The following is a 51,154-nucleotide window of genomic DNA, read 5'->3' on the forward strand; positions in this document are numbered from 1 at the left end:
TTATTCCTTTAACAACTGAGAGGCTATTGCAATAATTCAACAACTTTCTTATTTCTCTGCATTTCCTTCACTCTCATTAGTCTCCTACTCCATTCCTTGCTTGGTTTTGGTTTGGTTTTTTTGGTTGATTTTGGCTTTTTTTAACAATCACTATCTTTGTTCACCCTAGCTAGTACATTTCCATGGAACTCTATCACTTCCAAATTTCATACTACTTACAAAGGTCAGTAAAAATGCTCTCTAGCTTGTTAGTTTCCAGTATAGGTTAGAAACCATTAGAAATATATTTTCATAGTTCAAATCACGATTAGAAATCCATCATTAGAATCTATGATCATAACTTCTCTAACTTTTTCTATGTAGTCTACAACTAAATAGCTTTCTGGAAGAACAGAAGAATAGAAGGCTGCTTTTTGCAGTGTACATACAATGAATTACTATTTTTGTTATTACAGTACTTTGAGGCCTTGAAACTGCAGATCTTGTGGTGGTGTGGTTAGCAGAGAGCTGCGTTGAGTTTTTTGGTTTCTTTGCATGTGATCACCCCAGTGTCAGCATTTCTCCTTCTGACCCATTTCTCCTTCTGACCCCTGCATTTCTCTGCCACAAGGTGCTATTAATGTAGTTCTGCACTGTCTGATTACTTTAGTGGTGTCTTTCTGCAGAAAATAGTAACTTTACAGAGGGGCCTCATGCAACTGTTGAAGGAAATGGTTCATCCTGCAGTTGTCTGCCTTAGTGCAGAGGGTGGATGTCCCCAGGACTAGCTGTGGAAAACAAACGAGTAATGGGAATGATCCACTGAATCCAGCTACTATTTGGTGTTGGACACTTCCCAAAAAAGCTTTCAGGTTAAACAAACATGGCACTGTTTTCATTTGCTGTCTGAAGCCTTTGCTGTTCAGCCTTTTACATCCCTGCCATATAGGAGCACACGGACTATGAAATCCCATAAAAAGTGTAACTGAAATGGCAATAAAAGCAATACTGCTGCCTTGGCCTCGGGCACTGGGGTTGGACTTGGTGGGGGTTACCCTTGAGGTGCTGCTGTGAACAGGGAGCAGGCAGCTCCTTTGTTTGCCCAAAGCTCTCTCCATCGCGAAGCAGCTATCACAGTAATGGCTCCTGCAACCTGTGAGCTGACAGCTCATGCAAGGCACCTTCATGTGCACCTTGCCCTGACCAAAGCTCACACACCATCACCAAGGCTGTGCCACCCCTGTTTATGCTGCACCTTGCCCAGACGAACAAGGGCTTTAGTTTAATTAGCATTTACTTCTAGATAATTCTGTTGTGCATACATTCTGGCCAGAGCCATTCCTGTAGAGGTACTGCCCTTCTGGGCTCACCCAGGACATGGAAGAGCCCCTCATAGCATGGGCAGCCCAGGGCCTGGGACAGATTTCACCCTAAGGAGTGAGAGCTGTCCTGCAGCATCACCACGGTGCCTGTGTGGGGACTGAGGGCCATGTGAGCAAGGTATAAGAGCAGGGTGGCAGAGCACTAGTTGGGAACCCAAGAGACAGTTTGTCTGTCAGTACTGGCCTTCACTGCCAGGTTACCAAATTAATTTAAATAAACCCTAGCCTCTTAGCAACAGGGTCATGACAAAGGGTATGGTTTGGTGTTGGTTTCACATTTAAGACTTCCAAGGTTTGGCCTGGGGCACCAGGCTGGCTCTGTGGCCTCTGTTCAGGGATTGTGACACTGCACAGCTCTGTTAGAGTCCTGGAGGTGTCCGGGGTGTCCGGGCTGGTGGCTCTGTGTGTGCAGCCCCATGAACAGGCAGCAGCAGCAGTGACAGCCAGGGCTGGGGTGCGGGCTGGCAGGTGTGCTCCTGTCCTGTACCTTTTCTGCTGCTCATGGCCAAGATTTGAATGTATGTAACATTCCCTAAAAGGTCTGTATAAATAACTTAGACTTCATCATGCAATGTTTTCAAGATAAAGCAAGCATAAGCAAGAAAAGCATCTTTCCATAATGTTTAAAAAGTGCTTGTAAGCATCTGTTAAAATTCAGATAGATGTACTTCCAGTTTTGCTGGCTGTTGAGCAGTAGAAAAATCACTCACTTCGACCGGGTATCTTTTGTTTTCAGTAGGGGCTGTTCTGTTACTGAAATTCTGTTCATCTGGTTGTTTCTTTGGAAGTAAATGGTGAAATAATTTGTTCATGTTCTGTAACTCCAAACTTGAAGTGGTCTGGCAGTTTTTAATTCTAAGCACTGTAAATCTTGGGGATTCCTGTGGTCTGACAGACTGTGATAGTGCCAGTCCAGGCAGAAGATATGAAAGCTTTTTTTTCCTTTGTGTATTTTTTGGGTAATTAGAAGACAATTTCTGTAAGTTCAAACTCCCTCAGCCAGATTTGCTGACTTCACTCACCCCAAGTGTTGCTGAAGCAGGGGGAGGAGATGATAGCCCTTGAACTTGGGACTTTTATCACAGACGTTGATTTTATAATCCGATTTCCCTGCTGAAGGGCATGGGACTTCTGCACAGACATTGCTGGTAGCACATGATGGCAAACTGGGGATCTAGAGACTCTGGAGTGTAAGTCATTAGGATACGGCACCAAAAATAGGCTGTGGGGACCAGAGCTCTGTAACAATCCTGTCAAAATCCTAAATCATTAAATCGTGCAGAATTAAATATGCAAGGCAGAGTCCTCTGCATCCCACTTTACTGTTCCAGTTCTGTAGAACTCTTTGGTTTTCCAGCCACTTTCTATCATTTTACTAATTTTTACAGTATTTGGCATGAGACCAGTCTGGTCTGGTACTCCAGAGAAAGACTGTGGGATCAGGGGCTGCATCAGCCTTTTGCACAGAACTGCATTTTGTCTTCAGAAAGCACTAGTGCATAGTGTGAGATGTAAGTGAGGAGCACTCACCTCCCCACTGGATCATAACAGAGATTGTCAACAACATAATGTTAGTGAAAAGCTGGAGTTCTTTCTCTTCCTGTTTCAGTAGTGTACACTATGTGAATTTTTCATTGCAAAGTTCTGTATTAGCTGGGAGATGAGAAAGCCACACAAGTCTGAAAAACTTCTTGCGTGTAAATAAATGTGTTTAAGCTTTCAACTTCAGCAAAATTATCACACTCTTTATCTCCTGTTGGGTATCACTTCTTTAATTGAATTAAATGTATTTCCAATAGGCAGGTAACTAATAAACACCATCCTTTATCTGATGCTGTCGCTGCACAAACAAGGAAGTAAATGCAGAAAGTCCTGATCCCTGGTAGTAACAGAAAAATCTTATCAGTTTGCCTAAGAAAAGCAAGGTCATCTACTACTAATAAATCACCAAATCACTACATTAAAACAAAGGGAAATGTGTTTTTTTAATTGAGGCTGTTAACACTGTTTCATTTAATGATGCATCTTTCCCTTCTGCTGTGACTTTTATAGTTCAGTAAAGCCTAAGTATTTTTTCAAGACTGTTAGCACTGTGCTGCCCATGCTGTTAGCATTATTAAATATCTTAGCATTATGCTGCCATTACTGTGTTTAGTTTTCCTCTTGGCAAATGCTTTGAATGAAACATGCTTTGGTCAGAAAAAATTAGTCTTCAAAACTGCAGTATCCACCTTACTCCCTAAAGCAGAAATCCACAGCACAATCCTAGTCACAATGACTTGCAGTTCTAGTCATTGCCTCATTGCCAAACTTTTGGCCATCATTTCTGTGTTACAAAGTAGATGAAAAAACATTAGTTTGAAGTTAGGTGAATATTTCATACTGATTTCAGGGAGGCATGGAATTAATACAGTAAAGAGTGCAGTGGTTGTGTATATGTCCTAGTATGTGTTTTTTGAAAATTCTCTCTCTTCTTAAGAATAATTAAAATGTTTAAGAACTGGGCATGTCTCTGCTCAAGTTCATGTATTTTTATTGGTTCACTACACAAAACAGGGTGTTACAGGGAAGTTTGTGTTTGAAGATACACTGTTGGGAGTGTCACTTCTCAGTAGGTGTAAAGGGCACAGGTGTACATGCTCTGCAGAAACAAAATCACCACCAAAGTCATAGATGGATTCCTTCAATACCTTCCTATCTACTTCTAGAAATCCTCACAGCTGTCTGGTTGGCAGTGTCACAGGTGTAACCTGCATTCCTTAAAGAATAATACAGCACAGGGTATTGCTGTAGCTACAGTACATTTGTTGAAACAAAGTGTAATCAGCTTGAAAAAGCAAAAGCTAAATGAAGTTCTTTATCTACTGCGCATTTTTCTTCTTCTCTAAACAGATAAAAGAAAGTATGGCAACCCAACAAAGAAGGAGATGGCGGCAATACTAACTTATTCTATTTTTTTATGCAGTAATGAAAGTTTTTGGTGTGGGCTAGACGGGTAAAACATACCTTGTTTAGGAGAAAAGTGCCTCCAAAAGCATCAGATGTCTCAGTTGAACTGCACAACAGATCAATTAATGCTGCAGTCTGTAAAGGAAATTGGTATTGACTTCATTTCTGTTCACCACAATTTGCTGCAGGTACAGTAGTATGTTCCATATTTGTTTGCTTGGTAGTGTAATGGAGTCTAATGTTTGCTATCTGCACTACCCACATGACCTGGCTTTATGTTTTCTTCCATTCTTCCTTTTTTGTACACAAACACACCTTGTATCATAAATAAATATGAACTCTTAAAAAAAAAAAAGGCAAGCAAACATCCCTGCAGCATGAATACCCCTACTTAGCCATAACAGGGGTGGGCTGATTAGTAGGGTTTAATTCTGTTATTACTCCAACTCCGTGAGCAGCTTCCTTCTAACTCTGACAGCTAAAATTAGGAACCAGCTCTTTTCTTGATCCTCTCCTCAGAGCAATCTCAGATGTAGTAAGTCTGTGGAAGATAAATATTCTGCTTTCATTGCTGCTTTACAAAGACAGTTAACAGAGCTAATGTCATGAGATGTCCTGCACAGCTATTCACTGTGAGCATATCTAAAACATATCCTCATATACAGCTAACTATCCATGAACCTTCAATGTCTGATAAGCAGAGAGTTACTTTACATATAATTTTCAATTATATGACTTGAACTTTGCTCTGTGGCAAATTGAGGAAACCAGGTTGCTTGAAAACCATCCTCATTTATTCCATCTAGCTTCCGTTTCAAGCAGATAGAAAGAAACCAGTGTGTAACTGGTTGGGCAATTTCTGTTTCCAGTTTTAGGTGTGTCTCTTCTGCAGTAGCTTAGAAAATACAGAATTGCTTAATAGCTTCAAGAAATGAAAGAAGACTTTACTGGAAGGATGCTGTGGTTCTCAGTTCATCAGCCTCCCTCATCTGTATTTTCTCTTTCTGAAGTCTGTCCCCTAAATCCAAAAACACCACTATACTAGCAATTGCAGCAAAAACACAACAATATTTACCATTTATAGTTGTACTTGCCTAGTTTGAAACAAAATTGTTTCCCTCAGTTTATGTTTTTGATTGAAAGTGATTATTTCTGATTCTTCAGAAAAAAGCACAGTCAGGAATGTTTCAGGTGGAAGCATCTGTTATCCTGGAAACATGAATTCAGCACCCAAAGAAGGAATATTTATTTTCATAGAAACAAAGGGACTGCATGATAACTTACCTTGCTTACATTAATGAACAGAATCTGTTCTAATTACATTTCAGATATCTGTAGCCCCAACTAATTTCTATTAATATGATTTTTCTTTTTCTTAGATGTTTGTAACTGGAAGAAAGCACTGGAGCATGAATTCCATGGCATTTACCCATACATGCCTTCAAGAAGTGTCTAAACTCCTTCCCAGTAATTGATTAGCCAGCCTGTGCTAGGTGCTCTTCCTTATTGCATCCATTAAAAAGTTAAATCCCCTGTGTTGTTTGGTTTTTTGGGTTTTTTTTCAGGAAAAAAGAAGAGGGTTTGGTAGGGGTTTATTTTAGGGTGGGGGTGTGTTTTGGAGCTGTTGTTTCTGTAGTTACTAATAAGACCTAGCTAGAATGTGTAATAAGATGTGTTTCCTTGCCAGCGGGAAGTGTCCGTGCGCTCAACTCGTTGTGAACGCTGGGAGCGCTGCGCCATCGTCTGGGAAAGCCGGGAACGACTTTTTTTACCCGGGCTCCCAGGTGAGGAGAGCCTTTGTCCATCCAGGTGTGTCAGACTTGTTCTCACAGGGGCTTGGAAACAGGAACACGACAAATCTGTTAAAAAAAAAAAAAAAAAAAAAGGCATAACAATTGTATGCTACGTTGAAATATGGAGCATCATCTTAACTATGAAAATGTTTGTTTACAGTGTTTTTCTCAAAAATTCTGTTTTACAATTAAATGGCCAGATCCTAGACTTAGGTAACTGGTTTTATAAGTTCACGTTTCATCAGTTTATTTAGGGATTTATTAAATAATTTCTTCGTGTATGCTTTGGGAAAAAGAAATAGAAAGATTTCAGGTACTTGGGTGCTCTTAATGCACTGGTGATAAAAGCAAATTTTTAGTCCGCTTGCCATCTGGGCCCTTTTATTTATTCATCAGCTGAACTAAAAATCCCTGTGTGTATCAGTACTTAGTTTACTATGTAAAACAATGCAAAACGTACTCTGGACAGACAGCACTGACTGATTTCATGTACCCTCATGTACTGGCTGATAATTGTCTTGGAGAAACAATTTCTCTTTTACCATGTATAATAAGGCAATAATGAAGTAGCCATCTTAAGGATAAAATTATACTTTTGCTTATGAAATGCCTTTTTTTTTTTCCCTACACAAATTGATTCTATAAAATGTTTAAATGCTTCATAGCTGTAATACAAGCAGTTATTTTATCCTGCATTTTTACCACCAGTCGCTTTCAAACTGTGCAATACTGAGAGAAGGCAATGTAGAAAAGGAAAACAGAGATAAATGAGCAAAAATACTCAAAAGAGCAAATACAATTATGAGAATATAGTCATTTTACAGCTGTACACACAGAAGGCAGCTACATGTGCATTTTAAGAGCAGATTGCTGTGGTGGCTGCAAAACAGTAAATGGAAAGGATCCGTATTTATTCTAGTAGCTTCCAAAGTTGTGTCAGGTATTTCACAGAATGAAAGAGCATGTAGGGTCCTTCCTAGGGCATTCAGCTGTGGAAAATGGAGTAAGAGTAGAACAGTAGGGGATTTGCCAGCTCCAGAGCACAGAGACTGCCAGTGCCCAGCACGATTTGACGTAGAGGGGAGGAGAGGGTGAAACTGGAAAGGGAATTAAGGGTGGGGAATGTGGATGACTTTTTTAAATTTTATTTTTTTAATGGTAGAAAGATAATCTAGAGGCTTTCAGAATAGGTCTTTCCTGTGAATCAGCAACTTGGTTATAAAGCTTTTTTTTTTTCAATCTGTTGATCAAAGAGGAAATTACCTTCAGGCAAAGGCAAGCCTGTCTTTGAACAGCACCGTTGTTGGGGTGTGTTCCACACCTGGTGCAGTGAGAGAAGCTCCTGGTGACCCTGCAAGCAGCAGGTGCCCAGAGTGTGAGCTGGACATTATTCATGAAACTGTGGAGAGGGCAGAATATGGCAAGAAAACAGAGAGGGAAGCTGAGAGCAGTGAGTGGCATAGTACAGAGAGCTGGTGAAACATGACATTTGAGCTATGTGTGCTCACTCCTGGAAAAAAACTGAACGGTGCTTGGAGCAACCAGCAAATAAAAATACATTGGCAATGCCCTTTTGGATAGAGGGAAATGAGTTGGGTCTTTCCAGGGGACTGACCCCTTCCCTGAGATCCCAAGGGAACTTCTTCTCTGACAATGAATTAGCTTATCAGACTAGGAAGCTGCTGCAGTGTGTACCACGTCTTTTATCCAACTACCTATCTTTATTACACTCTTACAGTTTTTTGTAGACAGAAATAATGCTGTAACAGCCCTGCTGCCCTGTGCAGCATCAGTGCAGTGTCCTCATGAGATCCCCCCAAAATACCTGAACAAAATCCTTGCCACTCATTACTTGATGAGTGTCTTCTGGGGTTTTTGGTTCTATGTCAGAAAATTACTTTTAAATGCCAGCCTTCTGCTTTTCTGAGTCATTCTGCCACTTGAGAGTGATTCTGCAAGAAATAGCAGATATGTTCAGTAGTGAGATAATTGAAGACCAGATTCAAGTATGACATTTTAAATGGTAATTCTGCTGGTGAAGAAAGAAATGCGACTGGTAATGAAAAGCCAAATGTCAACACAATTAAAAACAAAAACCAAACCACATAATTAAGCAAGGAAAACATTCAGAAACAAAATATGTTTCTGATAATTTTCTTCTTAGGATAAGAACACTTCAGAAGGGAAGAGTGGGATGTGAGGGTTTGCAGTCTACTCATATGAAAATGTTTTATTGACTCATATGAGGAGGTTGTCATCAAAACTGTATCTGTGCTTCAGAAAAGGATGGGTGACAATCACAGATTTAGAAAGGAAAAACCTTCTCCAAGTGTGGACTTTCAGAAGTGGCACAATTTTCTCAGGACTTCATCTTTTCAGTCAGCAAGAGCATTCCAACACAGGTCTGCAAACCAGGGATACTGGCTGTGGAAACATGCTCAGTTCTTGGAAGTCTTTTGCTTAGAAGTCCTGTCAAGTATATGCAAGTATATTTTCATTTCAAGCAGAGGATTTGGTAGAAGGAAAAGAATAATGTAACAGTGTGTAAACTATCTTAGCCACATGAAATAATCTCATTTGGAAAAACACAAGACCTTATTTATAATAATGCTCCTTTTCTCCAAGCTGATATTGAAAATGATCTTGGAGTATCTATAAAACTTACTGATTCTTTTATTCTTATATTCTTTATTCTCATTTTGTCTTCTGTTGGCTCTTCTCTGAACTTCCAGTCCACAGACCTTGGTAACAAGGGCCCCTCACGGGTGAATGCAGGGTTTCAGGAATGTTTTGCCAGTTGCTTTCTGGTGATCTTTCACCATACTTTGTCAGATTATACTTTCTGAAGTGCAATTGTTACATGTGAAATCACAAGTCCTAAATTGTTCTTACTAAAGACAGGGAATTAATTAATTCTATGTATAGCATCTGCAAACTGAGTTAAAGCTGAGTGTTCAGACATCTCAAAACACAGCTGCCCTAAGAATCAAATCTCTCTAAGAATTCAAAAATGATGGGAGAAATACAAATAAATACTTTATAAGACAATGTGAAGTTTAATAATTGATTTAATAAAACCCACAATAAAACAACACACCTTTTTTCTTCAATTAAACAAATGTATAGTAAATTATTAAAAAACTGCAAATACAATACATGTCTACTGTACTTCAACATCTAATTACATCAACTGTAAACCCCAATTTAATTAAAATCCATTTGAGCATTAGTATGTGCAAAATACCTGTTGGTTGTGGTTTTTGCCAGTAAGTTTGTAAGGATGGGATGCACATTTTTCATGAACTGTGATATGGCTTAATTAATGACAGTGTTTGTTTTGCAGCATTACCTTCCTGAGCACAGTGCTGCTTTTGAGCTGCATGTGCTCCCAGGCTGTACACAAGTGTTCCCATTTCTTGCCCAAACAGATACAAACACAATCCGGTGTTATGTGCACTTTGTCCAAATTCTCAATGTGCTGTCAGCTTTCATCAAGAAAAATTCTTCATGTGATCCCTACCTCCAAAAAGGGAAGAAAAGAAGCCATAATTGTTACCACCAAATGCAGATACAAATCAGCCTGATGAAAATGTGAAATCCTAGCGAATTTCAAAACAGACAATAGCTGAAGTATTCACAGCTGAATATCACAATAACCATTGGGCAAAAGTTTTCCTTTCTGATCCACACAGAGAACTACTTTTCATGTCAGTGGAAGTTCTGCATAAGATCAAAATACAGAATAAACAAGAAATATTTGAAGCCAAGTTCTTCCTATGTTCTGAACGTTGTAGGTCATGTTCTTGCTGCCCTTAGCTTCTTCAATGCCTTGATGTCAGAAGCAGGTAAAATCTGGGCTTGTAGATGTATGATAACAGTGTAAAGATTTATTATCTTGTGTACATTCAAAATGCAGGGGTTCCACAATGAGGCCAAACAGTTCCACTTTGTGGACTCTGAGCTGTCCAGATGAATACAGTTTTTTCAGGTGGCCTCCTCTCTGTAAAAACAAAAGAGCCTTTCTGCCACTGTAGGTTGTTACGATATTGTTGTCCAACACCATTAGGTTACTGAGCTTGCTTGGATTTTGCTTTATTCATAAGCTAAGTAGTGGGAACTGCTATCACAGTGGCATTCCTGTCAGGATGCTGCCATGCTGTGCTCAAAGGAAAGGTGAAAATGTCAAGAGACTGTGATGGATGGAACTGTGCATCTCTAAAACTTCTGCTCCCCACTCTTCTGTTAGATGCACATATCTGTAGATTGCATTTGAGACTATTTCCATGTCAAATATCACTTCTATCATTTAACTTTTCTTCTAAAACAAAAAAATCATGGAAAAATGATCAATTACAGGACATTTATTAATTACAATTAGAATGCATGCTAATCAACTGGCCTTTTAACGTGAATCAAATGATAGTTTAGACATTCAAGATTATTAATAATAAATTCATCTTACAAGTCAAAACTTTGTAAAATAAATAACCTGTTTCTAATGTATAAATCCTATTCTAAAATACATTAAAGATAACTGATCACTTAAAACACTTTGGGTCCAGTGTTGGGTCTCTAGTTAAATACCAGAAGTCTGGGCAACGATCTTCCTATCTGGATCTCTGAATGCCCAGATTAAAGCTAACTTTCTGGTCTGGGTACAGTAAATTCTGTACTTTGCAGTGTCTCTGAAGAAACAGTTTCCACAAGAATTCAACTTAATGTATGTGTTAAGAGTTTGAGATACTGTATGAAAATTACTATTGCAAAAATACTGAATAATGAATTTGGGGATCATGATATATTGTGCAACCCTGGTATAATCACCTTGAGAGACTTTTGACTGAAATACTGAATACCTGATGCTCTGTTTGGAGTGCAGGTACTTTGTGGTACACAATGATTAAAGGACAATATTGGACTGTAATTTGTGAGGTATCTGCAGATCCACGTTCCAGTTTGTAAACAATAATCCAAAAACAGCTTTGTCTTAAAATCATAATAAATTGAATAAACGAGTACGAGGAGAGAGTGAAATACATCTTCTGTCTTCTGTAGGGCAACCACTGCACTTTTTGCAGCACCAGTTCTCCTTGCTGCATGTCCCATGGTACAAATCCACTTATTAATGATTACTATTGGATAATTTTCATTTTGCATTTATTGCTCTCAGTCTTTGACTACACGAAGTAAAGAATAAGGCAGCAGTTCCCAAAACATATGAAATTAGGCACTGGAACTCTGACAACTCGCGCAGGTTTTGCTCATTTCCTGTTTGTAACTCTGAAGCTGGACAGAGCATTTGTACATTCCAAACGTGTTCAGCAGCAGTTGTCGGGCCTTGGACTGAACATCCTCCCATTTAGATGAACTACCAGGAACTGCAAAAGAAAGAAAATAATTAATAAATTCACTCCTTAGGAAACCTGGACAATGCAAATGTTCTCAAACTTATCACAGTGTCACCGATGAGAATAATTTTTACTCATATTCATTCATTAGTTTAATATTGTTCTTATGGTCACTGTGTACTCTATCACTTTACACCTCTCTTGACAGAACTCTGTGTGTCTGACACCTTGCCCCCAAAAACCTGAGCTTTCTTACTAAGAACTGATATTCATAGTATAGTTAGATTTCTGAATCAGCACATATTGGCAAAACATTTATTTTTCGTATGTTAGATTGTTCCACACTAGAATTTCACCCTTTCTTTTCCTAAACATGTAAGAAAATTTCTGAAGAGAAATTTTCTGTTTCTTCCTTCTGTTTTCTTCCCCTACCCAAAGAACCTGCAATGGACATTTTGGTATGAATATATTTTATTTGCACAATTTTAATTTACACCACGTCTTTCTTGGACAAGGCGTTCTATTCCTTGCTGTAAAAAACCAGAGTTAGTAGATTTTCTTTCCCCAGAATTATATTTATTGGTTCAACTTAAATAACAATATGAAGAGGAAGTGGCCTAAACTTTGATTTAATTTAGAATTATGCTATCCAGCAGCTTACCTAGTTGCAAGTGGACTATGGCAGTTGTTTTTCCTGCAGTGAGAGACCAAACATTTAAATCTTCTATAGAATAAACATCTTCAATTTTCATCAGGTCTTCCTTGATGCGATCCACATTTAAGTGCCTTGGAACTCCTGTGATACCAAACGTGAGATAAAATTAATTCTGTCTTCTGCAAAGTCTCAGTAGCCTTTAAAATGTCACGACAGATCTCGATGTCAAAAAAATTAGAATTTGTGCTGTTGGAATTGATTAGTAACTTCCATGTTATCAACAGAAAATAATATGGAAATGGGTCTGCTAAGTCTGGTATGGATACAGAAGTTGTTAGGAATTGCAGAGCTGTCTCAACTGGAATCTGTCCTGTCCAGAATCCACACTCTGGCAACAGCCAACATTAGATCCTTTGCAATGATGTACATACTTTTGTTGACAAATTTACTGCAGCTTCCAACCCCTAGTAACAGCTTAGGCCAGACTCTAAGGTCAAAATCTGTTTAAAAAAAATGCTAGGCCCTGTCTCCTGAAACTGTTCTTCAGGTGCCTGGGATCATGTTCACAGGCTACAGTAATCAACGTACAGTGGTCAACAGAGAGAATTGTGTTCTACAGTGTGTCATCTCTGCAAATCAGAGATCAAGTCTTTCTGGTATTTTCAGCAGCACATGTCTAACTTACCACCACCATCCTTTATCTGTACAATGGGGAAAATCAAAATTTTAGATTATCAATATGGGTCAAAAACTAATACAAGTACTGAATAAACTCTCTCTGAGTAGTTTTGATGCTATAGTAGCTTTTGTTGCTTATCTTCTAGTTTTATGGAGTTTATATATACACTATGAATTTAGCCACTTGCTTCCCAAATTTCTTTTCCCAGGAAAAGTGGACTTAAATTCTCATATCTACATCATACTTAGGATAGGCTTCCATTCTGCCTTATAAATCTATATTAAAATCTACAATCTCATTGCTTGTCTTGGATAGCTATTTAATTTTTTAATTTAGCATTCTTAGTATAATGAGGAAACTGAATTTAATACCAAAAGTTGATACAACTTCAAGGGCCTTGATGTTGCAGCAGCAGTTTCCAGTATAAATGCAAGCCCACTCTCTGGAGATCCTGATTTTGAGTTGGAAAAGTCCCTTAGCATGCATAAAGCCCAGATAACATTACTTCTGCACATTACTCCTAATTACATCATTAATTTGGAGATTTTTATGACAACTGGGATACCTATGCAAACAGCTACAACTCCAAATATCTGGAATACGATACTTAGTTTGTCTTATCTGTTTTCTTCAGCTAAATCTACTGTCTTGGAGCTAATTGAGAGTTCTTTAGCAAACTTCTTAATTTTTGCCATCTCAGTGAACTTCTACTTTGTTGGATTTTTTTTAATCTGAACTGAGAGCAAAAGCACTTAACTGAAAATTCTGAGGCTTCTGATTTAACCTCATAACATAATAAAAGTAAAGTCAATGATAATTCACATGAAACAGTTAGGAATGTGCAGTTAAAACCTAGGATTTTTCTCCCAGCTCTAAGATTTTCACTTTATAAAGTATAGCACTAGATGGAGAAGTAATAGTTGGCATGTAAGCTGTGGTAAAGAAAAGGATGTTGCTGACAAGTTTCTATGTCACACAAGGTAGGATACTTCAGCCCATGTTCAGCTTTTTCTTCCCTTTTTTTTTTCTGCATTTTACACCACTCTTAACTAGCAGCTTCCCCTGAGGGAACAGTAGATACACAGAAGTAATACAAAGGCACTTGTGGGAAAGGGGAAGACAGGACAGGCATGAACCTTGTGTCCAGCCATTTGCCTATGCTTGGTGCCTCCTTTTACCTGCATTCACATTCACTTTAACTGTACAAGTAATAAAAGTGAGAGTGTAGAACTGAGTCTGGGCAAATGTTCACTTGATTTAGCTGGAGTCACTGCAGACACACAAGGAAGTTCTGTACATTTCACTTCTCCTGATGGTAAAGACTGTGCAGACACAGGACTTGTGTTGTTCTGGCCACAGTCAAAGACACCTAAAAACTGCTGGAATTTAGAGGAGCCATGAAGAACCACCAGACTACCAAGACAGACAGGTCCCAAGAATAACCCACACAGAGATGGGGATCATGATGTCAAGAAAACTGGTATTTTCCATGTAAAGTATTGCAGACTGGGCACAGATCTTACCTTCCAGAATAATAACTCCTGTGTCACACAGAATTCGAATTGTCGTAAAAACCACCAGTATGGAAAACACATATGTACATATAGGATCAGCAATCTTGTATTCTGGCTGCAAAGGGAAATTCCACAATGTCAAAGTATGAAAACAAGATCACTTACAAAAATGTCACTCAGAAAACACGGTTACTTCTAATTCCAAGTTTCATTAATTTATTTTTTTAATAGTTACAATATATGTGGTAGAGACAGTTTTGCTTAATCTGCATGATGTATGAAGCTTATCATAAAATATCATAAAAAAGGTCTTTTTAATAGCTTATAAAACCAGGTCCCTTTTGACTTTAACCACAGGAGCTGAAATGGCAAGAACTCCCCGTGCCTTCCTTACCTTAAAGCGGATGATGTAGGCAGCTACGAGCACCCCGATGCTCTGTACCAGGTCCCCCAGGGCATGGACAAACGCTGCTCTCACGGCCAGGCTGCTGCTGTGTGCATGGCTGCTGCCCTGGGCTGTGTTTGGAGAGTTTGGCTGAGGTACGTGAGAGTGAGGGTGGGAGTGGGAGTGGGAGTGAAGGTGGCCAGATTGATTCAGCAAAAATCCCATTCTGAAAGTGAGAGCAGAGAAATGCTTCAAGAAACAGGCTTTAGGGTTTGTTGGATGAGGAGGATTTGTTCGGCTTTTAATATTTTAAACCAAATTATTGAAAAAATAATATTCAGTGTAATTTCTTGTCTTATTTATGAAAATTAAGAGGTCCAGCAAAATTAATCCTGTGACAATGTTACAGGCCATGAATGAATTAGCAGCTTATTGAGAAATACATTCATGAATGTTAATGGAGAGAGAGATCTTACATTAAGTTAACTGCAACACCGACGGCGGCTGTGATGAGCATGATATCACCATTTATTTCATAGTCCATATGGATAGTTCTCTGAACAGCCTCATACAAGAGGAATGCCATAAGGATATAGACCAGCAGTACACTAATGATGGCTGACAGGACTTCTGCAAACAGAAAGAAAAAAACATTATAAAAATGTATCCCAGATCCATTTCTATTTCCAAATTAGAACATGGACAGGGCCTTCTTTTAACTATTTTATCCATATCTTAACTAATATAAACTAGTAAGTTGTGTGACAAATAAAACTTGTAAAATGACTGAATTTGTTCTAATCCACTCCTTCACATGTACGTGTCATCACTATAAACCTCAAATTATGTTTTCTCTGAAAAGTTCTGCACAGGTGATGATCCTGACTTTTTCAGATAATCCAGAACATTTGCCTGAGAAGTTGCAGGAAAGGCCCTGTCCAGGGGTGAGGAGGACAGGTGATCTCAAACATTACCAGCCTACCCACAAATAAGGGAAACCTTGATTTTAAGTATCCAGAGTATAAAGCTGGGTTTAGAAATTATTTTTATATATCCTTTTGTATTTAGGATAGAGAAGAAAATATAAAAAGATAAAGAAATCAAATCAAACAGTACAAAGTCATCACACATGATACTCTTAAGCTCCCTGACATAAATGTTCATAAATGTTAACTGAGGCAGCCTGCAGCTACAAAGGCTTGCTTAATGTAAGTTTCTGTATTGCTATGATATGCTTTCTAACATTATCTAATATTTACCAGATATTATTATTTCACAAAAGTAAGAGCATTATGACCATTATTTTGGCATAGGAATTTTATCTGATGAGCAGGGACTTTCAAAAGGAAACATATCTCTAAATCAAGATAAAAATTAGAAAACTAATAAAAACTAGCATTTCATTGTCTTGTACTTTCTGCTGCCATTTACATCTATGGCAAGTGGTTACAGTTCTCTACAAGGTTCCTGCTGTTCAGATAGGAGGTGAACAGGGCTGAGTATTTTACAGGTCAGGACTTTTGTGCTGCCTCAGGACCCAAGTCATGAAATTGTGCTGGTAATAGCACACAAACCTGAGAAGGATGAGTCCACACTACAGTTTTAAGGTCCTACTATAACGAAAATAGGTATTTCCAAACGGGCCTCTAAACTGCTTTTATCATAAATGTACTTTTACCCTCTACCTTCATATTCTGGAAACTATCACCCTGCACCAGCTGAAACCTAAAAAAAAATGAATAAAAGCAACACAGCTGGCAGAGAAAACATTAGCCCAGTTAAAGACTGTCTCAGTTATAAGCAAGTTAATACAGGGCTTTACAAAAAGCCCTGGGAAAACCTTAATGCTCACTCCATTGTATTGCATGTAAATCTGCAGCCATGCCTGAGTAATCTGTAATCATTATGTGTAATGCTCATTACTGTCACTTGCCAGATGGATCTCTGGGATCTCAGCCTTCCTCTGTGAACTCAAAGATCAGAGGTGGAATTAATTTACTTGGAATTGTAGTGATTGTTCTTCCCCCTAGTTCCACACATGTTGCCCTGATTTATTCCCCAGTAAGGGAAAAATTCTCCCTTTGGCTATACCATAGCTCTAAGAACACTCATCTGAGAATTGCCTCTCTTCTTCCTCTGCTTTGAATCTCTCAGCCTGCAGTACAACTTGGGTTACTGCACGTCTTTTCTAACACAGAACTGTTTTAATTTTATTTATTGAGTGTTACAGAAAAAAAAACCCCATGAAGCTATATCAGCATTTTAATGTCACCAAAATCAGTTGATCCACGCACTGAATTATTAACATCATTATGGGAGAAGGAAGTCACACCAACACATTCAGCTGCTGGGTAGTGTGTCAATGCCTGGATGAGGAACAGCATTACCAGGAAATAACAAGGCTCTGAAAGGCAACTGTCATAATCTGAGATGATTTCAGAGCAACTTGAAAATCCTGGAAATATCCACAGAAATTGAAGTGATCTTTATGAAGCTGGCAGATTATTCAGGGCAACAGTCTTAAAATACACAAAACATTGTTTAGAAGGTTTTGCAGAATGATTTTTTAAAAACTTGTGAAGCCATAGCACATTAGCATTTACCAGAGAAATAATATAGTGTGCTTTTAGAATCTAAACCCATGTTTTCTGCAATGGAAACCAGTGTTTTCCTTGCAGTTTCCTCCACAGTCATTGTCATGTCAGCACTGTAGGTTTGTGCTGAGATCTTTCACTTCTTGTGAAATGAACTGTGCACAGTCTCAGTGGACTGTCTGATTCTGTCATTACTAACATTGTCTCTCCAGCAATGGATGGGTGCCAGGTTCCATATCTATGCTTAAATCTGCTCAGTGTCTTGCTGAAAAGGAGGTATCTGCACTTGGTGGTGAAACTGAACTATTTTTGGCTTCAAGAATTTAATTCTTTTTTGACATGACTGCAATTGCCATTATTTTGTCTTCACTTTTCTAACCCATTTCTGAATCTGTCAGCTTCTTTTTCACAACTGAAAATGGAATAAAACAGAAGATGGAACTTATGTGTTATGTATTCAAAGAAAATTCAAATAAATGAAAATTAGTGCTAACTTCCTTCTGGAATTTGACTGGGCAACTAACAGGGCTGTTGTTTTTACAAAGCAACGTTTATGGGAATAAGTTTGAAAATTCATCATTCTGCAAACAAAAACGGTAACAAGTACCAGAAAAGTTGTTCATTAGAACGTTTTTCATGCCTACTGTATGGATTATCTGAAAACTTAATGCAGAGCAGGTCAGTGAAGAGACAGTTCTTGCACCTATTCCCAACTTCTAACAAATGCTCCACATCTTTTTCTGTGACAGATGCCCAATCTGTACTGTACATTTAACATCTTGACACGTTTTGTTTGCTGATATTATTTGCTGACAAGCTTCTTATATATAGGTTACTTGGAAAAATGTGTTACAATGAGGGTATACCCTAAAAACCGCTTTGTTCCACTGCCAGCACTCACTGATGTGTGAAACTGAGCCCTCAGGCCACAGCATTCAGACTGGATGTTTGAAATCAGGCAAATAAATTTCACAAATGTGATTTTTAGGAAGACTGTGTGCAGTAATTTTGGATCATCCCATCTCCTGTACTTCAGAGATCCCTGGCAAGGCCTTGATTCACTTCCTCTTCCTTCCTGCAGCACAGAAACTCTTCTCCCCAGCCTCAGGCTCTCCTCCTCCTCCTCCAGAGCTGCGCTGCTGCTACTCATGCAGGATGGTTGAAGTCAAAAGGAACCCCTGGAAACTGTGCAGTCCTGCTCAAATGAGGGTCACTTACAGGGGGTTGCTCAGGGCTGCTTCCAGGTGGGTTCCATGTATTTCCAACTGAGGACACTCTACAACCTGTTCTAGTCTTTCACCATCTGCTGGCACTGGGAGCAGAAAAGGAGGAGCAATTGTTGCAGAACTGAGAGGCTGCTTGCTCCCTGTAGCTGCTCCTAGGAAGAAGGGCAGAACACACTAATTTTATGGGCCACATCTGGCCCACAGACCACCACTGGATCAGTCTGGCTAGTATTTGACCAGTATTTTTCCTGGCAGTAAACTGGGAAGAAAATAATATATAGAAAATGAGGTGGCAGGAATCCTCAGGGATTTCTTCTTTTACATTAATTGAAAAGTCAATGAAAATTTACAGAACTGAGTAAGATTTTAATGATTAAGTAAGTTTATTTTTCTTAAGATAAACCCCTGTTTTAAGCTAGGCCGTGGCATGCTCCAGGTATGTGCTATTTGATTTCAGAAAAATTACAAAGACATATAAACTACCCAAATTATTTTGAAATAGAGTTTAAGTATGTATAAATGCTAACAAACATCCTTCTGGAGAGTATGAGCAAATGCCAACAAACATCCTTCTGGAGAGTATGAGCAAATGCCAGAGGCATACCTGCAAGGTCAGGTTTCAGTATCAGAGGAGCTCCTATCACAAAATTAAAACTTCATGAAAGAAAAGTTTGTAATGGGAAATGCTGGCATTGCTAATGCTTTCTTGCTAGAGCCCCAAAGAGCTTAGCTAGTGTACAGAGTTATGCATTCATGCACTAGTGACTAACTGATGACAAATGACAAGGAGTGATGGAGTTGTTGAATTCTACTGCTGTTCTAGCAGCCAAAATAAGAATTGCAAATAGTGACTACACAAGAATGAAATTCCTTGAAAAACGTATGCTATAGAGTGTTACAGAAAACAGGTAGAAAACTGGGACACTAGAAATTATCTATTTCATGAAAAAGATACTTTGAAGTTTTTGCTAAAATGTCTACAGACCTGCAGTTGTATATTACATCCAGTTAGCAACCAGATGAAAACACTCTTTACCATCATTACATTTCCAAACATGAAGTAATAAATCCTGAAAATATTCTTGCAAGGGTGAGTCCAAATTCTGTTTTTACTTCTTTTTAGAGACACCTAAACTGGACAGAGGTTAAATAACTTCTGTATTTTGCAAACCATGGGACATTTTGACCTCAGCTTTCTGTGGTTTGAAGAATGCCAGAGGAATACTGACTTAAAGGATTTTTGGCAGGGCAGAGCTCTCTAATAATATGTTCTACATAACTTCTTAGCTGTGGATTAAAATGTAATTTTTCACATTGAATAGGACCTTTTTTCAGTATCACAATTCTGCTGAAGTCAACAAGATTTTGTAAATCCTGGGCACTGGCAATAATCTGCTGTGAACAACAGGCTGACATGCACAGCTCCTGCACCAACAATGTCATCATGAATTCATTTCCTCCAGCCTTCCTCTTCAAGATGGAAGATGAATCAAGCATTCAGAATTTAACTCTGAATCTGCCAAGTGCCAATTCCACAGAGATGGAGAGGCTCACCCTGCTCCCAGTCAATGAAATTCTGCTGTCAAACTTTTGGCCAAGTTTAGTTTTTTTAAACTATTCCCTTGTGGCAATACAACCTATGCAGTTTATCCCCAGTGGTCAGTGAAAGGACACTGACAGCCAGTTAAAGCAACTCTTAGGTTTGTTGCTACTTTCTTTCTAGCTGTCCTTCTAGAATTAGGTGCTCTTTACAGTTGTTATTTAATTAGTCTTTAATAGCAAAATCTGATAGCTCCATACCTAAGCGATGAAATCCAAAAGTGAACCTCTTGGTGGGAGATTTTGCAGACAGCCAGAGAGCGAGGAGGGTCAAAATAATTCCACTAAGGTCAGTTAGCATGTGAAGTGCATCTGTCATAATTGCTAGACTGTTAGCAACGTAGCCACCTGAAAACATAATAGAAAAAATCAGGACACATGACATTTTAAATTACTTTACAAAATATCCTCTTGCATAGCTTACAGTTACTTCTTTTCAGAATGGTGCAGTAAGTACATGAGAGCCCTTCTTATACTCTCTAAACATGGAGGAGGATTTGCCATTACAAGCAAAATGCCATGCTATAATCCAAAGCTACCATAGTTAAAAATGCAGTCAAGTGTGCTTTCTATTAAGAGTAACATAGAAAGGATTCACTCCTGTTATTCTAACAGAGACTACTTGCATCATGTTTGCAAGATCAGGTCCAAAACAGTTTTGTACCTTTTCTCTACATATTACTGCACATGTGTTTAATCAACTGATTCTTTTGTTAAACTACATCTATTAAACACTGTGACATTACAGAACAGGAACAGAACTCCAAAGATTCAACAACCAGGAAATTTTCCCTGTCCTCTTTGTATTTGTATTACATTATCTTTTGACCTTAATTATTCCCCATCTTGGCAGGAGCGTGTAAGTTCTGGCCATATCTATTGCAAACAATGACTTTCACTTGTACAGTATTTTTCTTTGTTATTTATTACCATAATAATGAGTTGCATTGAGACAAATTACCTGAGATCAAAGGTTAATATCTTGTTCCAGTTCAATTGCTATTGCTACTATTGGATGAGTGAGAGATTTAAACAATGAACCTCTCACTGAAGTATCCCTTACCCAAAGGGGAATCAAGGACAGGCTGAGTTGTCTGCCATATGCTTGAAGGTAAGCCCATTATCTCAGAAAAGATCAGATCTTCAGTGTCAGCTCAGCTATGGTTTGGTTTTTCTTTTTACCTTGATATTGCCATGGAGCCTGTAAATTGTACTGAGCAAAGTGTGCAGCTGGTGTGCCATTTGGCAGGCTTCAGGCTCCAACTAACATTTCAAATCAAGAAATCTTCCTGTACTATTAAAATTGTCTTAGTGAAGAGGCTGAGATGAAATAGCAAAGGGGAATTCACAACTGGCTGATTGCTTTTAGGACTGGTCATAAAACCTCTGTGTGTGGCTGTGGGTGTTCTTATGTGCACACCTGCAGCCAGAGCTCTCTCTCCTCCCCAGCCAAGCATGGAGCACAGCAGTACTGCAGCACTGTTTGTGCTGTGGGCAACTACCAAATGCACTACATTTCAAACACCTCCAGCCCCTTGCTCCAATTGTTCAGAAATTTCTATGTCAAATTCTTCTGAGGCTGAAATTCTCCAAAAGGCCATCAGAGCTCAAAAACAATGAGTTTCTAAGATTTAGCAATTCAGCAGCTTTTTGAGTAAAATGAGTTACGCCTTTCCTTTCTGAATTAATTTGTGTTCTCCCATAATTTAAAAAGAAATTATTTAGAAAGTGCAACTCAGCCTCTTTTGCAGTCAACAGAGAAGCAGCAATAATTTATATGTAAGGACATTTAGTTCAGCAGTTTACATATATCATTATTTACAATATATATGTTTATTTGTATGTATTATTTTGAGAATCACTTCAGTCCAAGAAAAGTCAATTCCACCTCAGCTAGCCTCTCACTTTTAAAGACTTTCGAAATAAAATTATAAGGAAGAAATTCAGATACTGAAGCTAAATGTAATGCAGCATATGGATTAAGGACAATTTCCATTTACAAAATCCTGAAATCAAAGGTTCTCTGTTACTAAAGGTATCAGTTCATCACTTGGTTAAAGGTACTGCCTAGTGGGGGTTTAAATACAATTGGCAACTTGGAAAAAAAGACATCTATAACCTTTACAAATAGACAGATTGATGGCTCACCACTGTTTTCAGTCACCCATGAAGGAGAGCAGCTCTCCTCATGGATGATCAATTAGAAATCTCTAAACATAGCTGAAAACATCAAAACCCTGTCAGAAAAGCTAACTAGCACTTGCAATACATTTTTCATTTCTTGATGCACAATGGTTTCCCCAAAGTGTTAATTGTTATCTGACTGTTCATCAAATTAAACAACAAACTCTGAGATAGGCTGGAGTAATGAGTCTGGAAAAAATATGCCAATCAAGATTTCACAAAAAAAGCTGCTGAAACAAGATTTCCTTCATCTTGACATTGGTAACAGACACCAGAAAGATTTTTACTGAAAAAATTAATTGTCTGATAGAGTCTTCTGCCTTTTTCTCAGAAACTCAAATCTGTCAAAGATCATAGAAGTCAGTTAAAATATCCTATATTATCAGAGTTTCCCAAATACCTGAGCTTCAGATCAATTAATAAAGTTTGAAATTTGAAACCACCAAAGACAACACAGTACAGGGCTGGTGTGAAATATATTAAACAGGTGGGGCACTGACCCAGGACTTGTGGGCTGTATCTCTAATTACTCTTCTGCTGATAACTACTTGCCCTGTAACAAGTAATTCGGGTTGAGATCCACAGAATTACAGACATATCCAAACCCTCTATTATTTCTCTGTGGAAGATGAATGCCTGAATATTTGATGGGTCTGGCCCTCAGTGCTCTCTGATTCTGTGCCCAAAGTACGAAATAAGGCTGGAAACAGCACACCCAGACCTGAGGAGGATGAGTCCACAGTACAGCACTAACACTGTACAGACAAATCCAGCCTGCTCAAGTCCTGACTGCATGGCAATAACAACAGATGATGTGACAGTGATCAGAGTATTTTTACTCTCAACATCTATTATTTCTAGAGCTCTCCTTGGACTAGCTATGGAGAGGTCTCCAACAGTATGAATTGGATCCAAAGCCCCAAAGAGAAACGCTCCCAGTGACTTGAGCACCAACCTGCCAACAGCTCAGGCATTATTCGTTAAGAGACCCTTCAGATGAACTAAACTCAGTGTACATCAGAACTCTGATATGAACACAACCAACTAACATCCCTCTCATGTTAATGGATGTCTAAGCCTAAAATACAACACTATTGCTTATCAAATTTACCTGAGTTCATGCTGAACCAAAATCTCAGCCAGAGAAAAAATATGGAGCCAGGGGACAAATGGTGGCATTCAGCCAAATCCCCACAACAGGTTTGACACATAGTGCCTTAGCCATAATAAGCTGATGTATTGTGGCTGTGTTATTAATGACCAGCCACACACTGAATGGCAAAACCACTTTTTTCCATTAACCCACGTTCCTGAAATAAGGCCCCAAATAAAACTGATGCAGACATAGTCAATATTCTTGTCTCTCTCTGAAAAATAGAACATTTCTTTTAGGGGCTTTTTTCCCCTACATCTGTGGGACAAACTGCATTAGTTATCCTCTAGCAATTATTTTGTTCTCTACCCATCCTGCACAAGTTTGTCTTAAAAGCACAATTCTCAGCTGTCCTAGCAAAAGCATCCAAGAGCATGAGCTCACTTCACACAAGTACTCAATTGACTCAATTTGCAGAAGTCAGGAGGAGGATGTAGGTCCCATGCTACTGTTCTTCACTTCCAGAAAGTTTTTATTAGTTGATTTTTTTTGTATGTGTTTGAATTATGGCAAGTAATTAATCTGGTTAGCTCTGATTGACTTGAATGTTGAAATTTAAGAAATTTAAAAGCAATTAATTGCTATGGAGAGACCTGGCTCAACATACATATCAAGGCACTGGCACTGTGTAGTGCTCCCCACAATTCCAAACCAGGGGAGAGTGGATGAGGGCATTAAAGCATTTTTCAGGAGGCTGAGGCACATCCAGCAGACACTTGGCACTGCCTGGCATGGATGTATCCAAAATACAGATAATAACAGGACACAGTAAGTGAACAGAGATTAAAAGATAAATACTCAACTTTGTAAAAATGACTAGACAATGGCAAAGGTGTAACATTTAAGAGCTAATCTGTGCATCTCAGGGACACTCACATTTTATTTCAAGTCTATGCTGTTACAACCTATTTGATAAAGCACAGCTGTTCAGTACAGACTGGTGGACAATGCACAGGTTCTCCTTGTCCTGCACAGCCACAGTCAAGCTGTTAGGAGGGAGCAATAAACGCTGAGCAATAGGCTCATTCTTCTGACCAACAATCAGGTACTTATATAGGAACTATATAAGCGGGTAAAACCCCACTATACTTCTGCAAAACCACAAATAACTTAATGTCACTACTTGGTATATTTATATGTTGTAGGAAGAAGTGTTAAAATAACTATTACTTTAAATGACTGTGCCCATATGATTTATGTCTGCACGGAGCACATGCTAGTCCAGAGCACAGCAGGACATCAAGAAGTTCTCAAGGGAGTCATGTCTACAGTGGACTGCCCTTGATATCTCAGGACTTTTCACTTATAAGCAATAGTGTGTAAAGCTGTGTCTGGTGAATAACGACAAATTCCCCCCAGCATTACTTTCGTTATTACGGTAAATGTCACATTTGAAACTGTATTTTCCACTTCTTCTCTTGTTGCAAACACAGCACGATTTTATGGCCGTCGGTCAAAAAACACTGCGATTGAAATTGTTCATGCCACTTCTCCTTTGTTAAAAAAAGTGCCTTAAAAACTTAAAAAGAGGAATAAAAATTCATTAGACAAAAATTTGTACATTTTATGCCATTTCAGGGAATTAATGAGAGATTCAGGTAAGGGAAGTTGCAAATTCTTTCAAGGAAAATACAAGAGGACTTTATACCCTCTCACTCTGCACGTGCAGCTCATCTCTCTGTTCTCTCTTAAGGACTGATGGTTTCTGTCAGTTAATACTCAAAGCCAAGGCCAAAGCAGCCTAACGAGCTGCGGGCACCGTGCGGAGGGACGGCACAGAATGACCCAGACTCACCTATGAGCTCCCCCGTCATGAACAGGAGGTAGAGGAGGGCAGCGAGCGTCAGCCGCTTCTTCACCTTCCTCTGCTTGGAGCGCTCCCGCCGGCTGCTGCAGCCGCTGCAGGGGTCCGGCCGGCCGGCCCGGGCGCTGCGCAGGGCGATGTCCCGGTCCAGCAGGGACTCGTCGTCGGACGGCAGCCCCAGGGACGCCCCGTTCACCGGCGTCTCCGGGGCCGCCTCCGAGCCGTCGTCCGCCACCACCACGCGCAGCTTGTTAAACCTGGGGAAGTCCTCGTCCCCCACCTCGTCCGAGAAGTCAAAGGCACTGGAGTCGTTCAGGAACAGAGGGTCCTCGCTCTTCCCTAGCAGAGACTTGATGCTCGTCCAGAGCCCGGCCCCAGCCATAGCGGCGGCGCTCGGGGGCCTCGCCGGGCGCGGCCGACCCGCCGCGGGCGGCTCCGCTGGCGCAGCTGTGCCCTCGCAGGCGGCGCCCCGACCGCTCGTCGTCCCGTCAGGGCATGTCCCCTACAATCGCCCCGCCGGGCCCCGCGCAGGCCGGACGGAACGCGGCGCGGAGCTCCGCCGCGGAGCGCCCCGGCACCGCCGGCCCACAGCGCCGCCTCCGCGCCGGGCACCGCGCCGCGAGGCGCTGTCACCGCCGGAGCGCCGCTCACCCCGCGCAGCGCTCAGCCGGCGCAGCCCCGGTCACGCCGCGGCCGGGCAGGCGGCGCCCGGCGCGGGGCCGCCTCCCTGCCGGCGCAGGGGGAGCGCGGCCGCCGCCTCCATGCGCGTCACATCCCTCCGCTCCGCGCACCGCCGCGGGCGGGCAGCGCGCCGGCCCCGCAACCGCTGCGCGCCCCCGGGGCCGCCCCGCGCACGGCGGCGGCTGCAGTGAGTGGGAGTCGCGTCCCCTGCGCGCCCGCGGACCCCGCCGGCACCGCGCCTGCGCCGCCCGCGCGGGACGGCCGCGGGTTCGAGCCTCGCTGCGGGTTCGAGTCCCGCTGCCGCCGCCCCGCCGCGCCCGCGCTGCCCGCGGAGCGGGGACACCGCGCTGCGGGCTCGGGCCGGAGGGACCCGCCCGGGGCGGCGGCGGCACCCGCGCGTCTCTCGGCGCGTTCGTGTTCAGTGGGTAAATGGCGTGCGAGGTAGAGGCTAAGCACTGCCAAAGCCATACAATGCAGGTATGGTGGTCCGTGATAGACAGAAAGCTGCGTTCAGTACGCTGGGAGCCTGAACTGCATCGTTCCGTGCTCTGGCTTCAGATTTTGAAAAGCAGAAGTTTGCTTTGTGTTGCTTTTCTCTTTCTCTTCTGTCACGGCACAGCTCTTTACATTGCTTTAATAACTCTGTTGAGACAGAGTTGTAGGAAGTTCCATATGCCTTTCTGAACATTCCTTAGGATGAAAGGAGAAACAAACCTCAGAGACCCTGCTGTTGTATAATTCCTTTCATAACTGTGCTCTAACATAAGAGTAATTAGATTTTTGCCTTTATTAATTTTCCTGATAGGTTATTCCCGCTCCTCATTGGTCTGACTGCTAAAAATTTTCTTCTGAGCTTCAGCCTACATATGTTTGTACCTATGGCCAAATTACTGTACTCAGTCAGTTCACTAAGCCATAAACTTCTGGGAAATCATGCCTGTCACAGAGAAAGTATGTATCTTGTGTTTTTACTTAGTTGGAGGAAGTTACCAAGACTGGAAAGTTGTACAGAAGTGCAGGATTTTGGAGAAGGGCACTCCTTTTCTGCTCAAGGGCTGATAGCAGATTCTGGTAATCATCAGGGCAGTGCTGCAGGACATGGAGTGAACCCTTTGAACTGGCCCCGCAGGAGGGGGCTCCTCTGGGGTAAACTGGCCTTGGGTGGAGGTTGCTTATTGTTGTTCTCTTAATGATGTCCAAAAATAGACAGTGTGACGCCTTATCTGAGTTCCCTTGCCACTTTACAATGTGGCTGTTTTCCTGAGCATGTAATCTCACGTTATTTTTCTTCAAGTGGCTAAAGTGGTGCCATCTCCTGCCCTTTCACCCACTTCATAATTCCCCCAGCATTATTACCAGTACAGTTGTGCTGGGGCCAGACAATGAACTGAGTCCCTGAAATGGGTCAAAATTAGACAATGCATATTGGGAGGGTTTTGGATATATTTGTATTTGTAACTGAGAGTGCTTCTGTGATCTCAACTCACACAGACATCCATATGACAACAAGGGAGCAGCGAAGAGTGTGGGAGTCAGAATGAGCAGCCAAGGATGGGAACCTGTAAAGCCAGCCTTGCTGCCTAGGAAAGTGCTCCCAGCTGTGTTCCAGTTCACCCATTTTTAATGTTCTGTTCTCTCTGGGTGATTGAACTCACTCTGTGTTTCAAGAGTTTCACCATTTGTACCAGCACAAGTGAATGAGGACACACAGACATGAGCAGCCACGTTCCAGGAGCCACTAGAACTGCTTGTAAAACTGTCTTAAAGTGTCGGGCTTTACACTGGAGCTTTGCCACTTCTGTAGGAACAGAAACTTCCAGGGGAAGAGTATTTAGCTGGGAGGACTAACACACTGAAGGTCTGCCAGCTCACCTTTAATGAATAACTACGACCAGAAGTATTGTCAAGTCAAGAACCAGCTCTCACAGATTGGTAAGATGAGCCTCAGTTGAACAGAACTGTTTGTACCAGCCTGCTACACTCAAATTTCTTCATTGTTACAGCCAAGGCTCTACTCTTTCTATAGCCTCGTTTACTTACCAAGGACAGAGAGTCTCTAAGAGGTTACCTATTAATGTGAAGTATTCCCTTTCCATGATGTCATCCTTGAAGTCGTGACACCACCAAAACTGATGGTTTAAAACATCCTATTCGCTATAAAATTCAAGCTAACTTAACTCTATTTTCACCCACATTTCTAGGGTGGGGCATGATTACCATATATGCAACTGCTTAAATCAGTTTCAACAATAAAATCCTAAATGCGAATGTGACAGTGTTCCATTAAAGGTTTCTCAACGCAGTTGCTGCAACATAAAATGAAAAACACGATTACGTGGTGTTAACAGTATTACATACATAGGCACTTTGGAAATAGTTACTGTGAAACAGAGGACATTCTGCAGAAGAAAAGAACAAGTTAAGTTTCCTATCATTCTCTTTTTTGGAACATTTGGGTTGACAAACAGTTAAATTTTAATTTGTCTAGAAAACCAGAGAGCAGTTTTCTATTCCAATCCTTAGCCTATTTCTGCAAGACGTGGGAAGGCCTGGAACAGGCAAAGCAGGAGCACAAATCTGAAACTCCTACAAGTGAGACTATTTCAGAGTCATTATCTCACTTGTTCTTACTAGAAATTCCATCTGGAAACTGAGAAGTCTTTCCCAGTGAAACTTTCAACAAAAGTTGTGGGTTTTTCCCCCTACCAAAAGAAACTCCTAAGTAAAATTGCTAACCAGTTGAAATTAAGAATTTGAGTCTGTTGGAGTTAATTAACAACTTCCTCTTGTTGTTTCTTTAAAAAAGCAGAAAAATTGTAAAGTTTTTAATCTGATGATGGAACAGTCACATAATTGTGAGCAAAAGTTAATCAGAATATGCATATGAAGAAAAATGCAAATTAATTTGCAACAATCTTGCTGTTAGAAATGTTAATTTTAAGGTTGACAGATCACCTCAAAAGCCCCTTTTTGCCTCACTCTGTTTCTGAAGAGCACTAGGGGGACGGCCTGAATTTAATTTAATCTTTAAGGTTTGGGGATATATTAAAATACTGCATTAAAAAAAACCTTTTTAAGTGGTCCTTCATTAGTTTCTTCCTATAGTTGCACCTGCATTTCCTCCAAAGACCTTTATGGGTAAAAGAGGAAAAATAAATACTACCATACGATAAAAAAAGTGGTTTTTCACTAAAGAATATATATACTTGCAAGTTGGTTAGAGCAGGGTGCTGATAACACCAAGGTGGCGGATTGATCCTCTTAGGAGCCATTGATTTAACAGCTGACTTAATGACCCCTCTGGGTCCCTTCCAACTCAGAATATTCTATTATTCCGCGTGAAGCAAACTGTCAGGGGAGATGCACGGACAGACGCATAGAAAAAAGCTAGTTATTCATTTCCCAAGAAACAAAAGCTGTAAGTAGTGTACAGTCTGCGTTATTTCTGCCGAATACAAATCTATAAAATACAGGACCAAGGCTGTCCCTAAGCAAGGGCGCCTGCGGTGATGTTAGCCGTGTCCTGGTGCGGCAGCAGAGCTCCCCGGCCGCGCTGCGCTGCTCGGGCCCGGGCTGGGACGGGCCCATCGAGCTCGGCTCGGCCAGGCCCTGCTGCGCAGCGGGGTCTGCGCGGGGCTGGACCCGCACGCATGGAGGTCAGCCCGGCCCCAGCGGCTGCTCCCGGGGCCGGGCGCCTTCCGACCGCTCCGGGCGACTCAGGCAGGCCCGGGGAGCGAAGGGGAGCGGCGGGAAGGAGCGCCCAACACCGACACTGTCACGGCGCCGCCGGCCCAGCCCCGGTGTCAGGCTCGCCCCTCAGCGTCACCATCGTCACCCGCGCGTCACTTCCGCGCCCGGCGCCCGCCCAGCCCGGAGCGCGGCGGCGGCGGCGGCTCTATGGTGCGGCGGCGGCGGGGCGCGGGCCGGGGGGCGCCGGGCCGGCCCGCTCGCTGAGGGCAGCCGGACCCGCCTGCCGCGGGCTCGGGCGGCCCTGCCCTGCCCTGCCCTGCCGGAGGGCGCCGGGAGCGGCAGCGATGAGCGGAGCGGAGCGGCCGGAGGGAAAGGAGGCGGCGGCCGCGGGCGATCCCGGGCGCTCGCTGGGTACGTGAGGGGAGGCCGGGCCGGGCCGGGCGGGCCGCGGGTGCGGGGAGAGCCGAGGAGAGGCCGGAGCCGCCGGCCCGGTCAGAGCAGGGCGGCTCCGCCACCCCGGAGTCACGGGCGGGCGCCCTCGGGGGCCAAGGACTGCCGCCCGCATCGCTCTCTCCGTGCGGGGCTGTAGGTTCAAGGGTTTTGTGTTCCACACTGCAGACAAGAAATAATCATAGCGTGCCCTTAGCGTGCCTTACAGGCTGTGAAGTTCAGTTCTCGGAGTTCAGCATGAACTCTTGGTGTGTTGAGTGACAGGCGAAGACTTTTCATCGCCTGGCTTGTTCTCAGACTTTGAAAGCAAAGGTTAGGGGCTGTTAATGTTTAGGTACTCTTGATACAGAGTCAGAACACTGATGTTGCCCATTTTTTTCTTCAGCAGGCTGGAATACTAAATTTTTACTTTTTTCTTTTTAAGATATCTGTGGAACAGTTATTTTTTTCCTCTTTCTAGTCTGTTGCTGTTCACATAAAAGGGTTTATCAGTAATCTTGTGATACAGAACTGAGAATAAGGGAGACATAAAGAAGAGGATGAAGATGGAAGTTCAGTTTAGTTGAAAAGTGCAGAGAATTTTAATGTGTTTTAATGCTTTAAATTTTTGAAAAAGAAAATATAGTTGCTCTAGGTGAAACTTGAAGTGTGTGCTGACCTGTCACACTCAGTCTTGGTGTTCTTTGGTGTAGGTCCCAGCGATGCATCTCCAGATGAAGGAGTTGTAGAAGATCTGCCTTTAATAGATGAGAAAGCTGTGGAGCAGCTAACTGAAGGATTGATTTCCCACTATCTGCCTGATCTTCAGCGATCGAAATCAGCTCTGCAGGAACTCACGTAAGCAGATTTTTGAAACCAACTTTGTACACGTGCATACTTGGTTTGCTGCTTTTTTCAATATAATGTGCCAGCTCCCTTTTACTGGGATGTAGTTTATCAGTATTTCTGTATCCTGACTCGAGCAGCCTGAATAATTCAGTGATCTGTGGGAGTACCAGGGGATGTAAAAGCTGCAGTGTAGCCTGTGAGCACTGTGGCTGAAGAATGTGTAGCACTAGAAGGCTAAAATCCCGTAAGCCAGGTAGAACAGAAGACTAAGATTTCTTAAATGCTTGTTCATTTCTGTAGTGGAAAAGTGTGCTAAAAGCTGGGTTTATTTGCTTGGAGACATGCAGTCTGTATTCAAGGCAGCTTGTAGTGAGATACAGTGTTTGTTGTTCAGTGTCTAAACTGTATTGCAAAACACTTGAAAAATACATGTAAGGAGCTAAACTGATAAGAGTTCTTTGTACACTGATACCTCACTGATAACTGAGAGCAGTTGATTTCAAATGCAGATCAAATCTGCCGTGGATACAGCGATACTGGAAGGAGCTTTGCAGAGATCCATCTCAGGTTTTGCAGGGTACCTTAGTTTGGGTTTCACTACACGTGATGTGGTCATGCTCCTGCCAAGGACAGCTTTGTCTGGAAAGGCTTGAGCTGATTTGTGTGGAATGGAGATCCTTAATAATCACCAGGAATCCACACGAGTTCTGTACAGAAATAACTTAGTCCTGCATCATGACACACAGGCACCCAAGTGGACAGTCAAGAGCTACTTGTTCTTCCTTTCAGTCAACCACTGCAACCTGGTGAGTGCTTCTTCAGGGTTTTTGGGATATTTATGCTGGATATCCATGTGCTGTATGATGCCAGCTGAATTTGTGCAACAAATAGTAGCTTGGATTTTTCTGAAGTCATTTACTCATGTTTTTATTGAAATCACCTTTACTTTGGGTTTATGCTTTTTTTTGTTTGTTTGTTTTAGACAGAACCAAGTGGTACTGCTAGAAACATTAGAACAAGAAATTTCAAAATTCAAAGAGTGTAACTCCATTGTTGATATCAATGCTTTGGTAAGTACCAGTAATGCCTTTTAAATTCTAGATTAGCATAGATTTTCTTGCTGAAGTATTACTAGCAGCTTGTGTCTTTTCCTTGTTCTTAATGACCTACAGAAAAGAAACCAGTTCAGATATTAGGGACAAACTGCTGGAGAGGATAGGAACCAGCATATTTCCCTTAAATAGGAAGAGCAGTGGGAAGAGAGCTGAGGTTCAGTCAGGCAGCATTGGTGAGCCTGGCTGTTCAAAGCCAGCAGCCAAAGCAAATGTACACATTTTTTCAGTAGAATTGAGGCTCCAGCATGGGCTCTGTGCACCTCCCCAGACTGGCATGAAGGGTGCATTAAACACTCGTGCATGGTGCATAAAGTTGTAATATTTTTATTTTGTTTTGTGACTGAGTAGATTACTGTGTGTAACTGTTGAGATGTAGTAGTTTTCTATATTAATATATGTGATATGTAAATTTTAAATATGAACTTGAACATGTTTGTTCCATTATCAAACTGCTCTGGTAATCACTGTTCTTGATTGCTATTTTATGAAACAGCTATTCTGACTTGACAGTCACTGCTTTAACAATTATGGTTTTTAAGTTTTCAGAGGCTAAACACTATCACAACAAGTTAGTGAATATTAGAAATGAAATGATGATGCTTCACGAGAAGACATCAAAGTTAAAAGTAAGTGAGATAAATATTTTTACTTTCCAATACAGATATTTACTCATGTTTTACAGAAGACTTCCAACTTTTATTTTAAAAAATAAAACAACCAAAAAACCCACCTTTTTTTAAAGTGTTTTTTCTTAAAAGTATGTTTTCACTAGCTCCAAGCCATGTACATTTTTAACCTTTCACTTACTCCTAATGGTGCTCAAGCAACTTACAGATCTGAATTACCCTTTCAGTGGCATCTTCATGTTTAGGTGATGTAGGAATCAGGTCTTATTCTGTTGCTTAGTCTACTCCATTCCAAGCAGTTCTCTTTGTTGTTTCAGTTTCATTTCAATGGAAACTAGATTGTCACAAATGTAAGAATGTCTCCTTCTGCTTAATGTACCTTTAACAGTGGCATAAGTTCACTGGTTTTATGCTATACAGACAGCCTGGTTACATCCTGGCAAGATTAGTCCTTCAGTGTGTTCAACAAGAAAATTTTTTCTTGGAGGCAGTAAATTGTATGATAAGAACCTTGTCATCACCAGAGGATGACTTTTAGTGAAACTGAAGGGGCTCCAGTTTGTGTTTTCCCAGTGTAGATCACAAACTTCCCATTTATGAGCAGTAAGCTGAAACTGGGAGGGATGAAGCAAAAAATGAACAGTTTATATTCAGTCATAAGGAGGGTGTGTTGGAGAGAGGGAGAATGGGAGGGATTTTGTTTGTTACTCCAACTTTAAAATAATCTATAAAAACTTGAAATTATTTTATTTTCTGTTTAGAAAAGAGCACTTAAGCTGCAACAAAAGAGGCAGAAGGAAGAATTGGAACGAGAGCAGCAACGTGAGAAGGAACTGGAAAGAGAGAAACAGTTAACAGCAAAACCTGCAAAGAGAACCTGAAAGCAGAGCATGCAACAACTTGTCTGAATTAATTAATGATTTCTACATTCACTGGAATTAAGGCAGACTTTGCTTAAATTGGGCTATAGCTGTTGCTAGCAACAGTCTACTCTATGGTATTATAAATTCCAGAATGGTAACAATAGAGTTGGTAACATTCACGTTTTTTAATTTCAGCCATTCAAGTTGCCTTCTTTTGTAATGCTATGCAGTTTGATATTATTATAATGTAAGTTAATTTTTATATATATATGTATATATGAGAACTAGGCATTATAGTTTTATGTACCTATTGGTTTTTGTTTTCTTCTGTTCTTTTGACATTTAGAATTCTGAAAGATTTGATGACTGCGAGATGTTTTTCAGACAAAATGCAGGATACTTCTGAAAGTTCAATTCTCATCGACTTCGGTGGCTGCATTTTCACTGAAACTGCTTTGTTTCATGCAGTTGGGATCTGTCTTTGATCATAAATACTGATTTCTTGTGCAGCCTTAGTTTGATCCATCTCTAATGTATTTGCTTAAAAGTTCACTTCATTGCAGCGATCTTTTTTTTTTTTTGTCATCAAGTAACTTAAGAACAGCTTTAAAGTAACTTCTGAATAAGTTCCCAGCTGAAATGATTGGCAGGGGAGAAGCAGAACACTAAAGATTGTCAAAATTGGTGTGTGCACAATGCAAAGTTGAATGAATTTGTGCTTTCACAAACATTTAAGTCAAACCAGGAAACTTGCTTCTGTAATGGTTTATTAGGAGAATTGTGTGGTATGAGCATATTTTTGTGGGGTTAGAAGTTGTAATTTCTTGATCTTGTGTGACAAAATAAAACATAAGCAAAACTAAAATTTTCCACTTCATGTGAAATTCAGCCACCTGTAGGAAAACCACTGTGTTTAGTGTTTTCTCCTTAACAAATGAATCATTTGCAGTTTGGTACTATATAAGAGATTTTTTGTTACACTGTCCTCACCCAGATTAATGATTATTAGTGTGTACTGATGAGAAATTTGGAATGGAGGTTGGTATCCATTTCTCTGAATGTAATTCCTATCTTGCAGCACTTGGTGTGAACTCCCATTCAAATGAATGTACAAGTTGTCTAGACTGGTAAGAGCTTTAAATTATTTTTTCCTACAGTCTAACAAACTAGTTATTTTATAACTGTGTTTCTATTTATCTGTGTTTCTTTTTATGTAATAATAGAAATTATGTGTTTTGAAGTAAGATAAAGGGTAAGCTATGTAAAGTTTTCCATAAAATATGTATAGGAGGGTATCACAGGGGCACAGTCAATTTTACTTTTCCTTCTGTTTTAGATTACTCACCCAGTGTAGACCTGCCTGGATTGTAATTTCTATATTATAATTTTCTGAACTCCTAATTTCCTGTTCTTAATATTTGTCATATTTTTCTGTGAAAGATGTACTCTAACAAGTACCCAGGCATCATGCAAGGTAAACTGGAATAATGTTTTCGGACAAGGAGAACAAAATACTTTTAAAGCAGTCTGAAGAGACACTGAAATGCTTTCAGTGGAGCAGTATTAGATTAAAACTTTGCACAGGTATTTTTCCCTGAAGTTGACTCATGGCTATTAATTGCCAGTGGATTGTTGGCCTCTGCTGTGGTTTGTATGTATTTCTAAGAGAAATGTAAAGGATTTCCACAGTCCGTTTTTTGGAGCAGAATGTACATAACTAAATGTTGTCTTTTATTTTGTAATGTAATTTTACAATCAGATTCTGGGAATTAAAACTGTTCTCATTAAACTATAACATGAAACTAGATGCCTTAGTATCCAAATGAGGATTGAATTCCTTTGATGTTTCTTGATTTGTCTGCCCTTTATACGGAATCCAGTTTACTTTTTCATATTCTCTCTATCAAGAACTATGTGGGTTTTTTTAAAGAACTGTAGTTTTGTGGGGTCTTGTTTTGTTTCCAAAAATCATGGTTATTTTAACTAAAACTAGAGAATTCAAAGAAATTAAAAGAAATTGGTGTTTTGAAACTTGGTACACATTTCAGCATTTGGAATAATTTCTGATCAAAAGAATAAAAGCTGACAGTGCTTACCTGAGGAATACATAAAAATGTAATTGATTAACTTTTCCTATAAAAGCGTGGTAAGATCTGGGTTTTCTATGAATAAGGGCCTAATTTTGCTAAATGACTTTTCTGTAATAAAGGGGGGGAATTAATAAAAATATATAGGATTATGTTTGTTCAGTTTACATAACTTCTATTAATGTCTTCTTAAGTTACTTCAGTCAAAACTACAATTCATTATCTCCGTAGGATGTTCTACCAAATACTCTTGTAAGGCTTAATGCATAAAAGTAAATGCTGCATTGGATGAATTTAACAATACTGACATCTAAAAAATGTCTGTTTGCATCAGCATGCACAGCAGGAGTGAGCAATTCTATTGCTGTGTACACTTAGTCTTGCTTGATTTTTATAGAAAGTTCCTTAGGGAGTAGCTAAACGTGGTAGTACAGGGTTTGGGTTAGGCAGTGTGTGCCCAGCCCTCGCTCAGCAGCTCCCAGCCTCTCATCCTGCCTGGACTTTGGAAAGGTCAAGGCAGCACTCCCTGCAGCTGCTGGAGGCCCCTGTGCTACAGGTGAGCAGTTTCTTCATGTTTGCTTTGTCAGGTGTTCTGAGTTATGGAATTCATTTGAGTAATTTTTTTTTTTTTTTAAATTAAAACTGCAGGCTAACTCTGTAAGCAGTCTGTCGGGAAATATTGCAATGTCTAAAGCCAATCCTAAAAACACATGTTTAAAAAACCAGCAAATTTTCTCATGAACAGAGATGAGGATCAACCTCTTAGAACAAAAAATGTGTAAAAAAGGCTGCACTCTGATTATACAAAAGCAGGTGGAAACAGGAAGTTGAGAAACTCATAACAATTATAAAATGGAGGAATTTGGATGTTATAAAGATGTAGCTATAAACCCTGGGGCTATTTTCTCTTTAGAGAGGTCTCTTGAATTAACAGAAATGTCACACTTTTAAAGATACTGATTTGTGTGTTCTTCCAGTACGTTTTCTGTCCAGTAAAACCCAGGAACTGTGAGTGTTCTCTTTGAAAAGAGAACATTTGCCCATCACTGGAGGATACACTCCAGAAGAGCTCATTTATTATTAATTATTGATCTAGTAAGTGTTTCGGTGTTATTTTATTAAGCTTAATCATTTTGTTGTTTTTCTATCTATAGAAAAGGGCTCCTAGATGATAGTTCAGGGCTGGTGCTTACTGTTAACCTGAGAAAGTTGAGATGCTGCAGTGCAGCGGTCTGTCTATGGCGGGTGCGGTAGTGGCTGTGACTCTGGTGTGGCTCGGCCCGATGGCAGTGACCTGTGCTCTGTGTGCGTGTGTGGGACTGGGCTGCCTGGGATGGAGGCCAGAACCGAGCGCGCAGCTGGGTTCGATCGGGGATTGGCAGGGGGCCAGGTTTAGGATTGGCGTTTCAAAACTTTGGGAAGCACGGGGTTGGAGGTGTGGGTGCCAGCGCTACGTGCCCGGAGCGGAGCGCCCGGCTCAGCCCCTCTCAGGGGCTGCACACTCCTGTCCACTCCTGTCCGCTCTGTGCTCCCCTCCCCTGCCCTGCCCGGCCGGAGCGCGGCCTTTGCCCGCGGCCGGGCAGCGCCCGAGCCCCGCCCCGCTGCTCCCGGTGCCCGGCTCCGATCGCACCGGGCCGGCGCGGTGCTTCACCCTGCCCGGCGCCACAGCGGTGAGTGCGGAGGGGAGCGGGGCCGGAGCGGCGCCGGGGGTCCGTGCTGCCGTGAGGGAGCGGGGCTGGCGGGCTGGGCCGAGCAGGGAGGCGGCGGGAGGGCAGGGCCGTGCCGGCGGGGCAGCCTGCGGGCCTCAGCGGCCTCGCCGAGCGCGGACGGGGCCGTGCCCCAGCCCCGGGGTGGCGGCCCCGCTCGCCCTGCGGGGCCGGGTCCCTCGGCCCGGGTCACAGCGGCGGTGCTGCTCCGCCGGCCCCGGGCCGAGGGGCTCGCAGGCGCTGCAGCCGGCTCGAGACCGGCTCGCACACGTGCGGGGCTGGAGTGCTCAAACTGCTGCCCTGCGACCAGCTGTTTAACGAATACTGCAGTGATCCGTACTTCTTGCCGGTAGGGCTTCTCCAGCTTTAGTTATCCCGCCTTGCTTCAGGAAAGTGGTTGGATGAAGTAGGCAGCCCGAGGAGCTTAGCCCGTGGTAGGTGCCCTGCCGAGGAAGGAGCTGCCACAGCCCTGAGTGTCTGCAGGAACTGCCGTGCCTCACTTCGGTGTTTGTTCTGGGTCTGGTTGAGATACTGAGTTACTGAGCTCTCCTGCTAAGTCTTAACTATGATTTCTTTAAAGTGCGTTTTCTTCAGCATGAAACAGACTTATTCTAAAAACACGCAAACAAATAGCCTTACAGTGAAAGGGAAAAGAGATTTGTGAATGGGCTCCACGTTTTAAATAGCTGCCTGCACAGATGATAAACAGCCTTCTAAAGTGAAACTAATTTACTGCAGAGTTGGATGTTTTGTTCTGACTGGGGAGGGGATAGGAAGAAAATGTTTGTATCTTGGAAACCTGTAAAGCAAAATTATTAACATTTGTTTTACAGTGGATGCCTCTGAGATTTTTACCTCTCTGTCCCAAATTGTAACTGTAAGGATTAATAATGGGGCATTATAAAAAATTCAGGGTACACAGACATGAGGAATGTCAAGATAACAAAGAAAGGTGCAGAATGAGTTGCTCAGCTCAGTGAAGAATTTTTTAAGCTGATGTTGGAAGATTTTCTTGAAAATGTTTGAGGTTTCTGGTGTAATTTTGGAACTCTGATCTGTAAGTAACATAAATGAGTAAATAAATGAAAAAGCCGTAATTCTTGCCGGCTGACTCGAGGAATTTAGTATTATAATTTTTGCCTTGAAAACTAACCCAGGTATTTAAATAAATATAAATTCTGCCTCCTATAATTGTTCCTGGTGCCTTTCCTTATCTCCTAGCTTCCCACTTAATGAAAGATGTCACCATTTGGAGCAGTGTCCTCCTGCTCCCATCTCTTTTCTGGTGTGTGGTTGCTGAAACCAGGAATGCAGAAGATGAGCTCCTTCAGCTTGCACACAGCAGCCAGGTGTGCTGCCAGGAATTATTATGAAGTACTTGTGTTGGGTGGAGGTGCTGGTGGAATCGCCATGAGTGCTCGGATGAAGAGAAAAGTGGGGGCAGAAAATGTGGCTGTTGTTGAGCCAAGTGAGGTGAGTCTCCCTCTGCTGTAAAGCACTGTTAAGAATTTTACATGTGGCCAGGTGGGTCTGATTTTCATCCCTCTCCAGCCCCACATTTTTAGCTGTGGAAAGTAAGCCAACTAAGCACCTTCCAAAAGGTTTTGTACAACACTTTTTTCTCAGTAAGGTTTATACATCCCTGCAGCTTTGTAATGAAAAATCTTGGTTATTTATACAGCTTCTTTTATTAAGAATAATACAATGTTCAGAGTACATTGCTCCCATTTGAAGTGATGTGCTTTAAAACAGTTTTGAAATGTCCATTTGATCTTTTATTTCAGACTCATTACTATCAGCCACTGTGGACCCTGGTTGGTGGTGGTGCAAAGCAGCTGGCAGCTTCTGCACGTCCAATGGGAAGTGTAATTCCTAAAGGTGTTGACTGGATCAAATCTCGAGTTACAGCATTGGATCCAGATAAGAACTGTGTCTGGCTGGAGAATGATATCAAGGTAATGATGTTAAAAAAAAAAAAAAAAAGTTTTATATTTCATGTCATGAGTTGTCTGTCCACTTCCTGCAGATCCCCTTAGAATTCCTGTTGAGCAAGGCCTCCAGCATCTAGGAGGCTGGGAAACACCACCAATTAGTCTTATGTACTTGATCCTAAAGTCTTTTAGAATAAGAATTGTGGTAGATAACTAGGTTAGAATAACATCAACTTAAAATACTATTGTCATAAGCCTTTGCCCTGTTTATAGTGAACAGAACAGAAAAGAGAAAATATTTTGCTCCAGACACCTCGGTCTGTTTATAACAAAGGCTGTGTGTGTAACTCATAATGCAGTTTAATTAGAATTCTTAGAGTTTAATTTATGTTACTAATGCTCCCTATATCTCCTTCCTTGTGATGCTGTTGCTGTCAGCTAACTGAAATTTACTTTGAGGTAATGCTTTGGTTTCTTTGTCTAAAATACTTTTTGTTCCTTACACAACAGGTATCCTACAAGTATCTGATAATTGCTCTTGGAATTAGTCTGCATTATGAAAAGGTATTTGTTTTACAGTGATCGTATTTTTACTAATTTTAATAGCATAATGTACATTCATTAGAGTAAATTGTTCTTCAGTACTGTTTTTACTGCAAGGTATTGAACACTAGGAATTAAAGACCTAGAAGACAGACTAATGACTTCATTCCTTCCACAGATCCCTGTGTAATAACCCAAATTTCTCTTGGAAAAAGCCTTTTACAACAACTTTGTTGCATCTGTGTGGCAATATCTGCAGATGGGGCAGCAAGTTAAATCTAGAACTTTAAGGCAGCCTGTTATATAGAGATAACAAGGTGTGCTGACTTGTAGTCTGAAGCATTTCATAACGTAAACAGAACGAGGAACACAGAGCAGTCAATAAAATCTGAGCTGCAGAATTAATTTGACCTACCCTCAGCTTTCTTAAAGGATGCACTTCAAAATGAGCCATCTGAGTTACCAGGCTTGGGTTTAAATAATCCCTGGGGCCCTTCCCTCGTGTAGCATTTCCTGTGCACTTCACACAGTGGCACTCAGAGGAAAATGGTGCAAGAGTGACTACAGTGATGTGCAGGAGGAGGAAAACACAAAGGAAAGAGATGTCTGAGCAATTTGACTCTTGTGGTTTTACCCTGACCTGAATACAATGCAGTACCTGACAATATACTTAAGTTTCTCTTTGAAAAGCTTTCAAGATGTATGTCAAGCAAGAGCTGGCCTCAGTTAGCTACAGTCACAAATAAGCTCTGTGAGTAGGTCAGTGGAACAAGGAGTTGCAGCATATTCAGTGACCCTCCTCTCAGTGCTCATGTCTATTGCTTCAGTACAAGCTGATAAAAGTAAATTCAGTGCTCACTAGTGGAAACCATGTAAAACAATTAATCACACTCTGTAATGAAAACTCATCGTAAGTTTGAAACGAAAGTGGTCACTTGAAAAAGAGGGATGGTTTCTTACCAGCAGAGTACTTCTGGTGCAGACTGGAACATCCCAAACTCATTGCAATGCATGTAACATGACTCCATATTCTCCCAGAATTTCTGCAATTCATTATTTTGAAATGGGTACGACTTCCTTTTTCACAAGCAGATGCTCATGTCATAGTAGGAGTAATAGGGAAATGATTACTGGATGCAGATTTGTTAAAATAAAATGACCCTAGGCAAATACAGGTATCTACACCTGATTACAGAAAAATTTCATTCACCTTACTAATTTTCATAGTGCTTTTTTTTTTTTTTTTACATGATTTTTACTTGTGATGTAGTGGCAATGACTTTATACATTCTTACTCTGAACTTCAGTCTACAAAAACTTGGGTCTGGGTCTGCACTGAAGACTTGTGCTCAGATGCTGCAATTTAATGAAAGTAATTTCATTAAATGTTGCATCTAGTAAATCATATACTAAATTCTAAAGTAAATACCTGTTTTATTGTTAGGCCTATTTTTAAAAATACAACCTAGCAAGTAAGTGTGGACTTTCTTTTTGATAGAAACTTCTTATATAGTTATTTCACGGTCTGTATTTAATATTTGTCATTGATAGCAAAACTTTTGCCATCTGTACTTGAAACCTCAATTTCTCTTTTCCTAGATCAAAGGCTTGCCTGAAGGTTTTAATTACCCTAACATAGGTTCCAATTATTCAGTCCAGACAGTAGAGAAAACATGGAAAGCTTTACAAGATTTTAAGGAAGGAAATGCTATCTTCACTTTTCCAAATACTCCAGTGAAGTGTGCAGGGGCTCCTCAGAAGATCATGTATTTATCAGATGCATACTTGAGAAAAGTAAGTCTTTTACCCTCTCTACCAGTGCTTGTTCTCACATTGGAAGGGAAGCTTGTTCTAATGGGTTCCATATTATCTTTAGAACAAATATAAACCACATGAGTACTGTGACTCGAGACTATTAAAGTCTTTTTTTCTATTTTTAATGTATAAGGAATGCAGGTAAATGGATTGTACATAAATATTTAGTATATATTTAATACCAGAGAAACTTGTAGAATTCAGAAATCCAGTTCAGAATTGCATATTGAAAGAACTGCTTGCCCTGCTTCTGGTGAGCTGCAGATACAACAGTTCTCAGCCTGATGTGTAACTTCACATGGTGCACCAAAATAACACTGGCTGGAATTGAGTCATTCTTATTACTTTAGGTACTTTTTACCTGTTGCCATTTGTCTGCTAGTCTGAAAACTGGCTATGCTTGCTCCTTGGGGCACATTGTCTCAGCATCAGGAGGAGTCTTAGCCAGGCTGTTAAACCAAGCAAAGGACAACTTCAGGTGGAAAGTGTCAGGCTTAATTTTTGTTTAAGTTTCATGAGCTGCCTACTGCGTGAGTACCTGAATTATTGGCAGAAGTGAAGGTTTCAGAAAGCTTTTTAAAACTAAACTGCTTGAAGAATTTAACTTGCATACAGCAGTTCCTCAGTGCCTTGCAGTCACCTCCTCTCACTAGTCATTTGTTGTATCTTCAGTACCTCACCCTGAAAGGGTCTACCTTCTAACATGCTGCAAAATATTAATTAAATATTGATTAATAATTGAACTGCATGAATAGTTCTATCACCTCTTTAGTAGTGCAGCACAGTTCTTTTGTCTCTTCTTGTCACAGTTTCTTAATAGAAAAGGCTAACTGGATCTCCTCCTGCAGACTGGAAAACGTTCCAAAGCAAACATCATGTTCAACACCCCACTTGGTGTGATTTTTGGTGTTAAGAAATATGCTGATGCATTGCTTGAAGTAATAAAGGACAGGGATCTTACTGTCAACTACAAGCGCAACCTCATAGAAGTTCGAGCAGACAAGCAAGAAGCTGTGTTTGAAAACTTGGACAAACCTGGAGTGACTGAAGTTTATAAGGTCAGGAGCTTTCAGACCCCTCATTTGATTCTATTTCTTTTCCTTGTGTACTGCAAAGTAACTTCTGCATTGTTATAACCAGTCTGCTTTGTTGTGTATTGCTGTTCCCCCTCAGAGCACTCTTCTCTAACTGTAGCAGAATATTAAAAATTTTGAAACCAAGGTGGAGAGAAGAAAAAACGTCTCATAAATTATGCCTGGAGTCCTGTATGCTGTGGGAATGTCTCACGTGTGCATGGAGGAAGGCAAATAGTCTCCAAATGGAGTTGCTTGATAAGGTTCATGTTAATTAAAGGATGCACTTGAAATTTGAGAGCAGATTTTCATTCTATGTACTTGTGTTTTAAAGACTAAAACAGACACAAACCCAAGAAACCGTCTCTCCACACTGTGCTTATTGCCTTATGCCAACAGATAGATTTTACTCTGCTGAACTAACCATTGAGTGCTTTTTCTTTCTGTTTAGTATGAAATGCTTCATGTCACACCCCCAATGGGGCCACCTGCTGTACTCGTCAACAGTCCTGTCTCGGATGAGAGCGGCTGGGTGGATGTAGATAAGGAGACTCTACAACATAAAAAGTTTTCTAATGTCTTTGCTATTGGAGACTGCACCAACCTTCCCACATCAAAAACTGCTGCAGCTGTAGGTAAAGTTGCACGTGTATGTTTGTGTGTGTAAATGACAAAAGTGAAGTCACAGTAAGCTTTTTGTTTAGTTTGCTACTCCTGAGGTCATGACTTCAATTTTGAGCTTTCAAAAAGACCAGAGTCTCCTGGGGTGACTAGATAGCTACAGACCATGTTGATGCTGCTAACCCAACAGTTCTGTTGTTCCAAATGCCTCACAGATGAACTAATTCTACTTTTTATGTTCACAGAATGTCATATAATGAATTAACTATTCTTGTATTACATCATCATTCATTAATGAACCTTTCTGCTTTATCTTAGTTCCTCGTGCATGTGTCACCCTAACTGATCAATTGCTATCAAAAAATTACATGTTTGGCCTTGTAGCCACAGGTTCCACAGTTAAAATACTTCAAGTCTATGGCCTCACAACTAATAAAAGGCAAATAAAAGAGTAGAAGAAACCACAGGGAATACAATATGTTATTGATGTAATGAAAGAGTGGGGTACTTAACTACTTCAGTAAATGGGACTACAGTTAGAGCCTCAAAATGAAACGGAACTTCAGTGTACCAAAATGTCAGTGTTTGATAAGACTGAGCAGGTACAATTTATCATAGGAGAATAGGCATAGGCTAAAAATATCAGCTCAAGTTTCATTAAGCTTTAGGATGTTTGAAACACTGAGGCCAGAGCAGTAGTCCTTTTTTTTTAATCTGGGACAGTAAACTTACAATTCAATTGCAGCAGAATTGTTCAACCAAATGCCTGGCTACTACTATTTGCTTTAGTAATGACAGTAATTGCTGGCTGAAAGTCTTACATTTATTTTTCTTCCTTATTTAGCTGCACAGTCTGGAGTCCTTGATAAAACTATTTCTCTGGTAATGAAGAACGAGGTGCCAGTTAAAAAGGTACTTAGAACAGTTCTTGTCTTAGGGAGAAATTCTCCTGAATGTTTTCTGCCTTCTTATGCAGGAGGTCTTGCAAGCAGCTGAGTGTGTGAACCTCAAGGCAGGAAAGGCTTTGCCTCTGCAGCTGTGGTGCTAGATGTTTATTTGCTGCATGTCAGAGTAGTAATGGAATTACACATTTCATGATACTGCCATCAAAAGTATTACCTCTTTGATTTCCTGACTTCTGAGTTGAGAGAAGATTAGATGCTAATTAGTCAGGGTTTTTCATCAGTGCAAGTGATTTACTTACACTGTAAAGCTAACAACTGCTCCAGAAACACTCTTGCAAACTTGCTTCTGTGTTGGACATGACCTTTTAAGAAGTTAAACTGAAACTTCTGTACTACAGCTGTTAAGCCTATAAATATGTTCAAATTTGTCCTTGAACCTTTACTTTTATTTTACACATTACTTCCTTGGGGCACTAACCTGAATATCCTGCAGTTCTCTGGAAATTCTAATTAAAAATCCTGTTGGCTTGTTGAAACAAACACCAGCTCTCATCCTGATCTGCTGGTTACCTGTTACAATAACCAACCATTAATGACATTAAGTCCTATTGTTCTAGCTTAGGTCCAATTTAAGCAATGTTGCTAAGCAGATCTACATTTGAAATAGAGTGGTTTAGTATTATGGTTAATAAATCAGAATGGCTTAGCAGCCTTCCAACTTCACTGACATTTACACCGTAAATGCAGAAAGCTCCTAGGAAGTTATTTTGGAATGTGAATGTTAACCATGGCTTGTAAGACCTCAGCCTTTAGCTTTTGGTCAGAATAATGAGAAGTGGGTATTTTCCATTGCAGTATGATGGATACACTTCCTGCCCACTGGTAACAGACTACAACAAGGTGATTCTGGCAGAGTTTGACTACAATGCTCAGCCTTTGGAGACTTTTCCCATTGACCAGAGCAAGGAGAGAGCAACCATGTACCACATGAAAGCTGATATGATGCCTCTGCTCTACTGGAATGCACTACTTAAGTAAGTATTGAAGAAAAACAATCAGGTAGACACCTGTTCTGGTTTAGTTCCTTGCTAGAATAGAAGCACAGTTCATCCTCAGTTGTGATCAGAACAACCCCCTAATGCTCATGTCTTCACAGTACAGTATCTTACAAGAAAAAAAAGCTTTGCCCCAGCCCTACTTCCATAGTATGTGAAAGAACTGTCTCTGTTTCCAGGGGATACTGGGGAGGACCAGCTCCTGTCAGGAAGCTAATGCATCTGGGCTTGAAGTAACTGCTGGTTCTCAGCATTGGTTAAAATCTTCCAAAGAAGTGGACTGGTCTCACACTGGATCAATACATGTCTTCCCTCTTGGAATACCTGGCAGACTTTTTTTTTTTTTAATCAAGCTTTGGTCACTAATTTACTTTTCTTCCTACTGTGGATTAAAAGCTTTCATAGTGCTCTTTCCCTGCTCTGTTGTGTAAACTGAGGCATTAAACTACTTCTCTATTTACACAGGAATCTGACCTTGCCTTACCCTTCAAATTACTATAGGAGTTGCTAGAACAATTAATACTTTCAAAGCTACTATGTATGTAAAATTTTCTTCCTGACCCTAAACGAAATTGTCTGCATCCAAGATCATTGAGTGCACTGGATTTAACAGTGATTCAATGCTAGTAAAATGGCCTGAAAATCTCCTGTTTTCTTATTTTTGAAGAACAATCCTAATTTCTAAGCATACCTGCTGCTTAATTATTATAGGAATGCAGGCAGAGTTTTGAAAGCAAGGAAGTCAAAGCAGTGTCTGTATATGGATACACACACTCTCCTAGGATAGTTGAGCCACTTCACATCAGTTTCACTATAATGTTTTAACCTGTGACACTAAGAACATCATGAAAAGAGTCAACTGAGAACACATACTAGACTGAAGCACAATTTAGGATCACAGACAACGGGGAAGTGCTTTTTAATTATGACCATATAGACTTCAGTTTTCAAGGGAAAGGTTGAACAAGGTTGAATTTGAGAGTTGAGTCTTCACAGAAGCTGGAACTTAAGAGGCAGTCAGGTAGACAGCATGGAGCAAACAGGAATCATCTTCATTCACAAGAATCAGCAGCAGCAGCTTATTTCTAAACAGAAAGATAGATGTGAAAATGAAAGTTAAAGCTTTATGCTTTTCCAACACGTGTTTTAAAAGGTTTACATTTGAATTACAGTTATAAGCATGAACATATACCTGGGTGTTAAGCAGTTCTTCAATCTTATTCTGGATCTGCCCATACACATCATTAAACAGCTCCTCCTTTGATTTTGTCCCATCCAAATGCACTTAAAGGAAGTAAAATAAGAGAGCTGTAATAGAATGTCTCTATAAGTGTGCCAGATTCTGATCTAAAAAGCATGCACCTAGCTGGTATCAGAGAAATATACTCCCTCCACCTGCTTCATTCACCTCCTCTCATGCATCTAACCAGTATGTACTGCACAGGTTTGAAAAGCAATCTCAGAGAGTGCTTTTGTCATTAAAGACTTACCCACATCAACTCCAAGTTCTTCCATGATCTTCCTGTGCTTTACATACATAGGCCAAACATGGCCATCAAACAATCCAGGTGGATCAGGTACAGTGTAATTCCTTGAACTGTGAATTAAGGCATTGTTACTTACAAGTAGACTATCAACAGGTCAGGGAAATGACAGATCCTTCATTGGGTTTCTCTACACATTAGCCTAAGCCCATTGACTCCAGTTTCTGAGCTTATTAAAAGTTAGTAGTTAGCAACATCTGCAAGCATCAACTTATGTAAATAAATTCAAATCTGATGTGCAGGTCCAAAGTGTTTAAAATGCAAAAGGAGTTACCAAGACAGACTGATCTAAATATTGATGAACAAACTCTTAAAAGGTTTAGCAGAACTTTAGGTTAAATAGCTGTCTGCTTATTCCACTTGAAACGTAATTCAAGTTTTAATTTGCAGTAAGAACAGTGCATGTGTGCAACAATACAGCCAAATGTAAAACCTCAGGTCCTTCGAGACCTGGGAACTGTGTAACTGGAAAACCAGCATGGGAGAAGGCCTAGTGAAAAGTGTGTGCAGAAACTGAGCATTACATACACAACACAATAGCTTGGTGGGAAGCTTTAGGTCAGTTTGGTGAAGGAAGCTACAATCTTCTAACTCAGCAACTACATTTGCCTTTATCCCCTCTTACCTAAAAGCTTCAGAGAAACAAACTCTTGAATAGAGTAAAATGTTATTGGGCTAGCAAAAAACTAGGACAATCTTACCTTCTTCTTCTCTTACACTCTTCATATGGAATGGAAAGAAAGTACCGATGGTGGAACACATCAATCAGTGGCCTGAAAGAGACATCTATTTAGTTACACCTCAACTAATTAGCAGCAAAACCCAGAAAAGTAAAACTATATCCATTTCCTGTACTTAGAGAGACCTTTAGACTTCTGACACCTAACTCGGCACGTGCCTGCTGCTAACTCTTGGTTTAGAACACATCTTTTTATTGCCCTGGAGGTTTGCCAAAATCAGAGTGTATGAAGGCACAATTGATTACCTGTAGGTATAAAGCAGGAAGCCTTCAACAATAAGAATGTGGATTGTTTCATCTCCTCCCTCCTTATCTTCCAAGATGGGGGCATCCAGTGCATTGTTGATCCCATGAGAACGTTCAAACTTGACTGGGTTTTTTATCCAAGCATTTATGGTACTCATCATAGCTTCCATATCTAATGCACTTATCACTAAGATAAAAAAGACAACTATCATTAAGCAGTAATTAAATATGATCTAGTGATACAGTCACTACGAAAGAGCACACATAAAGAATCAAAATAGTCAAAGTTTTTGAGTTATGCTTTGATAACATTAAGAAGAAAGGCTTACCATCATACTGTTTAAACCCATCTTCAACTTCTATTTCATCTTGAGGCTGAAACAGCAACAAGAAGAAAAAAAAAACCTATTTGTTCAGGACAACTACTGAGCAGCTCAACACCCATTTTAAAGCAAGATTCAAGATCCAAACCCTGCAGCTCCAAAGGAGGATCTTAACCCTCCACCAGGTTCCTTTGCATGCAGATAAAACCAGCAGTACGAGGCTCAGATAAAGCCGCCCTCTCCTCTATCTTCCCACGGACACGAGCTCAGCGCTCCGCGGAAAGCCATGGGGACCCTCTCGAGTGCAGGCTTATCCGGGCGGCGCCCGGCCCCGCCGGGCAGCGCAGGAGCCGCGGGCAGGGCAGGGCAGGGCGGCGCAGGGCGGGCAGCGCGCCAGCGGCGCGGGCGGAAGCCCGTGGGGGTCACCCCGCGCCCTCCCGCGGCCTGCAGGGGCCGGCGGGCCCGCTCACCTTGAAGAAGTCATCCTGGTGCACCACGCTGCAGTTGGGCAGGGCCCGCATCAGCCGGCGGGTCAGGGTGGTCTTGCCGCCGTTGGTGACCCTGCGGCGAGAGCGCGGCCGTCGGGAAGCGCCACGTGGGGGCCGCGTCCACCCCCACCCCCACTGCGGCACCGGGAGGGGCCGGGATGAGAGACCCGCGCCCGTCCCGCACCCCGAGCCGCTTTCCCCGCCCGGTCCCGGCTCTCACCCGCCGATACCGATGATGATGTTCATGGCGCGTCCGGCGGCCGCCCGGCCCGACTCCTACTGCCTGTTTCTGAGGGGCGGGTGGGGACCCGGTGTCGCCGGTACCGGCCGTCTACGTGCCTGAGCCGGGACCCGGGCAGGGGGAAGGAAGGGGCCGGAGAAAGAGGAGAAGGTGGAGAGGGGAGAAGCCAAACGTCAACTGCTGGGCAGCGCCATGGTCGCTCAGAGCAGCAGCAGGGCCGGTCCGCGCCGCGCCGCGCGCTCCGCAAAGGGGGGCGGTGCCCGCGCGCGCGCGCCTTCCCCTCGCGTTCCGCCGCGCCCATTGGGCGGCCGCTTCCGCCACGCAGCCAATAGGAAGCGGCGTGACGCGAACGGCTCACGGCGATTGGCTGGGGCGCGCTCACTCACGCCCGGCCGTGTTCCAGGGCGGCCGCTAGGGGGCGCTCGGCGGCCTCAGTGCCGGGGCAGGGTGGAGGCGGAAAGGCGAGGGCGTGGCGCCCCCTGCTGGCGCTGGCGGCGCAGCGCAGGGCCGAGCGCTCCCCTCCCGCGAGGGCGGAGCCGCGGCAGTGCCGGGCGCTCGGGCCTGCCGGCGGCTCGGCTGGGCCCCCTCCGGACGCCGGCCCGGTTCTGCAGTGATGAGCTACCCCGGGACCACGGCTGCCCGTGAGGGCGCGCGAGGCTCCTGAAGGAGCGGCGGGGCGGGAAGGCCGCGAGCGCGGGGCGCCCCCTGGCGCTGTCCCGGCGCAGCGCCGCAGCCCCGCGAGCATCGCCGCGGTCGGTCAAGGTCACGGCGTGTCCTCGGGCCGGGCCGCAGCCCCGGGAGCCGGGGAAAAGGAGCGGGAAATGGACACGAAGGGATGCTCCTCTCTAGAGATTCTCTTCTCAATGAACGCAATTCCTACTTTTCCTGCTTCCCTTACATGCTTTTCCTTGGCCGTCATGTTTGCTCCTCAGCCGTGCCTGAGGACCTTAACCTTCTCTTGTTAAGACTTTTTTCCCCTTCTGTAAAAAAGGGGAATTTATGATCATAGCTTTTTTTTAGTATCATTAAATTTCATCATTTACAAGCTACTTAATTCATTCAACATGGTTACATTATGGGGGTGGGTGTGTTGCCAACCATTTGCTTGCTTGTCATGATTTTTACTGATCTTTCTCGTAAGACTGCAGTTGCTTGATTAAAACCCTTGTTGATTTATTTTGCACTTGTTTTCCACTTCCAAGCACAACACATAATTTGGCCTCTTGGCTTTTCTTCTTATTTGAAGGGGAACGGACACTTAGTTGAAAATAAATTTTTGTTTTCAAGATTAAGGTCATTTAGCTCATTTTCACTTTGAAACAGAGGAGCTGCCTTTGTGGTTTGGGAGGTTTTTATGTGTGAAGTGGTTTTGTTTTGTTGTTGTTGTTTTGTTTTGGGATTTTTTTTGGTTGGTTGGTTTGGTTTTGAAGAGTTATTTTTAAAATAGATTTGCCTATTTAGCTTTGGAAAGAAAAATGTCCTCATAGAGTACACCCCAATATCTTAGGTTAAATCCTACACGCCTAGATTATTGAAGGGCTCAGGTAAAACATTATTCTCAGCTTTCTGTGAAGCTCCAGCATGGTAAACCAATATATGCATTTATGATACATGGTAGCATTATTATATAGTTTGAGGAATGCATCCGTGTAATCTGTACATACACTGGTAAAATCAGGATGCTACTTGCAAGCAGCTAAACTCACTTTTCAGCATATTTTAGCTGTTCAGCCCCAAGGTTCTTCCTAAGTCTTAATAATTGTTTTGTACTCTTCACCTTTTACCGAGCAAGATGCACTCTCCAAGTTTCATGCTCAAAACCAATACAAGTTTTGCTGTCTTTTGCCACACCTTGTCATTCAAATATGTAAACCTTCAACTGTTTGAGGGTTTTAACATGGTGTTAATGAGCAAAGGAGGGATGATGAACAAATTAGAAGCAATGGTGTTTTTTAGAGAGGCATTTAGCTGAAATGCACTGCTGCTTGCAAGAGCTCGGTATTGACAGAGCCAGAATGAAAAATGACAACAAGTGAGCCCAGCAGTAATCCCAGTTTAACGCTGAACTGGGGCAGGGGGTGGCAGCCTGTGACAATATTCACTAACTGTTCCCTCATTGTCTTGGACTAGCAGCTCGAGACAAGGATTTTGCATTATCTGACTGGAGTCTAAAGGCCAGTTGGGAAGAATAAATATGTTTAGTGATGTTATTTATCAACATTACCATGTGTCTGCCTTCTCTATGCAAATACTCAAGTTTTTGGTTCTTTTGGTTTGATTCAGGCCAATGTTTTCCGTTGATATTTCGTAAGTACACAAGACGACTTTGAATACTTTTTA

At 41.6% G+C, this 51,154-nt stretch overlaps 4 protein-coding genes across 5 annotated transcripts; 2 read left to right on the top strand and 2 right to left on the bottom strand.

Annotated features, from left to right (window-relative positions):
* Window positions 1-9,153: 9,153 nt before the first annotated feature.
* SLC30A4 (solute carrier family 30 member 4) lies at window positions 9,154-25,662 on the bottom strand. Its single transcript, XM_033070889.2, has 7 exons — window positions 25,236-25,662; window positions 20,305-20,451; window positions 15,161-15,314; window positions 14,694-14,910; window positions 14,309-14,414; window positions 12,113-12,247; window positions 9,154-11,481 (listed from the first exon to the last, which is right to left on the bottom strand). Exons 1-7 carry the CDS (start codon window positions 25,624-25,626, stop codon window positions 11,327-11,329), a joined length of 1,305 nt encoding a protein of 434 aa, XP_032926780.1. The 5' UTR covers window positions 25,627-25,662; the 3' UTR covers window positions 9,154-11,326.
* A 4,272-nt stretch (window positions 25,663-29,934) lies between these two features.
* BLOC1S6 (biogenesis of lysosomal organelles complex 1 subunit 6) lies at window positions 29,935-35,304 on the top strand. Its single transcript, XM_033071066.2, has 5 exons — window positions 29,935-30,026; window positions 30,758-30,902; window positions 31,876-31,963; window positions 32,548-32,634; window positions 33,396-35,304. The coding sequence occupies exons 1-5, from the start codon at window positions 29,960-29,962 to the stop codon at window positions 33,513-33,515; spliced, it is 507 nt and encodes a 168-aa protein (XP_032926957.1). The 5' UTR covers window positions 29,935-29,959; the 3' UTR covers window positions 33,516-35,304.
* Window positions 35,305-37,175: 1,871 nt separating this feature from the next.
* Window positions 37,176-45,878, top strand: SQOR (sulfide quinone oxidoreductase). Of its 2 annotated transcripts, none has more exons than XM_033070683.1 (10): window positions 37,176-37,254; window positions 38,512-38,763; window positions 39,075-39,245; window positions 39,732-39,785; window positions 41,364-41,558; window positions 42,428-42,637; window positions 43,104-43,287; window positions 44,118-44,185; window positions 45,034-45,212; window positions 45,413-45,878. In XM_033070683.1, the coding sequence occupies exons 2-10, from the start codon at window positions 38,530-38,532 to the stop codon at window positions 45,468-45,470; spliced, it is 1,353 nt and encodes a 450-aa protein (XP_032926574.1). In that variant the 5' UTR covers window positions 37,176-37,254; window positions 38,512-38,529; the 3' UTR covers window positions 45,471-45,878. The 2 variants fall into 2 exon arrangements, with proteins under 2 accessions (XP_032926574.1, XP_032926575.1); XM_033070684.1 differs by lacking the exon at window positions 37,176-37,254 and adding an exon at window positions 37,555-37,724.
* Window positions 45,879-46,126: 248 nt separating this feature from the next.
* On the bottom strand, window positions 46,127-49,086 carry LOC117001944 (nicotinamide riboside kinase 2-like). Its single transcript, XM_033070685.2, has 8 exons — window positions 48,794-49,086; window positions 48,556-48,646; window positions 48,092-48,137; window positions 47,763-47,949; window positions 47,479-47,550; window positions 46,724-46,830; window positions 46,426-46,517; window positions 46,127-46,318 (listed from the first exon to the last, which is right to left on the bottom strand). The coding sequence occupies exons 1-8, from the start codon at window positions 48,817-48,819 to the stop codon at window positions 46,313-46,315; spliced, it is 627 nt and encodes a 208-aa protein (XP_032926576.1). The 5' UTR covers window positions 48,820-49,086; the 3' UTR covers window positions 46,127-46,312.
* Between the last annotated feature and the right edge of the window lie 2,068 nt (window positions 49,087-51,154).

This window comes from Catharus ustulatus, chromosome 12, assembly GCF_009819885.2.
Source record: "Catharus ustulatus isolate bCatUst1 chromosome 12, bCatUst1.pri.v2, whole genome shotgun sequence".
In the NCBI taxonomy this organism is placed as follows: domain Eukaryota; kingdom Metazoa; phylum Chordata; class Aves; order Passeriformes; family Turdidae; genus Catharus; species Catharus ustulatus.

Excerpts from the sequence above, each read along its gene's own strand:
- SLC30A4 (XM_033070889.2), bottom strand. The coding sequence starts at position 25,626 with ATGGCTGGGGCCGGGCTCTGGACGAGCATCAAGTCTCTGCTAGGGAAG. Across the intron at positions 20,452-25,235 it reads CATGACGGGGGAGCTCATAG|GTGGCTACGTTGCTAACAGT; the intron begins GTGAGTCTGGGT and ends TTATGTTTTCAG. Across the intron at positions 11,482-12,112 it reads CATAGTCCACTTGCAACTAG|TTCCTGGTAGTTCATCTAAA; the intron begins GTAAGCTGCTGG and ends TTTCTTTTGCAG.
- BLOC1S6 (XM_033071066.2), top strand. The coding sequence starts at position 29,960 with ATGAGCGGAGCGGAGCGGCCGGAGGGAAAGGAGGCGGCGGCCGCGGGC. Across the intron at positions 30,027-30,757 it reads CGATCCCGGGCGCTCGCTGG|GTCCCAGCGATGCATCTCCA; the intron begins GTACGTGAGGGG and ends TCTTTGGTGTAG. Across the intron at positions 31,964-32,547 it reads TTGTTGATATCAATGCTTTG|TTTTCAGAGGCTAAACACTA; the intron begins GTAAGTACCAGT and ends ATGGTTTTTAAG.
- SQOR (XM_033070683.1), top strand. The coding sequence starts at position 38,530 with ATGTCACCATTTGGAGCAGTGTCCTCCTGCTCCCATCTCTTTTCTGGT. Across the intron at positions 39,786-41,363 it reads TTAGTCTGCATTATGAAAAG|ATCAAAGGCTTGCCTGAAGG; the intron begins GTATTTGTTTTA and ends CTCTTTTCCTAG. Across the intron at positions 44,186-45,033 it reads ACGAGGTGCCAGTTAAAAAG|TATGATGGATACACTTCCTG; the intron begins GTACTTAGAACA and ends TTTCCATTGCAG.
- LOC117001944 (XM_033070685.2), bottom strand. The coding sequence starts at position 48,819 with ATGAACATCATCATCGGTATCGGCGG. Across the intron at positions 48,138-48,555 it reads ACCAGGATGACTTCTTCAAG|CCTCAAGATGAAATAGAAGT; the intron begins GTGAGCGGGCCC and ends TTGCTGTTTCAG. Across the intron at positions 46,518-46,723 it reads AGAACTTGGAGTTGATGTGG|TGCATTTGGATGGGACAAAA; the intron begins GTAAGTCTTTAA and ends ACTTCCTTTAAG.